This window comes from Pseudorca crassidens, chromosome 18 (genome assembly GCF_039906515.1).
Source record: "Pseudorca crassidens isolate mPseCra1 chromosome 18, mPseCra1.hap1, whole genome shotgun sequence".
In the NCBI taxonomy this organism is placed as follows: Eukaryota; Metazoa; Chordata; class Mammalia; order Artiodactyla; family Delphinidae; genus Pseudorca; species Pseudorca crassidens.
This window is the reverse complement of record NC_090313.1, coordinates 23864503-23936591: the sequence shown is the minus strand read 5'-3', so window position 1 is coordinate 23936591 and position 72089 is coordinate 23864503.

Sequence of the window (72089 nt, the reverse complement as noted above, 5' to 3'; positions counted from 1 at the left end):
CAAATAGGAAATATGGCACTTTGGACAATCAGAGACTAAGAACAGATTGTTTGAACTGCTAAATTTCACAAAGGAAAAAGATTTAATGAATGATTTATTAATAGAGTTTAGTTATTTTAAGAACTTAAGACACCAACTTAGAGGCCTTGTCTAAGAATCTATTTATACATGTTTTAATAATAATTAAATATTAAATATAGTATTATTACACTATAGCTAGTGCTTATCTGGTGCTCCCTGCATGTTATTACTTTTACAACTGTATAATATAATTTACTGATGAACAAAGCAAGTTGTACATAGTAAATAAAATTTTAAAATAAGTTATGTACTTATTAGATTATTTCAATCACTGGAGTACCAGGATACATTAAAATGACAGTGGGTACAGGAAGTACTAAGTAAAATACCAAACGTAATTTTGTTAATGCTGGAATGCTGACTTAAAAATAACCCTAGAAATAGGCCAGATGTGTTCAAATGAGGTCATGGTCTCAATTCAAGCTTCTGTAAAACACATATATTTTTAATCTTTCGTCTCCTCTTGTTTGCGTGTGTGCTGAGAATGTGCCCGTGATTAGCAGTGATTTGGTAAGATTATAGAGGCATATGGCAAGAAGTTGAGCTTCTTGGCATGTTTTGGCAGAATGACTTTAGTGATTCTTGAGTTATAAGTGAGCAAAAAAAGGATACTTTTTAACTTTGTAAAACATTTGGATTTTCATGACTATATAATCCAAAATAACAGCAGTTATAAACTTTATACTTGGCAACCTTAACATTCTTATTTCAAACTCGAAGCAGCTCATGTTGTGAAGTCTATGGAAATGTAAGCATGTGCAATTTATTTCCAACACAGGCAGAAGAGGAGTTTAGTTTAAGACCATATTTAACTAAATAATTAAAATCCTTGCAGATACTCTGATTTGTTTAGCAGTATAGCTAAAATGAGATATGAGCTAATGATTTCTAAATTAATATACTCATTAATTTACTCATGCTAATCTGATGATATCACTTCAGAAAATACTCATTTGAATGATGTTGCCTAGTGTTTTGCAATTTTTAATTCGGTTTTTGGTAGCCATAATAAGAAAATGATTGGTGATATGCTCGTTACTCTGATGTTGATAAAAGCATGCTATATTGTTTAAACCTTTAATATAAGGACCATAGTGGATAATATTTCAAAAAGCCACATTCTTAATGGTTTCTGAAAAGGAAAAAAAACAAAGAAAAAATGTGAAAAAGTTTTTTAATCATTAGGATCCATTCTAAAGCACAGAGATCATATATTTAATCTGTAGTTCCTTTAGAATATAAAAGGCATTACACTCTTAGACTGTTGCTGGGAAGATAAAATTGGTACAGTCACTATGGGGAACAGTATGGAGGTTCTTTGAAAAATTTAAAAATAGAACTCCCATATGATCCAGTAATCCCACATCTGGGCATTTATCTGAAGAAAATGAAAACACTAACTCAAACAGACATATGCACCCCCATATTCATCACAGCATTATTAACAGTAGCCAAGACATGGAAGCAACCTAAGTTCCATTGATGGATAAATGCATAAAGAAAATGTGGAATATATATACAGTTGACCCTTGAACAGTGTGGCAGTTAGAAGCACCAACCCTTCCCTCAGTGGAAAACCCAAGTATAATTTATAGCAGGCCCTTAATATTTGAAGTTCCTACCTATCCATGGGTGGTTCCATATCTGTGGATTCAACAAACCAAGGATCATGTAGTACTATAGTATTTACTACTGAGAAAAAAATCACGTATAAGTGGACTTGAACAGTTCAAACCCATGTTCAAGACTCTACTGTCTGTGTATATATATGTATATGCATATACATACACACTCATACAATTGCACACCATGATATATTGCTCATCCATAAAAAAGGAAGCCTTGCCATTTGTGACAATATGGAGGGACCTTGAGAGCGTTATGCTAAGTGCAATAAATCAGACAGAAAAAGATAAATACCATATGATCTCATTTGTACATGGAATCTAGCAAACAAACAAAACCAAAACCAAAACCAAAAAAAACCCCTCATAGATACAGAGAACAGATTGGTGGTTGCAGGGAGTGGGTGTGGGAAAAATGGGTGAACAGGATCAAAAGGTACAAACTTCTAGTTATAAAATAAATAAGTCCTGAAGATGTCATCTACAGCATGCTGACTATATTTAATAATGTTGTACTCTATTTAAAATTTGCTAAGAGAGTAGATCTTAAAAGTTCTCATCACAAGAAAAAACTTTGTAACTAAGTGCAGTGATGGATATTAACTAGACTTATTGTGGTGATCATGTTGCAATGTATACAACTACAAAAAAGGCATTACAGGTCAAACCTTATTATCACGGGCTCAAAAGTAACTCCTCAAAAACTATTGTTAGGAGATATTCAAGATGGCGGAGAAGACGTGGAGATCACCTTCCTCCCCACAGATACATCTACACGTGGAACAACTCCTACAGAACACCTACTGAACGCTGGCAGAAGACCTCAGACCTCCCAAAAGGCAAGAAACTCCCCACGTACCTGGGTAGGGCAAAAGAGAAAAGAAAAAACAGAGACAAAAGAATAGGGACAGGACCTGCACCAGTGCGAGGGAGCTGTGAAGGAGGAAATGTTCCCACACACTAGGAAGCCCCTTGGCGGGCGGAGACTGCAGGTGGCGGAGGGAGGGAGCTTCGGAGCCACTGAGGAGAGAACAGCAACAGGGGTGCGGAGGGCAAAGCGGGGAGATTCCCGCACAGAGGATCGGTGCCAACCAGCACTCACCAGCCCGAGAGGCTTGTCTGCTCACCAGCCGGGGAGGGCGGGGCTGGGAGTTGAGGCTCAGGCTTCGGTCGGAGCGCAGGGAGAGGACTGGGGTTGGCGGCATGAACACAGCCTGCAGGGGGTTGGTGTGCCACGGCTAGCCGGGAGGGAGTCCGGGAAAAGTCTGGAGCTGCCGAAGAGGCAAGAGACTTTTTCTTCCCTCTTTGTTTCTTGGTGTGCGAGGAGAGGGGATTAAGAGCGCTGCTTAAAGGAGCTCCAGAGACGGGCGCGAGCCGCGGCTAAAAGCGCGGACCCCAGAGACAGGCATGAGACGCTAAGGCTGCTGCTGCCGCCACCAAGAAGCCTGTGTGCGCACAGGTCACTATCCCCACTCCCCTTCCGGAGAGCCTGTGCAGCCCGCCACTGCCAGGGTCCCGGGACCCAGGGACAACTTCCCTGGGAGAACGCACGGCACGCCTCAGGCTGGTGCAACGTCACACCGGCCTCTGTCGCCGCAGGCTTGCCCCGCATCCGTACCCCTCCCTCTTCCCGGCCTGAGTGAATCAGAGACCCCGAAGCAGCTGATCCTTTAACCCCGTCCTGAGTGAAGAACCGACACCCTCAGGTGACGCAGAGGCGGGGCCAAATCTAAAGCTGAACCCCGGGAGCTGTGCGAACAAAGAAGAGAAAGGGAAATCTCTCCCAGGAGCCTCAGGGGCAGCGGATTAAATCTCCACAATCAACTTGATGTACCTGCATCTGTGGAATACCTGAATAGACAATGAATCATCCCAAAATTGAGGCGGTGCACTTTGGGAGCAACTGTAGACTTGGGAGCCATATGGCTGACAGGGTTGTGCTCTGGCCGGGTGTCAGGCTTGTGCCACTGAGATGGGAGAGCTGAAGTCAGGACATTGGTCCAGCAGAGAACTTCCGGCCCACATAATATCAAATGGCGAAAGCTCTCCAGAAATCTCCATCTCAACACTAAGACCCACCTCCACTCAACGACCAGCAAGCTACAGTACTGGACATCTTATGCCAAACAACTATCAAGACAGGAACACAACCCCACCCACTAGCAGAGAGGCTGCCTAAAATCATAATAAGGTCACAGACACCCCAAAACACAACACCAGAGGCAGAGCTGCCCACCAGAAAAACAAGATCCAGCCTCATCCACCAGAACCCAGGCACCAGTCCCCTCCACAACCCACTGAACCAACCTTAGCCACTGGGGGCAGACGCCGAAAAAACGGGAACTACAAACCTGCAGTCTGCGAATAGGAGACTCCAAACACAATAAGTTAAGCAAAATGAGAAGACAGACAAACACACAGCATATGAGGAGCAAGGTAAAAACCCACCAGACCAAACAAATGAAGAAAAATACACAGTCTACTGGAAAAAGGATTCAGAGTAATGATGGTAAAGATAATCCAAAATCTTGGAAGTACAATGGAGAAAATACAAGAAACGTTTAACAAAGACCTAGAAAAACTAAGGAGCAAACAAACAATGATGAACAACACAATAAATGAAATTAAAAATTATCTAGAAGGAATCGATAGCAGAATAACTGAGGGAGAAGAACGGATAAGTGATCTGAAGGATAAAATAGTGGAAATAAATACCACAGAGCAGAAAAAAGAAAAAAAAATGAAAAGAATTGAGGACAGTCTCAGAGACCTCTGGGACAACATTAAACACACAATCTAACTATATCGGTCCCAAAGGAAGAAGAGAAAAAGAAAGGGACTGAGAAAATATTTGAGGAGATTATAGTTGAAAACTTCCCTAATATGGAAAAGAAAATACTCAATCGAGTACAGGAAGCACAGAGAGTCCCATATCGGATAAATCCAAAGAGAAACACACCAAGACACATATTAATCAAGCTATCAAAACTTAAATACAAAGAAAAAATGTTAAAAGCAGCAAGGGATAAACCACAAATAATATACAAGGGAATCCCCATAAGGTTAACAGCTGATCTTTCAGCAGAAACTCTGCAAGCCAGAAGGGAGTGGCAGGACATATTTAAAGTGATGAAGGAGACAAACCTACAACCAAGATTATTCTACCCAGCAAGGATCACATTCAGATTTGATGGAGACATTAAAATATTTACAGACAAGCAAAAACTAAGAGAATTCAGCACAACCAAGCCAGCTTTATGACAAATGCTAAAGGAACTTCACTAGGCAAGAAACACAAGAGAAGGAATAGGCTTACAATAACAAACCCAAAACAATTAAGAAAATGGTAATAGAAACATACATATCGATAATAACCTTGAATGTAAATGGATTAAATGCTCCAACCAAAGACATAGACTGGCAGAATGGATACAAAAACAAGACCCGTATATATGCTGTCTACAAAAGACCAACTTCAGACCTAGGGACACATAAAGACTGAAAGTGAGGGGATGGGAAAAGATATTCCATGCAAATGGAAATCAAAAGAAACCTGGAGTAGCAATTCTCATATCAGACAAAATAGACTTTAAAATAAAGACTATTACAAGAGACTAAGAAGGACACTACATAATGATCAAGGGATCAATCCAGGAAGAAGATATAACAATTGTAAATATTTATGTACCCAACATAGGAGTACCTCAGTACATAAAGAAATTGCTAACAGCCATAAAAGGGCAAATCGACAGTAACACAGTCATAGTAGGGGACTTTAACACCCCACTTTCAACAATGGAAAGGTCATCCAAAATGAAAATAAATAAGGAAATGCAAGCTCTAAATGATACATAAAACAAGATGGACTTAACTGATATTTATAGGACATTCCAGCCAAAAACAACAGAATATACTTTCTTCTCAAGTGCTCATGGAACATTCTCCAGGAGAGATCATATCTTGGGTCCCAAATCTAGCCTTCATAAATTTAAGAATATTGAAATTGTATCAAGTATCTTTTCTGACCACAGCACTATGAGACTAGTTATCAATTACAGGAAAAAAATCTTTAAAAAATACAAACACATGGAGGCTAAACAGTACACTACTAAATAACACAGAGATCACTGAAGAAATCAAAGAGGAAATCAAAAAATACCTAGAAAAAAATGACAATGAAAACATGATGACCCAAAAGCTATGGGATACAGCAAAAGCAGTTCTAAGAAGGAAGTTTACCGCAATACAATCCTACCTCAAGAAACCAGAAACATCTCAAATAAAATAGCTAAACTTACACACAAAGCAATTTGAGAAAGAACAAAAATACCTCAAAGTTAGCAGAAAGAAAGAAATCATAAAGATCAGATCAGAAATAAATGGAAAAGAAAGGAAGGAAACAATAGCAAAGATCAATAAAACTAAAAGCTGGTTCCTTGTGAAGATAAACAGAATTGATAAACCATTAGCCAGACTCATCAAAAAAAGAAAAAAAAAAGGGGGGGAGAATACTCCAATAGAATTAGAAATGAAAAAGAAGAAGTAACAACTGACACTGCAGAAATACAAAGGATCATGAGAGATTATTACAAGCAACTCTATGCCAATAAAATTGACAACCTGGAAGAAATGGACAAATTATTAGAAAACCACAACCTTCTGAGACTGAACCAGGAAGAAACAGAAAATACAAACAGACCCATCACAAGCACTGAAATTGAAACTGTGATTAAAAATCTTCCAGCAAACAAAAGCCCATGACCAGATGGTTTCACAGGAGAATTTTATGAAACATTTAGTGAAGAGCTAACACCTGTCCTTCTCAAACTCCTCCAAAATATAGCAGAGGGAGGAACACTCCCAAAATCATTCTACGAGGCCATCATAACCCTGATACCAAAACCAGACAAAGATGTCACATAGTAAGAAAACTACAGGCCAATATCACTGATGAACATAGATGCAAAAATCCTCAACAAAATATTGGCAAACAGAATCCAACAACACATTAAAAGGATTATACACCATGATCAAGTGCGCTTTATCCAGGAATGCAAGGATTCTTCAATATATACAAATCAATCAATGTGATAAACCATATTAAAAAAATTGAAGGATAAAACCCATATGATCATCTCAATAGATGCAGAAAAAGCTTTTGACAAAATTCAACACCCATTTATGATAAAAACCCTCCAGAAAGTAGGCATAGAGGGAACTTACCTCAACATAATAAAGGCCATATATGACAAACCCACAGCCAACATCGTTCTCAATGGTGAAAAACTGAAACCATTTCCACTAACATTAGGAATAAGACAAGGTGGCCCATTCTCACCACTATTATTCAACATAGTTTTGGAAGTTTTAGCCACAACAATCAGAGAAGAAAAAGAAATAAAAGGAATCCAAATCAGAAAAGAGAAAGTAAAGCTGTCACTGTTTGCAGGTGACATGATACTATACATAGAGAATCCTAAAGATGCTACCAGAAAACTACTAGAGCTAATCAATGAATTTGGTAAAGTAGCAGGATACAAGATTAATGCACAGTAATCCCCTTCATTCCTATACACTAATGATGAAAAATCTGAAAGAGAAATTAAGGAAACACTCCCATTTACCACTGCAACAAAAAGGATAAAATACCTAGGAATAAACCTACCTAAGGAGACAAAAGACTTGTATGCAGAAAACTATAAGACACTGATGAAAGAAATTAAAGACGATACAAACAGATGGAGAGATATACCATGTCCTTGGATTGGAAAAATCAACATTGTGAAAATGACTATTCTACCCAAAGCAATCTACAGATTCAATGCAATCCCTATCAAACTACCAATGGCATTTTTCACTGAAGTAGAGCAAAAAATTTCACAATTTGTATGGAAACACAAAAGACCCCGAATAGCCAAAGCAATCTTGAGAAAGAAAAATGGAGCTGGAGGAATCAGGCTCCCAGACTTCAGAGTATACTACAAAGCTAGAGTAACCAAGAGAGTATGGTGCTGGCACAAAAAGAGAAATATAGACCAATGGAACAGGATAGAAAGCCCAGGCACAAACCCACGCACATACGGTCACCTTATTTTTGATAAAGGAAGCAAGAATATACAATGGAGAAAAGACAGCCTCTTCAATAAGTGGTGCTGGGAAAACTGGACAGCTGCATGTAGAAGAATGAAATTAGAACACTCCCTAACACCATACACAAAAATAAACTCAAAGTGTATTAAAGACCTAAATGTAAGGCCAGAAACTATCAAACTCTTAGAGGAAAACATAGGCAGAACAGTCTTATGACATAAATCACAGCAAGATCCTTTTTGACCCACCTCCTAGAAAAATGGGAATAAAAACAAAAAATAAACAAATGGGACCTACTGCAACTTAAATGCTTTTGCACAGCAAAGGAAAACATAAACAAGACAAAAAGACAACCCTCAGAATGGGAGAAAATATTTGCAAATGAAGCAATTGACAAAGGATTTTGCTTTGTCAACTCCAAAATTTACAAGCAGCTCATGCAGCTCAGTATCAAAAAACAAACAACCCAATCCAAAATGGGCAGAAGACCTAAATAGACATTTCTCCAAATAAGATATACAAATTGCCAACAAACACATAAAAGGATGCTCAACATCACTAATCATTAGAGAAATGCAAATCAAAACTACAATGAGGTATTACCTCACATAAGTCAGAATGGCCATCATCAAAAAATCTACAAACAATAAATGCTGGAGAGCTTGTGGAGAAAAGGGAATGCTCTTGCACTGCTGGTGGGAATGTAAATTGATACAGCCACTATGGAGAACAGTATGGAGGTTCCTCAAAAGACTAAAAATAGAATTACCATATGACCCAGCAATCCCACTACTGGGCATATACCCTGAGAAAACCATAATTCAAAAATAGTCATGTAGCACAATGATCACTGCAGTACTATTTACAATAGCCAGGACATGGAAGCAACCTAAGTGTTCATAAACAGATGAATGGGTAAAGATGTGGCACATATATACAGTGGAATATTACTCAGCCATAAAAAGAAATGAAATTGAGTTATTTGTAGTGGGTAGGTGGACCTAGAGTCTGTCATACAGAGTGAAGTAAGTCAGAAAAAGAAAAACAAATACCATATGTTAACACATATGTATGGAATCTAAAAAAAAAAAAAAAAACGTTCTGAAGAACCTAGGGGCAGGACAGAAATAAAGACCCAGATGTAGAGAATGGACTTGATGACACAGGGAGTGGGAAGGATAAGCTGGGACACAGTGAGAGAGTGGTATGGACATATATACACTACCAAATATAAAATAGATAGCTAGTGGGAAGCAGCGCATAGTGCAAGGAGATCAGCTCGGTGCTTTGTTACCACCTAGAGGGGTGTAATAGGGAGACAGATGGAGGACATATGGGGATATATGCATATGTATAGTGGATTCACTTTGTTATAAGGCAGAAACTAAGACACTACTGTAAAACAATTATACTCCAATAAAGATGTTAAAAAAAATACCAAACTATTGTTAACATTGGTTCTCAATTATAAAGGTGCTTTGAAAGCTTTACCACACAGAAAATTTGATCTTGTAACACAGAGCGACTCATGTATGGATGGCAGTAATCACTTGATTATCATTTCCACAAAAGGGAAACACGGGAGATTTCTCTCAGTTATAGTACGTGAGTACAGATGGAGAATCTTAAACACAATCACATGACACATAGATGTTTTTCTTCTTTTCCCTTAACCAATTTCTAGAAAATGTTGCATGTGTCTATTTTCTCCAGATGGGGGATGTACTTAACTCCTGTGACAGATATTGTAGTTCATTATTTTATGGGAAAAATTCAAGAAGTAATTTTTAAAAATGTTTCCTTTGGGATTGAAAAGGCAAAAAAGAAAATTTTTCTTGTGTTTGTGTTTGCACATATATAAGTATGTATAAATATATATATACATATGCATTATATATATTTATGTAAGCAGTGTTTCTACAATTATGTCAGTTATTTCAATCCTGTATCTGTTTAAAGAATCATCAATATTAAATATTTACATAAAAACTTTCAAATTCTTATTCTATTGGAGTATTATATATGGTTATTCCCTCTCATGCTTAAGAAATAATTATTATTTATCAGAGGTCTATCAGTTTCTAAGAATTGTGGCAGGTTTAAATCCAGTGAAATTTGCCCAAAGCATGACCACCTATGAGATCAGATCCTGGAAATAAAGGCTCTGGATTTTATTCCCACCACTATTACTCTAACCATGTCATATTACTTTATAATATCTTTCAATAAATGACTCCATTTTATTTATAACAGAACTTAAAGTCTATATAGCAGTCATATTAGTTGGAGCTCAAATGGTTTTCAAAATATTATTTCACAGTTTAGCATAGAAATGAAAACTTTTAAACATAGGTAGCTGTTTAGGTTCAGTTTGTGTTAGGAAAAAAAAAATCCCTTCTTTGAATTGACAGTTTTGAGGTTGGGGTTTCTGTGAGAGAGAACTGCCCTTTATGGCAATCCTGTGTTTAACCCATTGGGAGTACGCTAATTAGCCTCCTGTTCTGGCTGTTGATGGAGAGAATACAAAATGCGTGCTAGTATTCAAGATGGTGCAGTCCAAAGCTGATGAAGTCAATGCAAATGTCATGTATGAGATTTTTCAGGGAGAGAGGAGGGGATAGGGATAGTGAGAGTGTGTTCCTCTATGAAAGACGTGTTTGTGCAGGCTGCTCAAATGAACTGCTTGTTACTTTGCTCAGCTGGCACAAATCCACAACTTTTAGACCTCACATGTTCTTAGCATCCCTTTGTTTGGGATACTATACTGTATTTTTAGCGGTTGTGAAGATTCCTTATGTCCTTCAAGCATCTAGAAACACAGTGATGTTGTTATTTTTGTTACTAACCCACTCTAGCAGAGTTAAGTCAAATTCCATTACACTTAAGGGCATGTGGGTATATTGTTGACACTAGTGTGAAATCAAAAGATATCTTTTGCACTGATTATCTTTTTTTTGGTAGAAATTAAAATTTTGTGATAATATCATGGATGTTTATCATTAGCCTCTTTTCTCTATAATATCTTTTCAAAATATAATGTGCCAGTGCTTTACATTTCATGAATGGTAAAATTTGAGGAAGTAGTTTTTAAAATCAGAATTAACAAAAATAAAGTTTGTTTGTTTTACTCAAAAACAGATATCAAGCAAACTCTTATGCAACATTAATTTAGCTCCCGAGCAACAGAGGCAATGGTTAAATTAAAAGAGTGTGTGTGTGTGTACTTTTAGAAAAAATATGATGGTTGTGGTTTAAAGGAAGAAAACAACCTTATTCATTGTTTTACCGTTATGTAAGTAAGATGATTTTAAAGTGAATATGAGTTTAGCAGATTTTAACTTTAAGTGGTGATATTCCTGGATAGTGAAAACACAAGAAATATAAAAAAAAAAAAAAAAAAAAAAAATCAGATACCAATCAAGGCCAAGAATAATACATTTTAGAGATTAAACCAGACATAAAGCATTTTTATGAAGCTAATTTTAAGCTTGCTATGATAAAATTTTGAAAGTAATAGAAATTTTTTATCAGCTAAATATGGGTCAATTATGAACTATTAAGAAGTTACTGAGCCAGATATAAGTTTTGGAAATGTATTAATTATTTCTCTTTATCACTTTGAATTAAGCACTAAATTCAAATACTAAAATTACAGAAATGCTCATATTTTTTAAAGGCCATAGATATAATACCCTAAAGAAATTTTAATAGATCACTAATAGCTTATATCAAATAATCAGTAACTATTATAACAAAAAAAGCAATATATGAAATGAGATATTTACATTTGGAAAATAATGCAAAAATTATAAACTATTTAAATTATTGAATAACTTTGTACTGTAATATATATTGGTATAACTGTGTAATGAAATATCCATACGTTTTTAAGTTTAACCAAATACTAGGGAAAGGATTAGCTGACACATACACAAAACTACAAACTGTTTATTAAAATATTAAAGTTAAATCTGTATAACTCTTTCACTAAAGACATTCAAAATGGAAAAAACAAACTACATTGTGATTCTTAAACTTCAGTATGTACTAGAATCATCTGGACGGCTTGTTAAAACACAGACCATTGGGCTTCACCTCCACATTTCTGATTCAGTAGGTCTGGAGTAGGGTCTCAGAATTTCTTACAAGCTCTTGTAAGTGAGGCCAGTGCTGCTGGTGTGAACCACTGGACTAATAGAGAAATAAGGAGATACTGGCATACATAATGGGTAAAATTGCAAAGCCAAATTAAATTTCTATTACTTTTAGGAAAATGATTGCATTTTAGTTTTTTACTTGTTTGCTAAAACAGCGTGAACCAAATGAGATATCATTTAGTGACTATTTATTCTTTCCTCTAATCATGGGCAGATTCTATAGCTTTATGGTCCTTGTCAGATTTGAAAAAGTCATACAAGTGTAATCAAGTTTAATCTCTAATCTCATATCTAATTCAGTGCATGTCTTCTATACTTTTCTGGCTAAGTCACGCTTGACTCTTGGCCCTAGAAACCCACAGACTAGAGGTAAAGGTAGTATGGTCTGCTTTCTCACTGCTTATTTTCTCTCCTTTGGATTCCACTATCCTTCACTGGATTAGGACAGGAACATGTGTCTCTTTTGCTGCATTTTTCTTTCTCCCATATCTAGGTGAGTGTTGATGTCACAAAATTCTGAAGGCTAACTACTATCTCACTGCACACATGGGTAAACCTACTGACAGGAGATTCCCAAAGATGGTGATTGCTCTGGCTTGCTTTCTTTCATCTCTCTTCAGCTATCATCCCAGGCTTTTGTTGACTTGGCAGCCAGCCAGCCTTCCCAACTGAGTTCCTGCAACATGCCTCACATCTGACTTTTATGTGCTAAAATTACAGTGGAATTGTGTCCTCATTCACCCTCATTCACCCTCACCACATCAGGTGATGGTTCTGCTTGCTGCTCAACCTTGCACCTTTTTCTTGCGCAGGACTGTGTCTTCAATTCTCTTCCCACCCTTGCTGAAATAAGCACATGTAGCTGACAGTTTGAAGAAAGAGCAGATTTTCGGTAAAGGAATGGGGGCAACCCTTAAATTTCTGAGTAATTTTGTAGGAAACATCCTTACTTGGCTAGAAATGGAGGCTTCAGAAACTGGATTAGAATTGGAGAATCAGAGCCAGTTCTAACTCTCTTTTAAGTGCTGAGGTGGGTGTCGGGCCTCCAACTGCTTGTTGCATTGTGTTTATCAGTCCCCAATTGTGGATCCCACTAGCCAATATAAGGCAGCAATAAAAGCGCAGCTGAGTATCCTGTTACGTTAAGAGGACATGACAAAAATTCAACCTCAGAGCCACACTGAGAAGAAAATCACAAAAATCTAACCTAATTTCCCAGAAGCTTTTGGTACGAGAGATGGAAGACCTTACAATGGTTTAGAATTAGTGGTTTGATGAGAATGTTAAAATTCAGGTGGAATCAAAAAGAAACTGCAACGGTGGGAGTAGTTTGTTTACATAATGGCAACTGAGTAAATTTTCTCAGTAAAGCTATCTGTGGGAAAGAAAGAAGCAAATTATTTTAAATAGACATTATGGAGGCAGGCTGTTGGTGATTGGTGTCATCTTATTTATAGACAAAAATGCCTAGCTCTGGGTAGAATTAACATACCGCTACTTGGGTTATTGAGCTATTTCTGGTATTCTCAAGTCCCAGTTTTTCTAGTTACAAGCAACAAGTGAGTCATCATGTTATTTAACTACTCATTTAATTTTTTAACATGTGAAATGGAAATTAACCTTTCCGTAGAGCTACGGTGATGATTAGGAGGGATAATACATATGAAAGTGCTTGTTGCAAATGTCAATGTGAGTACTGTTAGTACAGTCCAGCAGGATCTAATGAAGTCAATTAAGAACATGGTTAAAATATTAGGCCCAAATTTTAAATTAATGAGGAAATTTCACAGAGACATAAAGATCAAGGCTACCAAGTAGGATTCAAAATGAGGATGCCTAAGAATCACCTGGGAGGGTTGTTAAGCTGCAGATATCTTCATGGCTAGGGTGAGGCCAAAAAAGTAGATTAAATGAAAATTTATTGTGGATTATTTTTTAAATCACACATTGAAAAATATGGGAGAGGGGTTGATGCTGGTTAGTAGAATATATTGAGAGAATAGAATAAAAAGATAAGATGGGACCAGAGATGAGTGTCACTGAAAATTTTAGCATTAGCTGTAGACCTGTTAAAACTAGAAATTAAAGCGTACCATACCATGTACTTATTATCCTGTACATTTGTTTTGAAATATTTTGACCTGTGCTCTCTTCTTCCACTGCCTGCTCTATTGTGCTCAATAGTTAATGGACAGGTATTTCAGCTGTTAGTATTATATAATCTGAATCTGCTATAGAAACTGCATCTTGTTTTTTGTTATAGACTCTATTGAGATTATGCTTTTAAGACAGTGAATCAAGACATGTTTTAGTAATGAGGAAAAAAAAAACCAGAGGAAAATATTTTTTGTTCCAATCCCCATCTTTTAAGAAAACAAATCCATTAATTGGAGCTAACCTATGGCATTCTGTTAAAGAGATTTAACAAAAGTCACTTCTGCCAACTATGTAAAAGGATGATTATCATTGTTGGTTATTCTGAGTTATCAGAGTTAGAACAGTATTCTAATTATTAACACAATCAAAAAATTCAGGCAGAGTATTTGCTCCTCATTTATTTTAGGAAGAGTATTTCCTCCTAATGTATTTCTGCCTTAAATCATAAATGGAACAAGTGAATTGAGTAAAGGTTTAATTCCTACATTTACCATATGTAGGAATTAAATTGTACTCTGAGAGAATATGAGAGATTCCAAGAAATTCCAAGTTTCCCTATTGATCATATGCTATCCAGTGTAAGGTCACAAAAACACCTGACAACAAATTATTGTTAGAACGGACAGTTATGTAGTAGATATCGATGTTTAGTCAGATATTGTGAAGGGTCTGAAATTTTACTCTACTTGCAAGCAGCCAGTTAGCCTGGTAGAGTTTTATATCCATATACTGACGGAAGAACACCAGACCTCTGGGTCAGAGACAGACAGTTTATTATTATTCACAGCACAAAAAGAGAAGCCATAGCAATACCATGCACTGGTTCACCATGTCTCATTTCCCTCAGGGAGACATCATGAGGACCTGTCACCACAGGAGAGGAACTCTGAATTTTAGAGGATTCTGACCTTTATCAGAGCTGTTTGTGACCTTCCCATCCTCACTTCTAGAGAGATTGAGATTACTCACTATCTTGGAATAAAGCAAATTTCCTCCTTGGGAGGGTAGGATGCCATCTTTAGGTTATTACCTCATAATTTAAGCAAATGTTTGAAGCGAGGGGAAGTAGAAGACTATCTTCATTATCCTAGATGATTCCAAATATCTCCAGAGGGATATACTCTTTCTAACTTCCAATTCCAGGTGCTATTCAAACATGCCCTTTGCTCAGAAGTGAAGAGACCACACAGAAACATAAGGAATCCATGGAGAATTATATTCTAAGATCGTGTAGCATAATTTTTATACGTTTTCTAATTTTAACTACTATGATGGTAGCTTTTTTCTTATAGTAAAGAAGAAAAGAACAAATAAAATTTAAGTAGCTGTCACAAGATAGAAGGGTCCTCATTTCATCTTTATTTTCTGTGTTTTTCAGCAGCATCAGCACCTGTTATGGGCTGAATTTATCCCCCCAAATTATATGGAGTCCCAAACCCCAGTACCTCAGAATGCAACCAAATTTGGAGATACCATTTTTAAAGAGGTAATTAAGCTAAAATGAGGCCTTTAGGATTGCTCTTAATCCAATCTGACTGGTGTCCTTGAACTAAGAGGAGATTAGGACACACAGACACAGGGATGCATGTACAGAGAGAGAAGACTGGGTGAGGACACATGAAGAAGGGGGCATTCTGCAAGACCAGGAGAGAGGTTTCAAGAGAAACTAACCCTACTGACACCCTGATCAGACTTCCAGACTACTACTATCAGTCCAGACTTGATCTGGACTTTCAGCTTCCAGAAGTGTGAGAAAATAATTTCTGTTGTGTGAGCCATCCAATCTGTGGTATTTCGTTACAGCACATCTAGAAAAATAATATACTACCCTAGCCTCAGATAGCTTGTTCTTCAGACACAAATAGGAATTCAGAGATGGTACTGCTGGACATGTCATATAGGGAAAAGTGGTTACATTGTGAAGAACTTCAACAGGTAAAACTCAAGCAGGTCACTACATTCAAGATTAGGTTTTCTGCTTTGTTGTTCCAGAACATTAATATTATTAGAGCCCAGAGGTATATTAGCCTGGGGACCATGCCCTTAATAAAGAATACAGTCATAATTATGAACTAGGAATAAGAAGTAGAGAGATGAAGACTACCAAAGGAAGTAGAGAGATGAGACTTTCTAACCACCAGTGCCTTAAACACTTTGACTATATTCCAGACATTTTTCTATGACCTTCATTATCTCATAGAGTGCCTACCTAGAGTGTGTGCAGTAAATCCATAAAATCAAAGAAACTTTTGCTAGCTGCTCCCAGAAAGGCTCAAGAAAGCAGTGGCTACATCATAGAATTAAATGACGTTCATTCCTCAGAACAATTAAATAATAATTTCTAGGTGGATCATAAACATTGTTACATTCTAAGGCCTCCCCAGCTGATTCTAATGTGAAGCAAGCATTAAGACCACTAGGCTACAGTACCCCTATCCACATATGTATATTTCTTAAACCAAGTAATTCCCAAATATCGGAAGCTGCTGTTCTTCCAGTACCTGGGGATTATTTCCAGTACACTGTGATATTCACATTACCAGTTTGTACCTCCAAGTCAAGGACTTGCCTGGAAATATGATCAGTTGTCTTTTATTCATCAGGGATGCAGGGAATTATTCTATTTTGAAAAGCCCTGTTTTCAAATATAGCAGGAAGATATATACCAACTGAGGTGCTTTTCTCCCTTCTGTCTGATGACCCACTTGAATCAGGCCTTGAGACATGAGAATGACATTGCCCGGAGAAGAGATTGCAAAACAGAAAAACTAATAAATAATGAACTTTTAAATTAAAAAATCTGATCTAGAGTTATACAGCAGAAAGATACAGGAAGTTGCATTTCTGCTCCCAGACCATTCACTTCTCTGAACTGTGAGGAGAGAGGACAGGATCGTGTGTGGGAATGTGGAGTCACAACAAAGTATATATGATATTAAGATCATAATTTCTACCTCTGCTTTTTGTTTTTGTTTTTGTTTAGGTCTAGTCTTTTGGAGTGGGGTGTTGTAGATGGTGCAACTTTCCTGATGTTTTGGGAAATGATTTTTTTGTTTGTTTGTTTGGTTGGTTTTTTGCGGTACGCGGGCCTCTCACTGCTGTGGCCTCTCTCTTTGTGGAACACAGGCTCCGGACGCGCAGGCTCAGCGGCCATGGCTCACGGGCCCAGCCGCTCCGCGGCATGTGGGATCTTCCCGGACCGGAGCACGAACCCGTATCCCCTGCATCGGCAGGTGGATGCTCAACCACTGCGCCACCAGGGAAGCCCTGGGAAATGATTTTAAAGAAGACCAATACTGCAACTTTGAGTTAAAGCCTTTTCCTGGGTCACCACAGTGGCACTGTATGTCCAGCCTGAGAGGACAAAAATACAATTCCTAAAATTCCTGCCGTTCCTCAGTCCTGTTGGTTTAGGACGGAAACATACAATCGCACTTGCCCACACCCAAAGGAGGCACTGAAATTAACCACAGAAGAGAGAACACAAACAGGAAACTTGATAGGGACTCTCACTGTCAGATAGAGGGGACATAGCAGCTGAAGTTATGGAGTAAACCATCCAAACAGGGATTTGATGGAGGGCAGAGACAGCAACTTAGTGGATATTTTGCTAGAGGATGCTAAAGCACCACAAAGGGAGAAGTGGACAGGATAGGATGAATCTTTAATTTCAACAATAAATATCTGAGAAAAATTACAACAGTTAGTAACTTAAGAGTTTAAATTAAGGTTTTTGTATCAGAACGAATAGGGAGAACTTATGGCTATGGAGGAGTTAAAGAGATTAAAAATTGTCTCCCCCTAAGGAAATAAAATCTGAACAAAGTTGTCAGAAATATCTATTTCAACATTTTGGAAACTGGTCAAACACAAACAAACAAACACAAAAAGAAACATTTTTTAAGACATGCCAATGAATTTCAGGTAACGACACTTGGAATCTGTGCCATTATTGCTAGGGCTACTCGCACACTCCCTTCCCACCTTCTCAATCAGCATGGTAGTCCTACCAGGGCGGTGCTGACTGTGAAAACTGGAAGCTTCCATGGCAGAGGAAGCTGACTTTGTTTCAGTGTGGAAAGTCCAACCACAATGATATTACTAAAAATGTAGCAAACATGATTGGAAACAAATACAGAAAGCCTGCAGCCCCGTTGGCTTAAGGCAGCAATTGGGACTGGAGTTAGTCCACTGGCCAATCAAAATTTTTAGCAAAGTGATCTAAGAAAAAAGAGCCATAGGAGAATTAGATGGGCTCTCCCATATTCCTGACTTACTGGGGAGCTATTTGTACTTGGAGAGGAGACCCAAAAGGGCCCAAGATCTCCAAGCAACTCTGGCTGAATGGGATACTCTGCACATGCACATGGGTGACTGAAGGGGCTCTGGTGGAAAGACGTGTAAACTGCCTAGATTTTGGAAGTACTCTCCAATCTGGTACAAATATCCACTGTTAGAGTGTGGAAGATTTACTGGCTTTAGGTTTGAGCAAACTCTCACCAATCACCGGCTGTCTAGTAAGCTATGCAGACAGAAGTATAACTATTAGGAACTGAGGCCAAAATGAAAAAAAAAAAATGAGGATAAAAACAACTGAGTGAGACATCAGTGATCACACACTGTAGAGGAGAGGAGTCTACAGATTAAGTCCTGGAAAGTTACAGCATAAAGCAAATGAAAGCAAAGCAACAAAAATTAGTGATGGTAACAATACTTCCCAATTAAGAAAACAGAACCCAGAAATGCTACAACACACTTTTGTATTGTATAAAAGGTACAAAAAGAAAAAAAAAAGACACATAAAGAAATAAAAGAGTGTGAACTTGCTCAGTAAAACTAATGGTTAATAGAAACTGTCTCCAATGGACCCAGATATTAGGTTTTGCAGACAATGATGTCAAAACAGCCATTACACCTACGTTCAAAGAATCAAAGGAAACAATGCTTAAAGAATTATATAAGGTATGAAAATGTTTCACCAAAAAGGTAACATTAATAAGAAATAGAAATTCTACAAATATACTAAATGTAAAGTCTAGTGTGAAAATTTAAAATAATCTAAAATAAAGTATTTTCTAGATAGGCTGAACAGCAGGTTTGAGATAGCAGAAAAAAACCAAATCAGTGAACATGAATACAGACCAATAGAAAGTACATAATCTGAAGAACAGAAAGGAAGAAAAACCAGAACCTCAGAGACCTTTAGGACAACATCAGGGCACACTGACATAGATGTATTAGGAGGCCCTGGGGCAGAGGAAAGAGAGAAGAGGCAGTAAAAGAAATGAAGGATAATGGCACACAACTCCCTCAAATTTGATTTTTAAAAAGTGATACCAAAGAAATTTAGAAACAAAGAGACCCACACCCAGATATAAAATAGACAAAATCTTGAAAGCCAAAACAAAGGAAAGATCTTGAAAGGAGCAACAGAAAAACAATTCACAATGTATAGGAAAAAAATAAGATTAATATCTTAGGTATCATAAAAACCACTGGAAGATAAAAGGTTACAGAATGTTATGTTCAAAATGCTGAAATATATCTGTATATACTGAATTTTATTTATATATGTGCTATTCTTTAAAAAAGGTGAAATGAAGGCATTCCCGGGTAAACAAAAACTGTGACAAATCATTGCGAGTATACCTGTCATTCAAGATGTGGTAAAGGAAATTGTCAAGCTGAAAGGAAATTACACCAGATGTTAACACAAAGAGGAAAAAATCAAGAGCACTGGAATTGATAATTATGTGGGTAAATGTAAATTAGTTTAAAAATGTGCCTCTCTTTTCTTAATTTCTTTAAAGAATGCATGCTTCTAGATGGCAATAATTTTCATACATATTAAATATATATGATAATATGTTTTTCATATTTAATATATATGAAATTTATAGCACAAAAGAGAGTGAAGGATGGAATTATATTAGAGCAAAGTTGCTGTTATTTAACTGGAATTAAACAAGCATTAATTGTTGGGATACAATTCCTCATGGGTCTCTATCTCATTTTCATACACCTTGTGAGCAATTTTGCCTTTGTACTAGACTGTCTTTTCAAGAATATTTGTATAGTGGACAGCCATGGGAGACAGAGGTATTATCTTCCCACTGGAGCAAAACGTAGGCAAGCTTGCTGTCCTTATATGAGATCCAAGTCTGCTAACCTCAGGGTTACCTTCCTGTAATGAAACTCATTTTGTGGGCAAGGGCCACTTGACCCTTTCCAGTTTGCCTTTGTAGGAATTAGGTCTCAGGGAACCAGGGCATAAACATACCAATCCTTTGGCTTCCAATATTGTGTGAATAATAAAGTCCTTTGCTTGTTCCCCATGAGTCACATGTCTTCTGTCAGTATCCATGAGACTGTTGCAGGCAATCTGTTATTTAAAGTAAGGTAAAATTGGGACTTCCCTGGTGGTACAGAGGTTAAGAATCCGCCTGCCAATGCAGGAGACAAGGGTTCAAACCCTGGTCCTGGAAGATCCCACATGCTGTGGAGCAACTAAGCCCGTGTACCACAACTACTGAGGCTGCACTCTAGAGCCCATGAGCCACAACCACTGAGCCCGAGTGCCACAACTACTGAAGCCCATGCGCCTAGAGCCCGTGCTCCACAACAAGAGAAGCCACCGCAATGAGAAGGCCACGCACTGCAACAAAGACCCAACACAGCCAAAAAAATAAATAATTAATTTTTAAAAATAAAGTAGGGTAACATCTCAAAACTTCAACAGTTCTTGAAATTAATTGAAAGTAGATTGTGATAAATTAAAATACATATTGTAATTCTTAGAGTAACCACTAAGGAAAAAATAAAAATACATTGTTAAAAAAAATCACCAGAGGAATTAAAATGGATGCTAAAAAACAGTTTACACAAAATTCAGGAGTAAGAAGCAACAGAGAAAGAAATACATGGGCAAAATATTTTTTAAAATGTGTAGACAGAAATTCAAACATGTTGATAATCATATTAAGTGAGTTTTGGCTAATCATCCAATTTTTTTAAATCATTAAAATACAAGATTCAATGTATGCTGTCTACAAGAAGTACATTTAGATCAAAGACACCAATAGGTTGAAAGTAAAAGGGTGGATAAAGATATACGTGCAATACAGTGACCGTAAAAGAATGAAAGCAGCTATACTGATGTTAAACATAATAGAATTTAAGACAAGATAGAAACATTTAGTAATGATAAAAGTGTCCATACATACGTAAGAAATAATAATTACAAACATATGTATCCTAGCATAAATGTCTCAAAATACGTGAGGCAAAAACTGACAGGGTTGAAAGGATAGACAATTTAGTAATTACAGTTTGATATTTCAATGCCAAATTCTCACTAATTACTAAAACAACGCTATAAAAAAAAACAGCATGGGTACAGAAGACTTGAACAATACTATTAACCAACTTGACCTATCATCTATAGAATACAACACACAACAAAAGGATAATGTATATCTTCTCAAGTGCACATGAAATATTCTTTAGGATATGACATGTAAAGTACTATGTTAAGAAACAAGGCTCAAACTCAAAAGAGTTGAAATAACTGAAAATATGTTCCCCAAACATAAAAGGATTAAATTAGAAATAAAAGAAACAAAGTTGGGAAATCTTCAAATATTTGGAAATGAAGCAGCACAGTTTTAAACAAACCTACAGTTGAAAGAATAATATCAAGGGAAATTAGAAAATATTTTGAACTGATTGAAAACCAAAACAAAACTTATAAAAATTTACTGGATTCTGCTAAATAGTTCATAGATATGTATAATTTTCTGTCCCTATTATTAAAAAAAGAAAAATTTTTACTCACAAATACGACATCAACATTTGAAAATAGCACAGAGAGAGAGGAAAAAAAAAACCAAACTGAATTCAAGCAGAAGCAATGAAATAATAAACATCTGAGGAGAATTCAGAATATCAATAAATCAATAAAACCAAAAGATAATTTTGAAAAAAAGCATAAAAATTGACAATTTTTTAGACTGACCAAGATAAAAGAGAACACAAAAACATCAAAATCAGAAAATTTAAGAAGCCATTACTAATGGCCCTACAGAAATTAAAAGTACCATAAGAGAATATTATGAACAATTTTATGCCAATAAATCAGAAAATGTACATGAATTGACAAATTAATACAAAGACAATTATCAAAACTGACTCAAGAAGAAACAGAAAATCTGAATTGACCCATTACTGATAAAGAGATTTAATTAAGAATTTAAAAAATATATCTTATGAAGTTTCAGGCTCTTATAAATTCATTAGTGAGTTTTATCAGATATTTAAGAAATAATGACAAACTTAAACTCTCTTAGAAACAGAGAAAGTGGAAACATTTTCCAACTCTTTCTGTGAAGACTATCTTGCCCAGATATCAAAACTACGCATAGATAGTACAAGAAAATAAAATTATAGAAACTACATGAACATAGATGCAGATTACTGACAGAACGTCAGCAAATTAATCCCACAACATATAAAAAAGATCACATACAAGGACAATTTGGCATTTTCCAGGAATTCAAGGTTTGTTCAACAAATGAAAATCAGTTAAAGTAATACACCAAATTAATAGATTAAAGGGATAAGAAAAAATAATGTCACAGTTACTGGAAAGGAATTTGGCAAGCCCCAATACATATTAATGATAAAAATTTACAACAAACTACAAGAAAAGAGGAATGTACTTGTTTAATGAAAGCATTTATGAGAAACCAATGGCCAATATTATACTTAATGGTGAAAGACTGAATATTTTTCCCCTAAGATCAGGAACAAGGCAAAAATATTTGCTCTAGTTACTCCTATTCAAATATTGTATTAGAGGGTCTAGCCAGAGAATTAAAACAATAAAAATAAATAAAAGGCGTTCAGACTGGCAAAGAAGTAAAACTGCCTTTACTTGCAGATAACATAATCAATCCTGTATGTTGAAAATTCTAAGGATCCTATAAAAAGACTACTAGAATTAAGAACCATAACAAAGTAGCAGGATACAAGGTCAATAAAATAAATCAATTTATATACTGGTAGCAAACAATCCAAAATAAAAGAAAATAACTATTTATACTAGCATGAAAAAGAATAAAATACTATGGAACAAATTTAAGAAAGAAACCAAATTTGTATACTAAAAACTATGAAACATTGCTGAGAGAAATGGGAGAAGTTTAAAATAAATGGGGAGATATTTCATTATGCTGCTTTGTAATACTGAATTGGGTCTTCTCCCCAAATTCATCTGTTTTGATGCAATCCCTATAAAAATTCCAGCATTTTTTCTTCTGTAAAATTGACAAACAAATCCTAAAATTTACATGGAAATGTAAATAATCTAGTATATTAATAAAATATATTTGAAATATAAGATCAGTTTTACTATAAATCTAATTAAGTAAGATAGGGTGGTATTGGCATAAGGATAGATGCAGAGATCAGTCAAAATGAATTGCAGGTTTAAAAATAAACCATTATAATTATGGCCAGTTGTACTTCAACAAAGATGTCAAGACGATATGCTAGACAGATGATAGTCTTTTCAACTAATTGTGCTGGGAAAACTGGGTAACCATTTGCAAAGAAATATATTTAGACACCTCACATCATAACAACAACAATAAAAAATCAAAATGAGTCAGCTGCTTAAATATAAGTACTAAATATATAAAAATTTTAGAAGAAAACAGGATAAAATCTGTTTGACCTTGGACTGGGCAAAGAGAGTTGTTAGATATCAAACCAAAATCATAATCCATAAGAAGTAATAAGCTGAACTGCATCAAAACTAAAAACCTTTGCTCTTCAACAGGCATTATCAATTAAAATTAACAAGAACAAAAAAGACCAGCTGAAGATTGGGAGAAAATATTTGCAAATCATTTATCCAATTAAAAAGGCAAGACATGAAAGAAGCCAGATTCTATTTATAAGGAAATTCCAGAAAGGCAAAGCAATCAAGACAGAAGGTAAATCAGGGGTTTTTGGGTATTAGGTGTGAGAACAGGGATTGACTACAAATGTGCACAAGGGAAGTTTTGGGGTGGTGAAAACTATCAAAACTGGACTGTGCTGATGTTTGCATAGCTCTGAATATTTACTAAATATCATTGAATAGGACACTTAACACTTGGTGAATTTTATAATTCATAATTTTTTATGATTATTTTTCATTCAAATAATTATTTTATTCAAATTATACCTTAATAAAGTGATTTTGAAAGAAAAGAATAGGCACTCATGCTATATCTTAAGTTTAGTCACAAGAAAATGTAAAGAAAATCATATTTTAGATTCACATGACTAAAACTTATATCAGTCACACCACTAAAACTATCTTCACACCATGCCTAATATCCTTTGGTACTACTCAAGATGCAGATCTCATTGTTATATAGATTATCTCTTGTTAATCTCTCCAACCCATACTTATTACTTCCCCTCCCCTAACATAAATTCCACAGCCCCACTTGCACCCAAATCTTTTCACATTCCCTGTGAAGCCACTATTCTTTAAACAGATTTCTCTATATCCAGAACCTCTTCACTGAGGGATCCTGAACCTCCTTGCTTTTCCTGAAGATGCATTATTCCCCTGAGAGTCCTGCCTCCTGTGTACCCCCTGTGAAGTAAAGGAAATTCTTACCCCACACCCCAGGTATTCCTTGCCCCCTGCAACTTCAACACTATTTCCTTAATGCTCTTTTATACAAACCTCGGTTCTCTGAGGCTTATCTATGCTGTGGTAATTCACCTTTATTTTTTTGAAAAAAAAAAAAAGATCTTTGCACACTATTCCTACTTTTGTCATTAATCCTATGAACTACAGCATCTACTAGGAGCTTCCACTTCACTGATTCTTTGAACTCATCAAAACTCTATTCCTGGGCTTCCCTGGTGGCGCAGTGGTTGAGAGTCCACCTGCCGATGCAGGGGACACGGGTTCGTGCCCCGGTCTGGGAAGATCCCACATGCCGCAGAGCGGCTGGGCCCGTGAGCCATGGCCGCTGAGCCTGCGCGTCCGGAGCCTGTGCTCCGCAACGGGAGAGGCCACAGCAGTGAGAGGCCCGCGTACCGAAAAAAACAAAAATAAAAACAAAAAAACCTCTATTCCTTTGATCTCGGTATTCTCCCTACCATTAGTCCCCTTCTTCCACAGTCAGTTTAGACCCCATCTCCATTATCTCAACCACTGGCTTGTTATTAAGCTATAGTCTATCCGTGTACTGTAATCATACTACTCACTCCTGCCCTAGCAAACCCCAAACCTGAATTAGAACAAATGAGTGGCTTCACATTTATTGCCAGAGAAAGATACCCACTGTACAGATCTGTGCTGGTATATAATCTTTGTTTTCTCCTTCCAAGTCATTGCCTATTCCCATTCTCCGAATTATTTCAAGCAACATCTGCCTTTGTCCTCATTCTCAACAGGAAATCTTTCCTTCAAATTCGTAGAGCAAACAAATGCTCAACTTTCTGCCACCAGGATTCGAAGTTATCTTCTTTCCTATTTCTTAAAAGGAGTTACCTTTTATAACAATCATAATCTTTTTTCTCCTCCTTCTTCAGGTATATTTCTCTGCTGATTAACCATTTTTTTTGGTCCTATCTTCAGCTCTACCCCTTTTCTTGGATCTTTTCATTGACTACTTGCATATACTCTCTTTTTCCTTCTCACTAACATACATCCCTCATGTCCTCCTGAGACAACCCCAAGTATTTTTTTTCCCTCCACAAACATCTTGAATTTAACTGAGTTGTTGCCATGTCCCATCTATGACAAAACCCTTTTAAATCTTGCTTCTCTTCAAAACCTCCTTTCCAACAGCTCTGAAACTGCTGTTTTGCTAAAACAAATATTAAATATTCCTGTATAAATAATTGAAAGACATTTAATTCTACTGATTATTTTATCTTCATGAAAACTCTATTCCCCTGATTCCTTTCTTTCTCTTTGGCCACTAATTCTTTCCCCCCCCGCCTCCACCACCTCTTCAATGGCACCATTCTTTCAGATTTTTTTCTTTGTCCTCTTCCCTTTCCTCCCTCTGCTCTCTCTTATTTAGTATGTCAAATATTTACCATTCGAAATAAGCCAACTTATACACATCTAATTCTCTTTCCGAGCAGCAAAAAACCCCACTTCTGACTTACAAGTAAAAAATAAGGAATTAGGATATATTTATCTTGGCATATTATTTTCTAACTGGTGTGTGTGTGTAAATATACACACACATATATATAAAATAATTTCTTATATTTTAATGTTGCAGAAAAGATGTCTTCATCCAATCCACTGCTAATTCCTCTCTGTCTGCAGTGTGTACGATCTCCTCCTATTTCCCAGGAACTCTAAGACCATGGATCATATCCACTTTCCATTTTATTTTACAATTATCTTCCTTCATTTATACCATCACGTTAGGCTGTATTTTTCTCATCTCATTTCAGAAAGCCTCCCCCCACCTTGAAACTCCCTTTATCAAACATTTAGCATATCTCCTTTATAGATATGTCTTTCAAGACATATTCAACTAGCCATGTCCATTCTTCAACTTTCGTTTACATCTTAGAATCACAGAAGTCTTGTTTTCACTCCCATCTCTTCACTAAACCTGCATCCACTACGATTGATTTCACTTGGGAATTCAATAGCATCTGGGAGGCTGGGTCTTGAGTGTTTCTTTTCCTTATATTTGGTAAACAGCACTTTCTGAATTTCTCCTTTTGTTCAGAACAGTCATTCTTAGTCTCCTATACACACTTCTCATCCTTTATTGACTCTTCAAGTATTAGTGATCTCATGTTTATGCTTTCAATATTCTTTTGTCACCTCCATATCCAGCCTCTGCAGTATATATCTTCCATGTTGATGGCTTTAAACGCATCATTTATGCTGATTCCTCTCAAACTCATGATGTTCAGACATTTGTTTTACATTTATGCTCTATACTTATAACTATCTATTAATATATTACTGAATATCCTATAGTAGAGGCATTTCAAATTCAGTAGGTCTCAAGTTACTGTCTGTCTCTAAAACATGCTCTTATTATTGCCCCAATCTTGTTTAAAGCACCATAATAAATCTTCAGAATCATTCTTAATTTTCAGTACTATATTATTAGATTTTTAATATATATACAGCATGCACTGTACAACAGTTGCTATGGCAATGTTATAGCACTATGATGAGATATATACATATATCACATATACATTATATACAACATATATAATATAAATTATGATACAGTATGCACAATACATATATTTATATATACATATAAGTATATATACATACATATATTATACATGCACAGTGTGGCTGTACTTTACTGTTTATTTAGTTTATAAAACTCAGTCTATCTCACTCCAATGCTTATATTCTTTTCTCTTTGATACTCTGCCTCTCTATGTTATTACAAAGTTTTGAGGAATGGTAACATATGTTGTAACAAAAACTTCTAATTTTAGGACATGATGTTGGAATCAGTAATTTCCATAGGATAACTTATCTTTAATAAGATTGAGACAATTTCTTTTTAGAGTTTTAAATAATCTAATAAATGATGATATATAATATTTATCTCCCTATCACCTCATTTTACAACTCAGTTCAGCTTACTAAAATTCAGGTAGTAATGCCATCGCATATGTGAAATGTGAGAATTGTAGCTCACTTAGTTTTTTGATGTAGGAAAGGCTTTTTATAATTATTTTTATTTAGGACTCAGTGGTATCACAAGATATTAATTTAGTAGAAGACCATATCAAGGTAACCAATGTTAAAGTATTTTGTGATTATAATAATAATGGGACAATTAGTAGATGATAGAAATCATCTTATGGCTTAAATTCCTATCGATTTTGGGGAGGGAGGAACTCAGACTTCAGACAGCATTTTCTACCTATAATCCATAGTAAGAATTTGTATTTTCTAAGGCTGCTGAGACTCTTCAGAAATATATAGAAATGATGTTCTTTAAATCGGTGGGTTACAATTTGGGCTTTAACTGTATGCTCTTTTAAAATTCTATTCACATATTATTATTGTTGAATATCGCCTTCTATGTATGCTGGAAATCAAAGGCTCCTACTTTGGGTCTTAAGCAATGCATTGCAAATGGTTCCCCAAAATGCTGTTTAGCTATATCTGTCTACTTTATGCTAACAAATGGCAGTAGCTTTGCAGAATTTAGTGTGGTTTTACATTGTACTCAGTTTCCTATTGCAAACAAAGGACTATATTATACAGTGCTAGAAAATCGTCCAACTTAGGTTAGATATAATACTTAATACCCAAAATTAGGAAACCCATCAGGAATATATGCCTATAATCATATGCGCAAACAAGGAACTGGGAATCTTTTCAGCTACGTAAAACTTGAGATTCTTCTCGTGGTATTTAAATCTACTTCTCACTTTAAAAAGTGAAAATGACTAACATGTCTGCCGCTATAGGATATTTTAGACTCAATAATGTCCTGTGCTCACATGACATTCACATACCACCCACCAAACCTTATACCCAAGACCTTCCCTCTTGCCAGCTTAGTTTTAGTCGTGCTAAACTGGCTTGAAAAGAAGAGTCCAAAACCAAAATATTCAAAGTATCCAAAATAAATAACCTTAGATAAATCGAGGTATGCAATAAATGAAATATATCTCCAAATTTCCAATGTGGTATCAATTAAATTTGGTATTAATTTTGGAGTATTTAATACAAATACTAATATTCCTAATATTGGTACACATAACTGTTGTGAATTGTCAAATTATTTAAACCACCATCATTTATGCAAGATTAATATGAGAGAACATGTGTATAGTTGAAAGTAAAATCTAAACTTCCCATTTCCACAAGGCAGACATTTGAGAAAGTTAAAGACTTGAATCGAATAGTATCTTTACAGGGAAACTGTAACCAATTTAGCTAATTTAGTAACAAACTGAATGTATTTCTTTGAAAAACAGGAACATTAGTCTATTAGTTATTGCTGTCTCCCTTTAAGGTGTATTGTATTACTATTCCTTAAGTAGATCAACTTCAAAAGCACTTTTCATATTTTAATTATTGGTTGTACACTGTCATGTCTCCAACTATCCTTATGATTTCCCTTTCCTTCCTGAATTAACCTATATTCCCTCCTTGTTTTGAGCAATAATCAAGCTGCTATTCTGCTTTGGCAGAACCTGGAGATCAGATGAGGCAATGCTTTAAACCTTCCTCCTTCCTTCACTGGTATAATACATATACTAAAGCCAACTCTACATTTCTTCCAGCCTTCAAGCTCAAAATTCCACCTACTTGTTTATACACACATTCTCGTAGACTATCCTTTAAACTTTTGTCCAGCTCTTGAAATTTTCTTCCAACCAACGTAGACTGGACTTTCTAACCAAAAATATGTACCTAGATTAACACAATCTTTGATTCATATCCAGGCAACTAACCTGGTCCAGATGTGCAGACCAAGTTAGCAATGTTTTAAAACCACCTGAAGTGTTATCAGATTTTGAAAGAAGGCTAGTAACACCAGAGTCGGGTAATCATTGCTTATTTTAGCTTGATCCGGTAGTAAACACAATCGAGGCATAAAATTGAATTGAAGACTGTAGCAAGACAAATCTGGAGACATGCTTTTCAATAACTATCAAATGTATCATTTGGCTGATGACCTCAAATAAAACAAACAGGTTCAGTAATTTAAAAGAAAAAGTTAAGCAAATTTTTTCCTCTATTTTAATGAGGTTGTTTTCTCTGTTTTCCTGCTACATAAATACTTTACTTACAAAGGGATACATTTTCACACAAAGCGCATGAAGCACTTGATGACAAGTAAGCACAGAACAACTTGCAAATTCATCGACTATAGACCTAGTCTTGCTTATAAGCCTTTGATTCACTATTAGTTTGACATAACATATACTGTCATTAATATTTATGAATTGTGCATGTATGTTAATCTATTTAATTTATCTCAATGTCACATGCCTTTCATTAAATATCAGGAATTCACTGCATGACAAAAGTTTTGTTTGTAATTAAGGGTAATTATAGGTAATGTGGTAATGATGTTTTTATATGATTTGAACAAAAATCCTTTTTATGACTCAGTGAATTGTCCTTCAATGCTTTTAGCTAGAATATTGTATGATGATGTCTGGGTCATCTCCGGCACAAAACTACTGAATGAGCATTATTCTTTTTTAAATTTACAATTATTCCAATCACTTATCTATTCTAAACTAAATCATGTTATATTTCTGAAGAGTGACTAATCTGACACAATACTGTGTGCTCTCAAAACATCTCATACTTGACAAACTAAAATTCTCAAGCCTTATGACTTATTTATCATTGTTGTTAATGATCATTCTTAAGTCATCTCTTTCCTCAATGGAGTATATACTCCTTGGAGGCAGAGGCAGAAATCTATTGGTGTTGGTCATCATTTCACCATTAGTATCTGGCATACTTAATCAACTAAAGTCAGTAAAAATAATAACCCCAATACTAAGCATGGGAAAACACAGCCTCCTGAAAAAAAGTTTTATATACACTAAAACAAATTCTCCATGAACTGATCCTTGAAGATAAACATACAAGATTTTGCCATGTTCTTTCTGTATTTATTAGGCATTAAAAATAATAATATTAAAATCAGCCATATTAAAAATAATTATAAATTATCTTCTCAGTAATTCTTTATTATTTTCATAACTTAGTAATTCTCAAGATTTCAACATGGAGAAAGTCTGCATCACACAGATGAAGACACAGTAAGTAGATAGCTTTTTTCTTTTCATTTTTTGTTATCTGTCTTTTTAGTATTGTAAGTGGCACTCCTGTAAATGTTTCAAAAGATCTGGTAGACAACAGCACTAGTGGTACAATTCTTTAAAGGCAAAATATCTTATTGAAGCGTAGTATCAGTTTAACCTGTTTTTCCTCCTCCCTTTAGTGAAATGAAGAAAATCACCTGTTAAAGTAATTATACAAGGGGGCTAGATAGAGATGGCTCTTATGCCTTGGTAGCTAATGTAAGCAAACCAAAACCTAAGCCGGAGTCAATTCATTTGAATCCAAGAAATGAAACTTAGAACAACCAATCACAAACAGCAAGTAGGCTTTCCCAAATAAGTCACTGCCTAAGTGACAGCTAATCAAATAATGTCTTTGCTTGGTTTCCATGCTGCCCCTAACCATCTTTGGTTTGGTGCTGCCCAAATCCAATCAATCAAATGAACTCTCGAAAAATTATAATGTACCTCAGTTACCTTTTAACCCATTTATTCAGTATTCTCCTATCTTCAATGTCTCTCATTAATTATAATTGAATAATTATATTTTCCTTAAATTTGAGAAATTACACATTTATAGTGTTATAAATGCATAAATTCAAAATCCATAAGGCCTTATACTCAAGCTTTTTACAAGTTAATCTCTGAAATCTAGACATCAGTCAGTGTGATTCATATATCTACTAAGGCCTAATAATTATTATTTAAAGTTACTGTACCAAATTAGGCCCCCAAAAATCTTCGATTAGACTAATTATTTTATTTATTATTTTAGCTTGCAGAAAGAGCTAAATTTTTATTCATCACACAAGTTCTCAATATTCCCAAACCACCCTAGAACAGGCTTCACATTTACCAAAAAAATCTTAGTTTGGTAGAATAGACAGATGTAGTATCAGCTTTGAAGGTTGAGAAGATCCACACAGTGTGATTACAATGATTTTAGTGGAAGAAAAATAATAAATAAATAAACTGAATCTTCATCCTTCAAATTACTAATGTGATCATAAAGAGTATTTTGATGAAGTTATCCTCCAGCACTAGTGCCTTTTGTAAAAATCATGCTTTTATTTTTGGTGAATTATGTTACTCAGATTTGCATATATATGTGTAAATATATAATTCACTTATATTACTCAACTATATTTATTGTATAACTCATAGATAATTCATCATTCATATATACAATTCACTTAACACTTGCAAAATATTTCCTATATGCCAGGTACTGTGCAAACTTCTGGAGACGTAAATTGAAGAAGATAGTCATAGGCTCTACTTTAATTCTGCTTAAAATCTTACAGAAAAGACTGGCCTTTGGCTCTAGTCCAGAAACCTCTGATATAATGTCTTGATGCAATGATGAGAATAAGTAAATGTAAAGCCAAATTTTGCAACTTTCATTTTACTCTACTGGCCCTTCAAACAGATTTGGAAGGAAATATGCAAAATTGATGAGAAAAATGCTCAATTTCAAAGACATTAGTATGGTGTTCTCTGCACTAAAAGAAAAAAAATGAAGAATTGACAAATTTGTTGTATTGTTTGGTTAAACTAAAACTAATTTTAAAATTTCATTTGAATTGTTTGAATAATTTCTTATTTTATATTTTTTTCACATATAAACAGCAATGTGCTCTCCAGTGTCTAATTCACTACCTGATAAAAAACTGAAAACATAAACTGTTACATTAAATTTTTCAGCTTTTTTAACATATTTGATTAAAAGTAACAGAATCAAGTGCTTGTTACTTTGCCTTTTAAATAGGTCTTGGGGGGGAAAAAAATGTCTCCTTAGAAGTCTCACTGGAAATAAACTGCTGAAATCTGTTACTGACTTCTGCCACACATGCAATTGCTTACATGACATGTCAATGAAAACAAATGAGGGAATAAAATATAAAATCTGACAGTCTTGTAAGAAATTAGGAGCTGAAAGTGGCATACGTATGTCACAGTAAATTTTCACAGTTTGCATAATAACAGTTTACAATGTAGTTTCCCCAGTTTGTTTCTCATAATCCAAACAAATTTAAAATATTATTTTCCTAAAAATATTAATCTCACTTTTTTTTTTTTTTGTGGTACGTGGGCCTCTCACTGTTGTGGCCTCTCCCGTTGCGGAGCATAGGCTCCGGACGCGCAGGCTCAGTGGCCATGGCTCACGGGCCCAGCTGCTCCGCGGCATGTGGGATCTTCCCGGACCGGGGCACGAACCCCTGTCCCCTGCATCAGCAGGCAGACTCTCAACCACTGAGCCACCAGGGAAGCCCTTGGGTTTTTTTTTTAAAGGGATTTTTGTAGACAATAAATAATCAAACCACTATAAAGCAGTCACAGTAGTCATACTGGAGTGGCAATATGACACATAAATGTTGTTACCTGTTTTACCTGTCAAATCAAAAGTTCACATTCTGTGATATAGCTTGCAGTTATGGGAGCAGGGAGGTTTTTTTTTTTGGGGGGGGGGGGCGAGTGTTGTTTGTTTAAATCTGAAAGCAACCAAACAGAAAAGGGTGCAGTAGCCCACGTAATGGGCAAGATATTAAGTAAAATAGCATCAAATCACTAGAAAATGCTTAAATAATATTGCCTCTTGAAAACAAATCCTAAAAATGAAGGAATATTGAATAAGAAAGAATGGAAGATATATGTTTCAAATGCAAAACTAAAAGGAGGGCATGGGGCTTCCCTGGTGGCGCAGTGGTTGAGAGTCCGCCTGCCGATGCAGGGGACACAGATTCGTGCCCCGGTCTGGGAAGATCCCACATGCCGCAGAGCGGCTGGGCCCGTGAGCCATGGCCGCTGAGCCTGCGCGTCCGGAGCCTGTGCTCTGCAACGGGAGAGGCCACAACAGTGAGAGGCCCGCGTACCAAAAAAAAAAAAAAAAAAGGAGGGCATATGGTCTCTGGAAGCCAAATGATTTATAAAGAATTGATTCTTAATATAATTCTTAATATAAACAATTAGAATAATTAAAGCAATGTTGTATTAGTGTAAGTACAGCCAAATATTTTAATGCACTGAGACAGAGAGCCCAGACAGACCCATTTATAATATATATCCTCATATTTACATGGGAAGTTGATGAAATATGAAATGTTTACTATCATAAAACAAAATCCCTGTTTATCTGAAAATCTACTTCCAATACTGCTAAAAATTAATATAAACTGTATTCAATTTAAAATGTCCTTGAGAGACTTGGAGATTTGGTTCAAATATGGAACTGATTTTCTTATTATAAATTCCTCAATTTTACACGTTGGAATGAATACACAAGGATAATTCTGATTCACTCTACTTATTTTGAGAATATAAGAAAACGTATGTGGTATAGAATTTTTAATATATATATATTTGTAGAATGCTTTCATATTTCTTAAGTCTAACAAGGTATGATAAATATGTTTGTTTTACATCAAATATGGGGTGAGGGGAGAGACATAGCCATGATAGAGAGCAGAATTAGTCACTTTTAACAATGTGAAATCCAGAATCACAAAGGCAAGCAGAAGTCTTTGTGGCAAATAAGAACATCTGGGTTCGCCTCTGGCTTTAGAAGTCTCCATGGGAACCTGTCTTGGATAGACTGGGTTTCAGGAAGCCCAGTGTGCTTGTGAATGTCATCAAACCAAATCATTCCTGTCCCTTTAGATGAAACTTTTCCTTGAACATTTGCCTATGGTACTAGAACCAAAGACAATTAAGCAGAATCCTTCTGGGTTTTCTAAGGAAAGGCTAGAAATGTCAAATAGCTTGCTTCTGAAGTACAAATTCTGATAAATTGATAGTGACTGCTTGAGACAGTATGTCAAGAAAAATTCTTCAGTTAATTCTCTACACAACTGGGAAAATGCAATTATCAATTGGGCAGCATCCATGCTGTTTACTTGCCAACTCTGAACTACATTCTTCCGAAGGCTAGAAGTCCTTAGGGGCCTTGACGGTTGGATGTGCAATATCACAAAAGCATTGCCATGGACAGCACAAAGGAAACCAATATTTCCCTCTTCTCTGAATTTCAATCATACAGTACTTCCACCATTTATAGTTTCAAGAAAGAAAGAATATACAGCTTCCACTATTATGCAAATAATATTTGGGATGGTTAACATAGGAAGACATCGGAGTTACTTTTATACCAAGTTTGCTTTGCATATGATCTAGGTAACCTCTTAGCAGAATCCAGCAGTAACAGGGCCGTGGATTGCTTTGCTCTATGCAATCTATGCCCTGTGCACAGATAAGACTGGTGTGAGGTATTCAGTATGATTGAGAGCCAGAGAGCCCCGGTGAGAAGACACAAGTGAAAATAATCTGCAGGTCTAAACCACAGGAAATTTCCCCTCAGGTTGATCTCAAATATTCAGACCGACATCAATGGAGCTCAACATTCTTTGGAACTCTTTTATCTCTAAAATAATCAGTTAGGTTTCTTTACTATTTGATCGCAAACTTCTAACATTGGGACTCTATATGTCTTTAACATGTTTTGTCTTTTATTTCATTTTGACTTTGTTCTTTTGATCCCTCTTCTACCTCATTTTCTGTATTTCTTTTTGTTCTCCCTTCTTTTCTATGCATGGATTAATACTTAAATCATCTGTTAACCAATATTCTCAATTTATTTGGCCTTTTGCTCTTCACTTCATTTATCCAGCAAAACCACCACTCTGCGCGGACATAATTGTTATTAAGGATGCTGGTGCAGGCTGGAGCAAGGGAAGTTCACCAGTAATGTAGACTGGTGAGTTAATGTCTCTGTGTTTCTAATCACATTCAGGATCCCAGTCCTGCCCTGCAATAGCTCCTCCAATTTCTTAACCATTAATTTGAGCATCTCTTTCCTTCTGTCTTTGCCACCTGTTTCTTCACTGGAACATGAAAAGGCCCTCAGATGAGAACTCAATTTTCTGCTACCCAACCCACAAACCTACCCTCCCTTAGGGACCTGACTAGGGTTTCCCGTGGACCTGGGTGCTGACTAATGCAGGAGATATCTTGTGGAGGGAGGGTGGTCTTGTGTCCTAGAACACAGCCCGTCTTGGCCATATTATCACAGCGTGGCTGTGTCCTAGTCAGGGGGTTGATGCAGGCAGCATTTAACCATTGTTTATAAACTGCTTCAGATCCCAAACTATCCTAACAACCTCAACACCTCACCTCTGCATCGTGAGTGCAAGGGAAAGGGAGAGTGCAGGAACCCAACCCATGGCTTCTCTGACCTGTGCTATAGCCTCCATTATCTCTCACCTCCAATACCCACAATTACTAAACTAGTTCCTCTAGTATATTAAACAGTCATCCACTGTGTTTGAATTGAACACGAATTGAAAACCAATTCATTAATCTGACCACAAACTAATGGAGGTAATCATAATTATAGGTCCTCCTCTAAATGTCTCAGGCACTAATGTAAGTGAGAAATAAGTGCATGTAACATTTAACAATCCTGAGATTAGAAATATGAAATTATTTTAATCACCATTATGAACATTTGCTCTGAAACAAACTGCTCATAAAGTACGTTACAGTTTTTCCGTAAATGTTAAATCTAAGCACTTCTGATGGAACTGAAATTTTTAGTTATAAAAAGTATATTTTATATAAAGTTCATATTTTTTCACATGTTTCAGAAACATCGTCATAGGGAAGATGAGTTGTACTTTTTACTTCATTACTCTGAATTATTTTTAATCTCTTAAGTACATAGATTTGAGCAGCTTGGTAGATAGTAGAGTAAAATTACAAAAATTTCTTTCGAAAATAAAGTATCTTACTCTACTTTTTTTACTCAGTATTGGATGGTCACTCAATATTCATTGTTCACTATTTCATTTCTACATGTATATTAAGATAATGAATATATATTAATATCAATCTTAGAGGAATAACATAATAATTCCACTTTCTTTTTAATGCAAGGTTTATCAGAAACAAGTTTTAACCATTATATTTTAAACTATTGATTTCTTATTTATATATAAATAACACAATTTAATTTGCATTTGCTAATACAAGGTACTTATGAGGGTCATTTCTTACAGCACAGAATAGATGGTAAATATGTACAAAACATCTGCCAGTAAGTAGAAGTTGTCCCTAAAAAAATTTAAATATATATTTAAAAATTTAAATATAGCTTTTACCTGTAATTTTTACTTCTAGAAAGAAAAAATATCCTCTTAATTGATGAATTCATTACTTATGCTTTAAGTATTCAAAATATTACTGCATTCTCATTTTGGCAAACTGTACTTCTAAAATCTGTTTCATATATAAAATACCAAAATGTATGTTAGCTACTGACCAACTGATTTTATGGCCTCATGCCTGACATTGACTACTCATTTGGATATCTAAACTAACTAAATTACCCTTTACCAAATTAATTCCTGGAGATTATACTTTGACTTGAAAATAAGTTTATGTGTTTACAGAAAAGAACAAAGTATACTGCATAAATTGTAATGTTGACTTGTAGTGCTACACATATTTTGACCTAATTCCTTCTTTTTTTCAAAACGTCTTTGAAATGCTATTTTCTTGACATTGACAATCCTGCCTTAGCTGCTATTCACATAGGTTCCTAATCATGTGGCATATAGACTCACATGAATCACAAAGCATCAAAGGAATGTTTTATTAGTATAGCCTCATGTATCAACTGACTTAATTCTTTGTATTAACTATTTAATTCATTTCAAATCTGACAATAATGCACTTGTCTCATGTTCCATTGACCTGAGGTCACAGAGAAGAATTAGAGAATTAAAGAGTTTGTCAATTTAAAAGTACGTATTAAAAGAGTAAAAAAAAAAGAAAAAAAAAAAACCTTTGCATTTCATGATTTCGAATTAGAGTAAAGTGACAACTTTCAATCATTGGGTATTACATATAATGTATCTCTCTTTCTGTTAGTATGGGATATTTGGTTATCAGTACTTACACTGAAAAATTTTTATCAAAATAACCACAGATTAAACATAGGTCCAGATACTTTTATAGGCTAGGTATTAATCACAAACAAGAATCCACTTAGAAATACAGAAAACAAACAAGCTCACAGACAAAGGTAGTCAGAACAGCCCAGGGAAATGTGGGTACTAGACAAAAATGGAATTTAAAACTTCTGCTCTACTTCTAATGCTTTTCCTATTTAATTTCTTTTCATGGACACTGCTGGCTTATAAGAAAGCCCTCAGTGAGGATTATATGTGTTTTATCAGAGTCTGGTGGTATTACAGCAATGGAATACATATAGAAATCTGAACTTAGGAAGAGTTTTTGTAAATTCTATTTCTAGGTGTCAAAAATAACTTTTATTGCAGTGATTATTGAATGCCTTTCATTTTTACATTTTATTTTACATGTGGTTCTATATCAGTCAGGTTTTTCCAGAAAAACAGAAACAGTAGACTCTATAATTATCAATCCACTATCACTTATATGTCCATATGTAAAGAAGTTTATTATAAAAAACTGGGTCACTTGATTCTGGGGGCCAGCAGGTCTAAAATGTATAGGTCAGTCCACCAGGCTGGCAACTCCAGCAGGAGTGGATGCAGCAGACTTGAGGCAGAATTTCTTTTTCCTCTTGGTAACACCTCAGGTTTTGCTAGTAAGGTCTTTCAAATGACTGAGTGAGGTCCACCCATATTATTGACAGTTACCCCTTGCTCTTAATGTTAACTGATTGCGTAGCTGTTAACCACATCTACCTTCATAGTAGCACCTAGATTAGTGTTTAATTAAAAGAACTGGGCACTGTAGCCTAGGCAACTTCACAGATAAAACTAAACATCACAGAGGTTATGTATGTATGAACCACAGCAGCATATATCATACTAATAGACAGATTTTTCTATGTTCTATTGCTTATGACTTTTAGTAGGAAGTATTTTTTAAGGGATTTAGATTTTTTTTTCTATGGCATCACTGCTACATAAGCAGAATCCTATTAAAAAATATGGGATGAGCTTCAAACACAATTGAAATGTAATATTTCTGAATATTTGTGTTAACTATTTAATTCTGAATTAAATTTAATCACTCAGCATACCTATTTTTTGTCTTATTAACTACTCTATATAAAATGTAATGATTTTGATAAATACAAAGCATATCATCACTTATGTTTAAATGACTTAATATCTAGTGATGCACTTATTTCCTATAAATTGTTCCAGATTATTTTTTTCATTGCATATTTAATGGATTTTTTAAAATTGGAGATTCAGAACCTTGCTATATTTAGATAATAACTTCATATTATTTGCAAGTATTTCAAGTCCATATTATAACAATTAAATCACATCAGACTGATATATGTTCATTTTCCCAGCCTGCTTTTGCCTTTAAAATACTTCCATACATGCTATTTGTTCTTAATACTGGAACTACAGCCAAAAACTCTATTTTGATTTATTTTTTCGAAAATGAACTTCTGCATTAGATAAAACGCTGTTGTTATTATTATTAAATATTATTTCAATTACAAATCCAATGAGCAAGAGTCTATTCAAGACCAAAGTATTATTTTGGATGATAAAATAGGAGATTCATTACCTTTTTTCAGGTTATGGGCATGCTATAGCTATAATAGGAGGGTTAATATAACTACATAATTATAATCATCTGGAAAGTTTAACATTCTCTGAAATTTGCAAGCTTATTTCATCATTTTAGCGACTAAGAATTAGCTGTAACTCCCAATATTTAAAACAACATTTTAAATCTTTTATTATTTTGTTAGGTCAACTGTGTCTTTACCTTCCATTAATTTCAGGTCAAGATGCCTTCATATTTTAAATTGCCGGTTCAAAATATTATGTAAGTTATTTGTTGGCTTTGTCACAGAAGAAATTTAGATTCTTGTATGTATCTCTTTTTCAATTTACCTTTTCATCAGTGCCTACAGGGAGAACTAAGAGATGACCTTGGAATCTAGGCAACTAGATAGGGAACATGAAAAGAAAATCAGTTTGAAATTGCAATGGCAACGTTATTTGCTCTTAGCAATACTCTGAATACAAAAAAGCAAGACAGTTGTGATAAGCAATGAGGCAGATGCAGAAAGATTTCTGCTGTTATATATTCAGAAATTGTAGCAGTTTATTGATTCTCACTTGGGAATTTAAATGAGTAAAGAGGACTTTGAAACGCTATTTTTTTCCTATTTGAAAAATGGCTTCTTTAATATATTAAAAAAAATAAATTCATATGTAATCTAACAAAGGAGTATTTCTTTTAAATCTTACATACTATACTTTGGGCACTCCATAAAGACTTATCTAATAGCTGATGGACTATCTGGATGATTGATGAGTAGTAGAAAAGCCTCCATTCTCGTCCACAATAATAACAAAATTAATCCTAAATTGAAACATATTTTACTTTGGTTATTTGCCCTTGGTATTTGGCCATCTTCCAATCTACCAATTTTAACTTGTGTATTATATCTTATAAAATGATATTACCACAATCTGTCATCAATATCTATTACATTTCTACCAACACACTCATTAAAAATCTGCATGGAAATGCTATCAGAGTTTTACAAATAGGACTTACCCACTGTTTGGGCAGACAAAATACCTAGGCGCACATAAACAATAAAGGGTGAATAGTCAGGTGGTTTGCATGAAATAAGACCAGCAATATTAATGATTATTTGTATTTTCTGTTTTCACTGCCATTGCCCCCAAAGGATTTGAGCTGTCCCACGTCAAAATGTGGACCTGCATAAGTGGATGGCTTTGTAATCCTAGCTGGGGTCAAACATCCATTACAAAGCTTCCTTGTAAGTCTTTTGTTCTTAGGACTGCGCAAATTTCCAGCTGGAGTGAGTTAATAAAACGTTAACAAATGTCAGGTCAATTAAGCAGCTCAACCGCTAACATCACCAACCTATTCTCAGATAGGTTTAGGTATGGGTCTTGGAGTGGAGGTTTTCTGAGAAGATTTGACCCTGCTTTCCGGGTTTTCTACATCACTCTCTTTCAACGGGTTATCACAACAAGTTGGACACTAGGCGGCTTCACTGTTTTCTACTGCCACACGGTTGTGGATATTATTGTCTTCCCTAACTTCCCATTTGGAAGAATATTGAAACATACTGTATCCATGCTTATATTAAAAATTGTTTTAATAACGTGTGGGAATACGATTTTCTTTCTTCATATTGATAAAATTAGAACTTATACACAATCTTAATAATGTCCTTGAGTACATTTAATACTTTTAACCATTTATCACTGATTCGTGAGTGGAAACAATTCTGTATACTGCTGTATTACTGTTCTATTACTTTAACAAATTGCCACAATTTATCAGCTTAAAACGACACACATTTATGAACTAACCTTTGTAGGTCAGCCAGGTCAAAAATCCAGGTGGGCTCAGGTGGTCTTCTGCTTAGGGTCTCAGAGGGCCAAAACTGGTGCCAGCCAAGCTGTGTCCCTTTCAGGAGGTTCTGGGAAAGAAGGAATATGTTTCCCAACTCCTGGTTGTGAAGGCATTCAGTTCCTGGGACTGAGGTCCTTGCTGGTTATCAGCTGGTGAACAGTCTTTAGTTCCTAGAGGTTGCCTGCATATATTCTCATACTTTCCAGGCATCTCCAACACCTCTGTGCCACTGTTCCTTCCACCAAACAGTAGGTAGACTCCTTCTCAGATTTTGAACCTCTGCAACGTCCCTTCCACTGCGTCTCACTGGCGTCCTCCCCTTCTTCCAGCTGGAAACATTTCCCTGCTTTTAAGCACTCAGTGTGATTAGATTGGGCCCACCTGGATAATTCAGGATACCCGCACCAGGTTAAGGTCCATGCCTTTACATCAGCCACGCTCTTTTTATGTTAGGTAATATTCATAGGTTTTGGGGATAAGGTCATTGCACAATTTGTGGAGGGCATTATTCTACCACAGCTGCAGATCCACAGAATTGATTTACCTTAGCATTTGTTTGTATATTTGTCATATTTCCCAAAATATGGATACGAATATGTTGTTTACCATTATTTAATATAGCTTTCCTAAAGTGAAGAAATATTTTGATGTTGTATCTGTCTGAACTATAGACGAAGTAACATGAGCAATGTTTTAATTGTAAGACAACTCAAACCAGCTAAAAAAATTAGTACCTGTGTTTTACACAAACAGTAGCATTTTAGATGTTAAGGTAAGAAAATTAATAAACTGAATATTAAAATATAAGACATGGTTTCTCATTCATTTTTCCATTCCACTTCCCAAGAAAAAAAATTCTAGGATCTGAAATTTTCTTGATGTCTTTTCCTTTTTAAGTTCTCATCAGTAGACCTTGCATTGATGCTGACTGAAATCAATGAGTGTGTGATGGAACATTCTTTCCATACTTAATTACTATTCTTAATGGGCGTGCATTTAAATAGTAAGTCCCTATTTCCCATTTATTCCCTCAGAGAACTTAACATTCTTAGACCAGAAACAGACACTGTACTTTGTACCTTTCAATATGTTCCTTCCCCTCTGCAACTTGAACAGTATTTGTAGTTCTATATTATACAGTATAAGTATTGCAGTGAAAAAATGGCTTCAGTGTACCTCACTCCAAGCATCTTCTTTAAAAATAACATATTTATCAGTCTTGAAAGTGCTTTATACACAACTCTTTGAGTTTATTTTATTAAAGTTTATTACTTCCTAAAACATATGAAGTAAAAAAATACCTTTCGTTCGTGTTTCAGATTTTTTTCTATTAATTTTACTCCACTCCATTCTTATCGTATTTTTAATCACTATAAATTAAGTAAATGTACATAAACATTCCATAGTTTTTAAAGCATGAGATTCTGATGATTACTGGGTTCGTGGATGAGGTAGAAACTCACCCGATACCATAGTACCTTGTACCTGGTAGTAAAAGTAAAAGCTCTCTGCCTCTAGGTTGGGATTTAATTTCTTTGCTGTCTGTCCCTTCAGTAGTCAGGACATTTCTGTAATGATGGATGTTCTAGGAGGAAGGCAATGTCAAATCTGCAGACTTGCTTGAACACGCTGTGGTAATTTACGGCCTGCTTTCTTGGTGCTAATGCAATGAGCTACATCATATTTGAGGTTCAAGAAGATAAAGAATTTGTTATTTCAACAGCTTGACATGTATTCCTGTTAGAAAAGTAAGCCATTTTCCAAAAGATAAAAGCCATGCACAAATTTTTCTGTTATATTTACACATAAATATAAGTGGAATTAAACTAATTATGTAATAAATTCTTTTCTAGCATGTTATTGTTTAAAACTGATAATAAAATACTTCAGAAAATACTTGATATTTTCTTTCTTTCTTATAACAATTGTATGTGGAATATGTTTAAAAGTATCCAATATACAGTAAAGTATTAATAATATCCAAAAGTTACATATATATATATACATATGTATATATAATATACATATATTCACAGACAAAATGAAGAGGTCATCTTTGGAATTATTTTTCTATAAAAGAATAGAAGTATAAGCCAGGAAATTTAGGGAATTCGATTTCAGAAAAATATATATCTCCTCTGATGGAATTATGCATATTCCTTTGTAAATTTTAGTTGAATATTATATCTTTATAATGTTTTCTACAGTTAAACATGTGGTGAGGAATAAATGCTTTCTTTTTATCTGCCAAGTATAAAGTCTTTATGTATGTTTCCAGCCAAATATCATTTTCCTAGTGCCTAGTTAAAATTTTAATTACCAGTAAGAAGCATGGACATAACACATTTTTCACAGTTGCTTGAATATTTAAATACATCTTCTTATTTTCTGCCCAGGCTAAATAATCTCAATTGATACATCACTGTCTTAAGTTTTTAGTAGAAGATGGGTTTCTTTTAAAACAACTCTAGTTATACCACTAAAAAGAAGTTTGAGATAAATAGAAATTTTATTTCATTAATTTTTCAAAAGAGTACAAACATAATTCAAATACTACTGCTACCTAAAAGTTTACTCATTTCAGAGTTCAAGAGGCCACAAGTACAGAAAACAGTAGGTATTTGTTTAATGTATAGCGAAGACTTGTTATATATAATAGTATACATTTGTATAGTGGGCCATGTGAAAAGATTAATGAAAAAAATTCATTTTAACATTAGATTTTGAGTTTACTTATTAATGCATATTTTCTGATAGCTTTTGATATCTAAATATATTCCATCACTTTTCCACCCTCTAGAATCTTCTCCATGAGATACATGTGAACCATTTCAACTAAAATCTAATTTAGTTACCCTCTCCTTTCAAAAGCCACCTAAAACTGTAAATACTACAATTTCCTGTGTTACTAAGATAAATTACTATGTGGATGAATACAATTACATTCAGCTAACATTCTGAGTTTGTGATATACCTAATCTCCTCTGCACTTCAGGTTTTAAAAATTAATGGGTAGTTCTCAATGATAGGGTTAAACAATTCACTTTACAGATTAACTAAATCTGGTTTAATCTCATTGACTGCACTCCCTCCCTGCTGTTCACTGTTTTGTTTTGTTTTGCCTTTTTGCCCCTATTCTTCACTGCTTCCCAGGCTAAATAGATTAAAGAAAATGTCTTTTGGATTACATCATAGAGTTAACTCTCCTCTGGTAACATAATATCCATATATCAGGAAAAAAGGAAACATGGAAGTGAAAATATTAAAAGATGTTGGCTGTTCATCACTCTAGTTGAAAATACTTCTTTCCAATAAGAAATTGAAAGCTTAGTCTCTAAGCAAATTATTTTCAAAAATGGGACTGGTGCCTAGACCATATAATTTTTCAATGAACTTATCAAAATATTTTACAATAAACCTTTCTACATGAAGCAAATACACACACACACACATATACACATGTATATATAAATCTCCTAGACAAATTTATGAAGCAGGCAAAAGTCAGTCACTGTTAGTGTCTCAGATTCCTTTATTCTGCATTCAGATTCACCAAATATTTTCTGAACCTCTACTATTATGCTGTCATTGTTCTAGGATGCCACCTCACTTAATATTCACAGGAAGCCTATCATATCCGTGGTATTACAGAAATAACAGTGAGGAAATTATTAACCTCTCTAACAGTCTTAGGGATTATTGTGTTTTGCTTAAGACATACAGACAATAACAGGCATATTTAGTAACCAAATCTTTTGAACCCAAATCAATCAAAACCCTAGTTTTATCTATACCAATTGTACTTCTAAAATGCTAAATATACAATAATATTGGGTCATCTAATATTTATTAGAGACATACAAAATTTCTAGATGCAATGTATTTGTATACAGTATTTTAAAGCACATTTAATTACAACATTAAAACCTATTTCCCGCTGAATTATTTTAGGTTATGGGAATCCTATAGGTATTGTTCAAGAACATCACATACATGAAATACAATGAACATTCTATCATGTGTACTGAATATTGGTGCCAGAGTATTATATTTCTGATAGAAAGCCTTACTTAAGTGTCACAATATTAAGGAGATAAATGATAAGCTTAAAACTTATCAAGCTATTAGTCTCCTAGTGAAAAACATGGATGATTATCAGAATAGTTTAGGTCATAAATTCCACTTTATCTAAAATATAGACATAATAGAGACATTAGTGGAATTGTATTTGCTTAGATTACTGTGATCTTCCTCTCTTTATCTCATTCAAGTGAAACATTCACATTTTAGTGTAAAATATCTGCATTATTACTTTAAAAATTGAACAATGCTTAGCTACCATTAAAATCGAGGGCTTATTTTGGCTATATTTACTGAAATTGTAGTAAAATACTGTGATTCCGAACATAATTTCTCTCCAAGTTTGACAGGAACTTTAAAACTGAGATGAACAGAAGGGACTTTAATGGGGAAAGTGCTCCAGTTTTCCCAGTAACAAAGATATTTCAGTAAACGAATCCATGAAAGCTTGGTGTCGTTACACTTTCCCTTTAAACATTGTGCAGACTCTGAAGCCAGATTCTACTTGTATTCAAGGCCCAGCTCCATCACATGCTTTTGTAGGACCTTGGGGAAGTTGCTTAGCATTTCTGTGCCTTAGCTTTCTCGTCAGTAAAACACTGATGATAATAGTAGTGCCTATCCCATAAGATGCTTACAGGGATTAAATGACTCAATAATGCCAGTGTCTAGCAGGTAGTAAAGGTTCCCTAAGTGTTACTGCTAAATCTTACTACCCATCATTTCTTAGACATGGATATAACCCCTTTTAAGTTAATTTCTTTTTACTTTCAGCAAACAGGACTAGTAATACCCATTCAGTCATCTTCACTGAAATTTCATAATGGTTCTTACCATTATTTCCAAAGGATCCTGCTAAGAACAATGAGATTCTTAAGCTAAGGTACTAGGACTGCACAGGAAGAAGAAATCTACTGTTACATATACATAGGATCCTTTAGACAACCAAAATTAACTTAATGATATCATTAACTTTAAAAAATAAAGATACCTTTTCAACTTTGCATATACTATTACTATAACTAATGATAAAAATAATCAAATGTTACATTTACTACACTGAAGAATTCAGTGTTAAAGTAACTTGTATCAACATATGTATTTATACATTTTTAACTTCTTTTCTTATTTTATGTTATGTTTTTTATTGTTTGGATCCTGAATTAAAGTCTATATCTTAATTACATCAAAGAAAGTAAAATCAACAAAAAGTTAATGCTCTATCAAAATGGATATTACTCATACAGTTGCTAAATTGAAATACCTGTGTAATAATAATATTTTGCAATTATATTGCCTTTTTGTTGTCTCAGATATTTTACAGTTTCTCAAGTGTGTACACAGGGCTCATGTTATCCCTTATTGCAGTGGAGTTTTCCCTTAGGTAAACCAACATTTCTGCAATAGAAAAGTGACCTCATATACAGTTAATGCAGCAAATTAAAATTATCCTTTTTTTTTCTTTTGAAAATGCCTGGGGAACTTAAATTCACAGGATACAACTATGACAGTGATAGTAGACTAAGAAACCAGCACTTAACAGTCAAGCTACCGAACCCAATAAGAGAAAAACAGAAGCAGATACAATGTAACTTGCTTTATTACAAAGGTATACACCATCTCAAAGCTGCCTGATTTAAGAAGCTGATAAACTTAAGGGGCTGTCCTTTTCAAAATCTATTAAATGAGACCACCAACCATTGATATTTTGCTGTTCCCGGTTACATCTGTACAGCCTACTTAGTTCGGAGGAGCATCCTCTGGTAATTACTGCTGGCCTGCCCTGACAATTTCTGTGAATTTTTCAAATCCTGCAGGGACTTCAGTCACTAGCGATTCTCTTCTCTCCTTAGTGCGTGCTGTCAAGAGCCGCTGTCAGATTACACAGGTGGCTGTAATTAAGTTGTCAATGACTATCTGTAACTGCCATTTTGCTAGCCTCTCAACATATACGTGAGATCCTAATCAGGTTTCAAATTCGTTGTTTTTATATGAAATTAGGAGTGTACTTCTATGTCTCCTGAAGTTGAATCATGTTCTTTAGTTTTATATTTACTTCAGTTCATGATAATAACAATCATTGTGCTTCTATCATGCTTCTGGCATTATACTAGTGTCAGCAATGAGATAAAAAATCCCTGACTAAGAATTTACCTTTTATCTGTGGAAAAATTTTTTTTCCTTGATCTCTCTTCAACTTATATTTCTAGCCTTGTCAGGCAACCAATTCTACTCATATAGACACTTTTATTTTAATGTACTCATCATCATCATCATTATTATTAAAACCTTCCAAACAAGAGTATGGTTAAACCAGCACTCTCATACAATGCTGTTGCAATATAGATATAATAAGTATTCTATGGGCAACTTTTGGAAATCTTTATTAAAATGATAAATGCCATTCTCTCGAATCCAGCAATTTTACTTATAGAACTTTTTCTATACAAATATACTTCCTCATGTGAGAAATATATGATTATTTACTGTAGTATTTTCTTATGGCAGAAAATCTGGAAATAATATGAATTTCCCTAACTGACACATCAAATAAATTACAGCGTGTGTGTGCCTGTGTCTATATTTATACACACATATGTACAAAGTATAATATCTCATTAAAGGCATGAGGATCCTTTTTTATGTGTTATTGGGGAACAATCTCCATAACATACGGCCAAGTGAAAAAAGCAAGATGTGGAACAATGTCTGTAGTGTGCAGCCATCTATGTTTAGAAAGGGGTCAGGTGGAAGAATACATATACATATTTGCTTAAACATCTAGTTAAATATGCAAGGGATATACAGGAGCCTGTTACATTCTTGCCCCCTAGGAAATGAACTGGGTGTCTAATGGATGACCAGGGAAAAAGGAGTTCTTACTTTTTATTTTCTAAGCCTTTTGAAAGTTGAATTACAGAACTGTTTGGCTTAATAACCAAAAACAAACAGAACAATGACAATTTGAAAAATGTTAATCTAACTTCTATCTGAGCCTCTCCTGAGTTTCAAATTTGATTAAACCTGTTTACCCCAAAAGATTCTGGGGCAAATGGAATGCTAACTTCATTAACTCAAAGTGTAATCTTTATCATTAGCTCAAACTGATAGGCGTTACATCTTCAGTATTTAAGATTCAAAGATTTTAAAACTGAAGACATTAATTATATTTCAGTGTAGCTGCTCCTTGGGAATTTCGTATTTTACCATCATTTGGAGATTAAAAATGATAAATTTTTACAATTAAATAAAATTTAAATAACACCTGACTCTAAAAACATGAAAGAAAATCAGACCAGTTTTATTTTGTTGGAGACACCAAAGAGAATACTTAAAAGAAAAGGCGAATTGGGAGATTGGGATTGACATATACACACTAATATATATAAAATGGATAACTAATAAGAAACTGCTGTATAAAAAAATAAATTAAATAAAATTCAAAAAATAAAAAAAAGGTGAGCCTTATTTAGGATATGTGTGGGACATTGCTTTAGTTATTTTCTCCAAACAATTATTTTAAGAAATATTTTAGATTTTTTTTTATGGATCATTCATTTATTTATTCACCAAATATTAGTAAACACATACTACTATGAATCAGAGGTATGGAAATAAATAAAACAAGCAAATAAATCCACGTCCTCATGCAGCTTATAATCTGGTAGTAAAATAATGGCACTAAAATGCCATCAAGAAATGGCATGGCTAAATGGAATCAAGAAATCAATGAACCATGTATATTCTATTTTAGGAGGTGACTATATCTGTGAAAAATACAGTCGGATAAGGAGACTGATAAGAATTGGTCTGTGAGTCAATTTTTGATAAGGTGGTCAGGGTGGACCTCATTGGAAGGAACATTAAAAGTAGCAAAGGGGGCTTCCCTGGTGGCGCAGTGGTTGAGAGTCTGCCTGCCGATGCAGGGGACACGGGTTCGTGCCCCGGTCCGGGAGGATCCCACATGCCGCGGAGCGGCTGGGCTCGTGAGCCATGGCCGCTGAGCCTGCGCGTCCAGAGCCTGTGCTCCGCAACGGGAGAGGCCACAGCAGCGAGAGGCCCGCATACCACAAAAAGAAAAGAAAACAAAACAAAACAAAAACAGTAGCAAGGGAGAAAGTATGGTATCCTTAGTGGAAGAGAAAACTAGATATATTTTGAAAGTATAGTCACTGATATTGTCTGAGAGATTAAATGTGGAATGTAAGAAAAAGAGTGCAGTAAAGAATGACTCCAAGGTTTTTAAGCTGTGTAACTGTAAAGGAAGGAATATCTAGTAATTGATATGAGAAACGTGAAAGTAGTGTAGGTAAGGGGGAGAAAGTTAAGAGTTCAATTTTATGCATGGGGATATCTAGAAAATAACCAAGTGGAAACCTGTTGAAAGCTGGTCAATGATTTGCTGTAGAAGTCTATACTGGATGTGTAATTTGGGAATCATTAACATACACATGATATTTAACATCACAGGACCAGGTGAGTTAAACAAGGAAGTGAATATAAATAAAGGAGAGAGGGTAGATTAAAGCCCAGGCAATCCAAAGTTAAAACGTCAGGACAGAGATGAACAAAGGGGTAAAAATTTGAAAATTAAGAAGCAATGAGGTGGGGAGAAACCAGCATAATATTATGACTAAGCAGTTAACTGCAGAAAATGGTTCAAAGAGGAAGAGTGATTAACAGGGGAAATGCTTGTGAAATGCTAATAAGAATTGGACAGAGAATTGACCATAAGACTACACAATGTGGACCTGGAACAGTTCATTTGTAAAAATGGAAGTAAAAAACTGATTCGAGTGGGTTAAAGAGAGATGGGAAATGGCTAATGGTAAATTCTTTCAAGGAGTTGCTCTAACAGGGAAGAAACAATACCATAGCAAATGGGGTAAGTGGAAACAGGAGGTTTTTTTTTAAGGTGGAAGAAATTATAGGCTATATTAAAGCTAATAGAATGATCTGGAGAAAAAACTTCAATAGTGCTGTATAGAGATAATTATTGCTGTAGATAGGTCCTTGAGTAGGCTAGAGGCAATGGGATCTAAACTAGAAGCACTTGTGTATGTGTTGATGCCAGGTAGGGATTAGCCTCAGTAATGAAGGCCAGCTGTCTACAGCAGGAGGAAAGAAAGCAAAGTACATATTTTTAAAGATACTGTGAAAGGTTGATATGGGGCATTTATTTACATTCTCAATGAAATTCTTAAAGTCATCCACTGAGACTGAGAATGAGAGAGGAGATAATAATTAATGACTTAGGAGGATGAGAGGGTATGTGAAATAAAGAAATAAATAAAACTGCTGGTGAGTGTTAAGGGACAATATGAGGTTCAATTATAGGAATTTAGTCAGCAGTCTTGTGATATATCTTCTCCAGCTATAGTCAGCAGGTGCAGCCTGGGTGGAGAATAGGATTTAATTGAAATCATGGCTTTGCCAAAAAAATCAGCTAAAGAGCATTGAGGCGTTTAAAAAAAGATTGATGACAAACACTGACCAGGGAATTTAACATAAGAAAGGAAAAGAGTATACAAATTGGGATGAGGGAGTATAAAATGGTGGTAAAATCAGTGGGAATTCACCTTAGTTTGTTCAAAGGATTACTGGGATATTTAAATACTGCAAACCTTTTTCTCTCAATATAGCAAAGACTAAGGAGAGACTAATTCAATGAAATACGGACTGGAAAAAATGCAAGCTTGATTTAAAATACACTATCTTGAGTTTTCCAATCTTAATTCACCATCTCTGGGGTTTCACTAGTATCTCACTACCTCCTTAGATATTATTCAAATCTTATCATTTTCTCTTCCTTGTCACCTACAAGTAAAACATTCACAAATTATATCTTCAAGAAAATAATTTTGTTGCTCATATTCTTCCTGTCCTTTACCCTTTAAAGATCAGTGGAAAGTCAGTGGTTCCGGCTTCTTCACCTCAACCCTTCACTTGCATTTCAAAAATGCCATTAAAAAGACAGTGTTAAAAGTTGTTGAGGGACTTTCTCATCCTTCCCAATAGAACAGGAACATCGCCATGGATTCCCCCAGTTCAAAATCATAAAGCCTGTCACTTATTTAAATGGTTCAGTTGCATATTCTCATAAAATCAACATTGTATATTTACCCAAATAGAAAGTGATGTCCCCAAAGATTATTAAACAAGTAAATGGCTGATTTGGGATTTAAAATCAGGTCAGAAAGTTGTTTCCACGAGACTCTAGTGAAACTAAATAACAACAGTATTTAATGATAGTTTGTGTTTTATTTTTTTAAATCACATTTATTTAAAATTGTTTTCAGTTGTGACTTAAAATTGAAATGGGTAAATTGTGAATTATTTCTATATATGTATTTAGGATATATATATATATATATATATTTTCAATTTTGGTAAACTTTAAGTGTTTTCCAAGAGTTTTCAAAATGAACCCGATGACCTGACAATGATTAATTGCAGGACTGGAAAATTCTAGTTACTAGCCAGCTCACTGTCACCTAGGTATTTCAGTAAGGCCTGGGAAAAAGTAGGTCAGTTTTTCTTTTCTGTGTCTCAGGCTTTCTTCATTTCTCTTTTTTCTCCCTCTGCGTGTTTGTGTGTGTGTTCATGAATGTGTGTGCATGCTCACACATTTGTGTGTATTTGAGTGTTTAAAGCAGAAAACAACAAAGAAAAGGGGAGAATATTTGGAAAATACAGCCTGCGTGAAGGCCAAGCAGAATTGAAGCAACATGTCTAAAGGATGTCAATTGTACCCACATTTCAGTGATAGTTATGTCCTTTTTGGCCCTTACGATTAATTCTATACTTTTGTCATACATACTTAACACTTTAGAGAAGCAAAATGTCATTTTTCCTCTGAGAATAAAAGGTAATCCAAAGTATGTTGTTTACTAATGAGTTAAATTATAAATTTAATATCTTGCAAAGAATTACAATAGAATTATGGCAATTTAAAAATTTTAAAGACACATGCAAATAAAAGGAAATATTTGAAATATACTAAAATGGTTGCTTGTGATGGAAGAGGTAAGAGAGTAAGGAATGGGATGTTAAGAAATGATTATAGGGCTTCCTTGGTGGTGCAGTGGTTGAGAGTCCATCTGCCAATGCAGGGGACACGGGTTCGTGCCCCGGTCCGGGAAGATCCCACATGCCGCAGAGCGGCTGGGTCCGTGAGCCATGGCCACTGAGCCTGCGTGTCCAGAGCCTGTGCTCCACAAAGGGAGAGGCCACAGCAGTGAGAGGCCCGCGTACCGCAAAAAAAAAAAGAAATGATTTTATATATATATATATATATATATATATATATACTATAAATGAAGGTAAAGATGATGGCTTAGATAGGATTAAGAAAAATAATGAACCCTGAAAAGAAGCATACAATTAAACTGATCCTCTGCAGTTAAGATAAAAATAAAATTTTAAAATACATTTCATTTGTAGTTTAATAGTATCCATGATATTAAGTCAAAACATATGGAACTGCTGTATTCACAGGTAAAAAGTCAGATATCGGCAATTACGTATTATTTCAACTTATCCTAATAATGGTAACTCAAGTTTACCTAGGATGTCATACATAGAACATCTCATGTCATTCTCACAAAGCACCATGCTATAATTGGGAATTACCCATGCTAGAGATGATTGAATTGATGCTCAGAAGAGTCAAGTATTAACAGCTGAAAGTTAGAAAGCTATTAAACATCAAACCAGATTTTCTGAGTCCTAATCTAATTTGCTTATGAAGGTGGTCGTGAGCCTATGTTCTAGCCCTCATTCTGCCAGTAATTTTGAGAATTCTTAAATTTTAATATCTTTATCTATAAAATGAGAAGGTTGAATTATATGACTTGGTTTATAACTCATAAAAATCTGTCAAAGCTCTTCAAGTCTATTTTTATCCTTATAATAAAGGTCTCATTATTATTTTTGCATTTACTCTGGGAGTATGAATATACTTTCTCACAGGTTACATTGCTAATTAGCAGACTGGGTCACTGAGACATTGGCTAAACCACTCTCATTTGGTTCAATATAACTGTAAAGATCTGTTTAGGCTAAAGAGTAAGGAGGTCAATGAACAGTAAATTCTGACATTGTTACTATTTTCTTCATTAAGTGATCTTGTTCAATAACCTATAACAGTAGCATTCACACATTTTTTCATGGTAAAGTCTTTGAGATTTCAAATGAAATATTATACAGAATCTAATATCAAACAGACTTTTGTAAGGGTGTGTTCTTGTTAAGGTAGCAGAGATGAACGTGAGCTCCTGTATAACTGTATATAAACATCCCTGAAATCCCGGGGCTCCAGGAAATCCAATTTGACGACCGCTGTCCAATATTTGTACATTCTGTTGCTTTGCATGTATAAGAAGACTAACTAAATCACCCATTTTGTTTCCCTTAAACTTCAGGATTCAATATATCATTTCCAAACTGGCTCTGTGTTTCATCATCTATAAACAATGCTTTAATAAAAAGCATAAGATTCTTCCACATGAATATTCTATGATGTTCTGAATTGAATATGATTAGGCAAATGCCAAACAAATATTTAGTGCATATGACAGTACTTTAATGTATTTAATTCTCTGAAAATGCATTGTGAAAAATCTGTTTGAGATGAAATAGCTGTTGATTATCACTGACATTTCACATATAGACATCAGAGTTTGAAATTCCTACATGATATTTGTTACTATCCCACTTGGTAGGCCCTTCTCCTAGTGAATGCTGACACCAGCATGAAACATAAGGAAGAAATCCTCTACTTACTATCCATTACTGCAGAAGTGCCCTGAGGGATGCAAAAAACTTTCAGCACTGAATATAAAAAAAGAGTGTTTTCACAAGGCACCAACTGTCATATTCTCAAAGAATATAGTGATTCAAGGTTAATTATGTTTTCAATAAACTGTTTTATTTTGTTAGGAAATGTGCCTTCTTATTCTGAGAGAGTTTTTCCTAGCATCTTTCAACATGTTGGATCATGTAAGTCATTTTGCCTCTTCTGATTCATCTAAAGAACCAATGCAAAAATAAAATTAAATTATAAAGATAAAAACTACAAAAAGAATATTTTTTTCACCCAATGGAAAACGCTCTGGGCCTCCTAAAGACCAGCCTCTTTCTCTCATTTTGAAACTTACTTTATTTAGTGGGTGAACAGTCGTATGCACCTGGCACTATTTTATCACATCCAAATCCACAAACGTTTCTGTGTTCCAATGAAACTTTATTTAAAAAGACATACAGCAGGTCAAATTTTGTTCATGAAATGTAGCCTACTAATTCCTACTTGGAGATAATTTTTAAAAATCTATTTTATATTATTAGTTTATGCATTCATTCAGAGGCACAAAGGGGAAAAGGAAAGTAATGTGTAGTCTAAATAATGTTGTATAAATTGCATGTTATAGTAAGTAACACTTCATCAGGGATCTGTGAACAGTAAGAGACTGAAGGAAATAAATGTATAGAAATAAAATTTACCTATTTCAATCACACAGAGATAGAAATGAGTTAAAAATGCATAACTCATCAGTCTTCTCCTCACAATTCTCCCCATATGGCATTGCATGAAGGAGATGGCTCATCTCTCAACCAATGAAAACCTATGGGGAAAACAAAGACACCAGCCCCTGGTAGTGCCAAGCTGCCTGCCACAATAGCATGCTATATTTACTCTCTGTTCTCTATTGGCACTTGTTCTAGAATCTGGGAATCTCTTCATTTCCCTGGGCTGCAATTACCTCACCTATGAAAGGAACAGACCATTTTAGATGATATCTACAATCCCTTCAACTTTTAAAGTTCTACAGTATTAAATAGCAACCCATTTCTCACCTAATATCATCAGAGATCACAGTGGAAATTCTGTGTCCCTTTTTGTCTTTGTAATAGCAAATCTCATATTGTATTTTGCCTCATGTGTAACGTTGCCAACTCACCAATCCTAGGCTGGCTATTCATCTCCATTCTTATAATGTTTCTATTTTTTAAGTGTCTCTTATTTTTCTGTTGCCAATGAAAGAACAAAAAGAGTTAACCTTCGCTTATCAATGAAGAAAAATAAGTTTTTAAATAATGCAACCTGAAAACTTTTCCTCTCAAAAAATACTCTATGAATGAAAATTTCATATTTTTTTTAGTTTTCCTCTTTGTTGAACTACTTTTTGAATCTGTGGAAGAACATCAACAAAGGAGGCAGTCCTTGAAGCAAAACAATTGACAAATAGCTCCTCTTAGCAGCTGACAAAGACGCTGTTGTGCCATTGCACAGCAGTTGGAAAGTTTACTGAAGAAGAGGGGTAAAGGGCCAAATAATTGACTTCTGAAGAAACAACTCCCTTGAAAGTTCTAATAGATGAACACTATTAACCTATAAATGACTAAAACCAACTTCCTAATAAGCAGAAAAATTTTCAGGATTTCAAGTACAGGTAAGACACTTGCCCAACTTCACAAGGGTAAATCTTTGAAAAAAGGGGGAGATAAAAATAATAAAGAAGGTAGATTAAAGAATTAAGTGTACACTCATAAAAGCATGTTTCTTTCACATGTCTTCAATTGTAGAATTTCTAGTTGTGAAAAATAAACATCAGAGATGTCTACAAACTAAAATTTTCATATATTATTTTCTTTATGAGCTAATTAAAATAAATTTTTTTTCATCTAGGTCTTTATAACTAAAATTTAAGTTTATTCATATATTTCAAGTAGAAGGAAAGGGCCTATGTATAGAATGAATTCAAACAAGAACATAACTAGAATGAACACTCAGTCTTCTGTCCTTTCAAATCCTGGGATGATAGATGTGAGCTGAGGGCTATGTGAGTAAACTGAAGATTGTTTTTATGTGATTGATGGTGTGGAAAGAGCACCAGAATTGTCTGCAGAAAACCTTGGTTCAAATTCTGGCTCTGTCGGTTGCCAAACACTCAACTTTGTCAAAGTTATTGAACCTTGTATTAGCTCTAAAGTTGGACTAAGCATCTGCCCTTTGAACTTGACAATTGCTGTGAAGTTCAAAATAGATCTTGTATACATAAGAGTTTGCAAAATGGTAAAATGCTATAAAATTGGAAGTCAAGCTCATCTGGAAGCACACAGCAAGAAACACAAGAACTGAGAATCTGCAGAATTGCATGGCTTGCTTATCCTGGTTCTGCCTCTAATTAACTGAGTGACTTTTGGTGAGTCATTCCCTCTGGATCTTCAATTTCTTTGCTGGAAAACAAGAAAGTTGTTGCTTTAGATGGTGTCTATGTCCACTTTGGCTCAAACTTCTATTATTTATACCAGAAAACCTTTCCTCAGGGTCTGGTTTCTCTTGTTAACATGTCTTCTCCCTGAGTGAACACATTGACTCCTGAACTGGCATAACTTTATATTATAATTTGTTTTCAAACTATAATCTTTGACTACTACTATGCTGTACATTATTGAGCCCTAGTCTATATCTCCAGTTCCAAATTCCTTCCAAAGGTCAGAAGCCTTCCCTTGCATATGCTAGTAATACATCGAACACTTGATGTAAAAATAAATAAATCAATCCCTATCTCCCCCTACTCCAGAAATCAAACGAACAAAAAATATTCTTCCTTTGCAATTCCCCACTCAAATGGTGGTACTTAAAACCATCTTAATAACCTGGTTTTAAAAAAGATAGATAATTTATCTTGACGCTTCCTTGTCTACCATTCCCTAAACCAATTATTCACAAGTCCTACAAAACTTTGTCCTTTAAATGTCTGTTTTACACAGCATACATTTTCTAAAAGATAATATCAAAGCAAGCCACTTGGAAAAAACACACAATATAGAAATAAATAACTTAAGAAGAGAAATACACCTATAATCCCATCTCTCAAGGCTAAACATTAAGATTACAGCATATCCTCATTTTCATTTGCTTCATATTTATAAATATATAACTGTTATTATCCTAAGAAACTCAAATAATATTTATAATGCCTGGAAAATTTCATTTACATTTAAAATGCAAATCTTTATGAGACATATTTATATATATATATGTTTCCTAACTCATTCTCTTAAATATCCACATAGTAATTCATCCTATGAATGGGCATTTAGGTTGTTTGCCATTTTTATAACATTCAAAATTATTAGAGTGACTATATACTTTTACATATTGAGAAAGCAAATATGTATTCAGATATATGAATATAGGTATTCATAATATAGGTATTCATTATACACATTAGTTCTTTGTTTTTTAGAAGGTAAAACTTTTTTAAATATCAGTCTTTTCCTTTCATTCACTATTGTCCTAATTCAGAGACTTACAGTGTCTTTTCTCTAGCGCCTTGACAATTTCTTAACTGTACCTAATGCCTAAAAGCTATTGGTCTTTAAATCTGTTTCCCATGTCACCAAACATTTTATTTTAAATGGAAGTGAAAGCACGATGGTGCTCTGCTTAAATGCCTTGTCTTCCAGACCCACAAAGGATAAAGCCAAGCTTCGCCAATGCCTATAAACCCTTCGTGATCTTGTCATGATTTTGTCCTCTCCAGTACTACCAGTCTCATTTCTCTTGCTATCCCGTGACTCCAAATCCAATTATAACATTACTCATTTACATTAATTTGGGGCAGAGGGGATACATTACATATGCCTACAATTCCTTATCTACATTTTTTGACTGCCTTACTTTCATTTATCCTCTAAGGCTTAGTTCAGATATTCCATTCACCAGAAGGCTTTTAGTAACCCTAAGACTGGGTTACATATTCACCTTCTGCATCTCACTTCCAAAGTCCTATCACCACTTGACCCTCTCATTTTTACGTTCTCAAAGGGCAGGGAATATATGCCATGCCTAATCCCAAGCATTCTGTAAAATACCAGTAATAGCTGATTGAACTTAATGGTGTTTAAGATTAGTAAAGACTTAACTCAAGATTAATAAAACCTTAGGTTAATCTAGAGCTTCTCAGTTGTCTGAAGAAAATTCTAAACACTGACTTGGCCTAGGTTCAGAATTAATATCAATGATTGGCACCTGGTGGCTTTCATGTTCCTTTTCCTGAGGATGAGATGCCCATATGGGAATGAGGGAGATAAGAATGAAATGACCTCAGGACGTTAAACTTGTAGGATCTTTATAAAGTAAGCCAGTGCAAAGGCTCATCTGATAGTAGGAAATCTGTTAAATGTATTTAATAGAGAAATACATCATTAGTCAATAGAGGAAATTTTAAAAACTCAAAAGTAAAGCCTTAGCAGCAAAATTTGGCATTTGCCCTTCAACTGTCTGGGAAGAAGAATCCTTAGCCGTGGGCTTCCACATTCATGCATAATTAAATTTCTCAACCATTTTTGTTATTCTGATCCCCTATTCACAAAATGAAGGAATTTTCAAAGTAATTAATAACCAGCATAGCTTGGGCACCAACCAGTGAGTGCTACATTTAATTTGAATAATACCAGCTACAGACAACAGCCATGGTCACACTGGCGAATGCTGGCTGGACGTCAGCTTTGTTACTGTATTAGTTTCCTAAGGGCTGCTGTGACAAAGCACCATACACAGGTGGCTTAAAAAAAAAAAAATTTTCTCACAGTCTAGAGACTAGAAATTTGAAATCAAGGTGTTAGCGGGCTTGGTCCCTCTGAGACTGGGTAGAATCTTTCTTTGCCTCTCCCTAGCTTCTGGTCGTTCCTTGTCTTGAAGCTGCATTACTACAATCTCTGAATCTGTCACTACATGATGTTCTCCTTGTACATGTCTCTTACCTGTTTATATAAAGACAACTGTCATATTGGATTAAGGGCCCACCCTACTTCTGTATGACTTCGTCTTAAATTAATTACATCTGCAAAGACCCTATTTCCAAATAAGGTCACATTCACAGATATAAGGAGCAAAGACCACAATATATCTTTTGGGGAACACAATTCAACCCACAACAGTTACCAAGCAATGCCTTCTTTCAGTGTCATCTCTGGTATAACTTACTCTTGGGATGTATTATCACATGGAATTCCAGAACTATTACTGAGGACATATCTGTGAGTTACTTTTAAAAATGGAAGTTTTTCTGAGAAAATCTCCAATACAGATAGGCCATTCTAACATTTGTAGCCAACAGTAAATGTCTTAGACTACAAGGTTCAAAGACAGACCTTAGATCTTAGAATGCTCACCTCTTCACCCAGGTAATAAATATCCTATTGAGAGGCCTTTCAGAAGATAGGAAAAGCTTGTTAAATCTTTATGCTGTATTCATAGTAGAAATGCAAGTATTTATTACATATTTGTTGAATATAACAAATAGGAGAAAAAAGTTTGCAATTAAAAAAACTTCTTGCCATAAGAAGTACTAGTTTGATAATAAGTCAGAAATACGTGTTCCATTAAGTACAGCTTTGAAGTTTCATGCATGCACAGCCAAAAATATGCCTTTAACTTTCTCACTAATTATGCCCCTGAGTTGCCACAGAAACAGGATGAAGATCTACCCTTCTTATCCACAACATATAAGTTCTGTATTTTTATTCCATATACTGTATCAAAGATGCTCAGTTAACAGGGACCAGGACAGGAATAAGAAAGGAGAGGATCAGAGCTGCCTTTTCAAACTACACTTTGATTCAGATTCTGAAAACACCAATCATTCTACCTCGGCTCCCATGAAAATCACAGTTTGGGGAGCTAAAATCACTATTTCTGATGATAGTTGGTGGTATTCTCAGTCATGTTTGAGTAGAAAAAGAAAAAGGATGACCAATCTCAAGAATGATGACTGTGTATTAGAGTGAAAGAAGGAAATTCATCTGGGGCCATCTGTCAGGTTAGTATATTTGGTTTCTTCTCTGCAGTTGACAGTGATTTTTCAGAGATGCATAGAGAAATATTAAGGTTAAAAATAAACATATGCAAATTTATGATTAACGAAACAAAACAAACAAATAAGAAACCAAAGACCTACTAAGCATTCTATGGAACTCCACACATGATGGAGTAAAAAACTCTGGGTTTAATATGATTTGGCTCCAGGCAGGCCTTTTTAATTTTGTTTCAGCTTTGCTTTTGCAGAATCCTTCTTAATTCAGTCATTAAAGAGAGGTAACACATTGTGGTAAACTTTTGAATATTTATGTGCTTCTACATGTGGAAGAAGCTTCCAACACTAATAAACACTTAAAAGATCTACAAGAAGTCTTTTTGTTCAGGAGAAACAGAAAATCTAGGCCCTTGCTATATTATTGAAGGAAAGAACTGCTTTCTAAGCTGAGCTACCTGCAGCTTTAGAAAGCGAAGGTACACATTAGGTAAAACAGTAGAAATATTTTTTTCTGAAAATATTAGGGAAACAGATTCTGGCATCTAACATTGCTTTGTAACAAGGAATAAAATCATTGCAGGCATTATTTATAAAACAAACTTCGTAGAGAAAATAATCTTTCCAGGACTTAACAGAATTAAGTAGTACAAAATAATTATTAAAATCTATGTTAAGAATTCCAACAATAACAGTGAAAAAACCATTGCAATAAGTAAAACATCTTGATTCCCAAATAGTTGTAATGTTAAAAGTGTTTTACATTCCAAATGTAAGAAGCCATACCTTGTATTAATTAACCTAAATATTTCTCGTCAGGCTCGGTATCATAGCATTGAGGGCTGCCAGAACCTTAATTGTGTGTGAGGCCTGAATTTCTGCCAGTTCTGGATGCAGTCTCATTAACATATTCATAAGTCACAGCCTTGTGCAGGTGCCAGCATGCTGCAAAATGTTTTGTGACTATTTGTTGCTGCAATAGAGGCAAAGAGTAAATTACCCTTAAAAAGTCCCATTATGTACCATAAAACACAACATGTAATGCTGTAAACTAACTGCAAAGGCTTTTTAGCAATTAGTCCACACCAAATGAAGTGACACTTTGTTTTGTGAGCAATGTAAATACTAGCGATCCAGAGCAGAGAAAGTAAAATAGAGATTTTCTTACATTAGATGAATTAGAAATAGGTGTTAGTTTTATTAAGTGATCAATTAACATTTTCTGGATAATATTCCATGTTCACAGGAAAAATTAGAATTCAGAAATTACATTCTCCACAAAAATTGAATTCTTAAATTCTTTATGTCTTAAAGAACTTTTTTCTACGAAATAAATGCTAAAATATAATTATTAAAAAATAGGAATACTATCTAACATTCAATTCTTGTTCAAGTGCAAATGAACACACATAGGCTTTGTTAATGGAGACGATTGATTAGGAAATAGTTTTTTTCCCTTTATCCATTCACTTCAGAAAGTATCTGGTCATATTAAAAGAAAATTATGGTGCCATAAGTGGCCTGTGTTTTTAGAACCATGTGTTTCTGGATTCTAAAAGAAAAGTCTTCCCCATATGTGCACACACACATACACACACATACACATACACACACATACATTTTCTGTTCTTTGCAACTACGGTGTCAGTGTCTTAGCGACTTTGACTTAAATAAGGTTTTTGATTTTTTTAAAGGAATAATCCTATATGAAATATCAATCAGCTCTAACTCTGACATTTTAGTCCTCAGATATGGCATTACTCTAATATTTCTATAATGAAGATATATAATTAACATTTGCATGTTGAACATTTCTGTATGTCTGTGTGTAGCTGGATTGAGATAAATATCTATAATTTTAAATCTATATATAGATATATATCTGTACAGCATGTCCCCTACTTACAATGGTTTGACTTAACAATTTTTTGACTTAATGATGGTGTGAAAGTGATAAGCATTCAGTAGAAACCATGTTTCAAGGTTTGAATTTTGGTCTGTTCTCAGACTGGCCATAGGTAGTTCCATACATACTCTCTTGTGATTCTGGGAAGTGGCAGCGAGCCGCAGCTCCCAGTCAGCCACGTGATCACAAAGGTGAACAACCCATACGCTTAAAACCATTCTGTACCCAGAAAACCATTCTGTTCTTCACTTTCAGAACAGTAGTCAATAAATTACATGAGACAGTCAATGTTTTATTATAAAATAGGCTCTGTGTTAGATGATTTTGCCCAACTGTAGGCTAATGTAAGTGTTCTGAGCACATTTTAACCTAGGCTAGGCTAAGCTATGATGTTCAGTAGGGTGGGTATATTAAATGCATATTCGACTTAAGATATTTTCAATTTATGATGGGTTTGTCAGGATGTAACCCAGTTGTAAGTCGAGGAAGATCTGTAATCTTAAATTTATATACATACCTATAACGTATAATCTATATAGAGAGATATATCTCAAACACATTAACATACTACTGTACATATATACACACATATATATGCACACACACATATATATATATACACAAACGTAGGTGACATAATTTAGATTTTTATATTTTAAGGAAGCAGTTTCCCAGCTGAGGGTAATTATTAAAAAGTATTATACTTATATAAAATAATGGAATGGAATAAAATATGTAATACAATTATAATTGAAATCATTTATTTTTTCAATGTCTTAAACTTCAATTAAGTTTACTACACATTTTAATTTCTAGTTGGAGCTTATATAATATGGAAAGATTTTAGAAATTAAAAGTAAAAATATCAAAATTGAGATCAACATTTTTTCTATAATATATAGGTATATTGTTGCCTATATTTTTGTGATCTCTTCAGAAAAAATACATTAAGTGCCTTCCTATGTGCGAGACATGATTAAATGCTCTGGGAATAAAAGATGAACAAAATGCAGTCTCTTAAGGAGCTCTTAGTTTGGTGAGGGAGACAAAAAATTAGCAAATTTTAAAATAATAAAACACATGCTATGATAGAGTTATGCCTAGGGAGCTACTCTTTTTAATTCTCACCTTTCCCAGTTATAAAAATGATTTTTTACATCTGAAATGTTATGTTAGGAGATCAAAACTTCAGGCAGACAAAAATGAGTGGTGTAATTTGATCTTTCCATCTTCCTCAAGTTTGAGTCATAGGACTGCAGCAGAGTACAAGCAGACAAGGGAACATCTTAAAATAAATGTCAGTAACAGCTGCGGATTTTCTCCTGGCAATAAGCCAACTAGGTGTGAAAGGAGAACTTGGGAACCTCTAGGTACATGATCTTTGGAATCAGAAATTGTTATGCTCAAATAACGGAAACACTACCATTTTCGTAGCATTACTCCGAAAATTTTCAAATTGACACCATAGTTTCCTCATTCATCTAAGTACATTTTGCTGCCCATCGTTTGCTGCATTCTTGGAATGAAGGCAAAAAGGGAACATGTTAGCTATATTCTCTGATTCTAGTAATAGTCTCTTTGCCTACCCTTCTGATCTCAGAGATAGTCATAATATAATTGGTACTGCATACTCATGTCAGCTTCAGATTTGTTTTCCAAGGAGAAAAGTAAGTAATATTCTCACCTTGTAACTGACTCATCTTTTAATTGGACAGATTGGGAGGTGATTATGGCCTCTCTCTCTCTCTCACACACACACACACACACACACATAGGCACACACAAGCACGTGCACACACCTACACAGCTTTGACACAAAAGAATGAAAAACAAAAGGTCACCAATTGTATGATCAACATGGTTTCTTCGGGCAGCCAATAGGTACTACATATAACTTAAAAACTCAATCCAGTATACACGTTTTCCTTATGTTCATGATCAAGTTACTTACTTTCTAGATTTCATATGTGCCTGGTGTCAGAACTTTAGAAATGAGACTCAAACAAAAGCTATAAAATAGGGATCTAAACATTTCATCTATTTAAATAGGCATCTTTCTTTGAAAAAAATTCTGATGAACAGTATAACAGTTTTGTGGTCAGAATTTAAATGAAAAGGTAAATGCTCCGTTTTAATACTAAGCTTATCTCCTCGTATGGATATAATTTTATTCCTTGCCTCAGTGAGGATTCTAACAAACAAGATAAGTCTACCAAATGGGTTATCATGTGCTTTAGAATACAGTTTGGAGCTGAAATGCAAAAGTTTATCTTTGGTTTAAAATCTGCCTAAAGCACACAGGTAAATTTTTCCTCAATTAGTTATCTCTTGTCTTGACTTTTTAAACAGACTCAAAATTATACAAACATTTAAAAATTATTTGTCTATATCCTCTTCTTACTTATGTAAATTCAATTTCAAATTAGTAATTTAATGTTACCCATTCTCTCTGTGTTTTGGAGAAAATAACCCTTTAATTTTTTCCCTTAGAAAACAGAACATTAATTCAAGATCCTCCCTATTAGGTATATTATCATCGTCTACAGTATTTCTTTACTAGTAATATAAATGCAAAACATGATTCTGCCACATCTCATTGATTCTCTCTTTCTTATATCTCCTGACCTCTATGTGCTGCCACAAATCAAAAATTCCTACAGCAAAACTTTTCTGCAAGAGTAAAATAAAATGAACCAAAGTAATAGGAGTTTCTGTTTTACCTACAGAGAATACACACACACATACATACACACACACAGAGGTATATTTATCCGATTAGCCGTCTGTACTAAATAAGATTATCAAACATAGGCCTGGGCTTCCCTGGTGGCGCAATGGTTGAGAGTCCGCCTGCCGATGCAGGGGACACGAGTTCGTGCCCCGGTCCAGGAGGATCCCACATGCCGCAGAGCGGCTGGGCCCGTGTGCCACGGCCACTGAGCTTGCGCGTCCGGAACCTGTGCTCCGCAACGGGAGAGGCCACAACAGTGAGAGGCCCGTGTACCGCAAAAAAAAAACAAAAAAACAAATAGCACTAAAAATTAGAAATAAATGACTGTAGACAACATTTAAATCTTTTCCTGAAATGGGTGCTAACCTTTCCTGTGGTGATATCATCTTGCAGGGTCTGGATTGACAGGCTTTGGGGACCCTGGAGCTTTCTTCTTAGGATTTGGAGTGAAGATAGCAACTGATTGACGATATTATTTGCCCAGCTGAGATTTGCACCTAAAATATCTTTCAGTTAAAGTAGTCCTTATGATGAAGGTAAATCCTATAATAGACAGTCATTTTAGTGTTTTTTTTTAAAGACTTTTTCATTAAAATGTCTATACAAATGTCCATGTAATACATGTTGAAAAACATCGGAAATTAGATTCTAATTTAAAGCAAAAGGAAAGTGGGTGTTTATGAGGGGCAAACGGCTCCTTTCCACTGCTATCTCTTGGAATCTATTAATTCATACTCATCAAACATATATAGGACATCTGTTTTGTTTCCATCCTAGTACTATATCCAGGAATTAAAAGATAATAGAACATAGTATTAAGAGGGTGGTAGATATGTAATAATACAATTATAATTAAATTATAAAAAGTAATAATAAAATATTGAAAAACATTATAAGTGAGGGCAAAAAATATTTACTATTATCTACATTCTATGTACCAAGAACTACACAGATCACTCTGTAATCTGTACATCTTTTATTTAATCAGTAATACAACTCAATACCATTGATATTATTGCTTTTATGCTTGAGGACAAGTAATTGAGACTCAGAGAACTTTAAAAATTGAAATATGATTCTTGACTATCAATGGCTGAATCCAAATTGAGTCACTCCAAAGCTCATGTTTTTTTCATTATTCATGAAAGTAAAGTAGGCCTAGACTGTTTACAAAAGATTTGTCACAAAAGATGATGTGTGAGATCATGTGTGATCCAGGCCTTGAGGATAACTAGGATTTCGCCAGATGGTTAAGACGTTGAAGGACATTCCAGGACATGGGAACAGCTTATGCAAATGAAGTAAGTGATATATTTGTGGATCAGTGAATTCTGTGTAGTTTGAGCTATGGTCTGAAGTGAACTTGTAAAGGACTTGGCAGGGTACGCCAGATGTGGTTGAGGTTGTTTTGTTTTGTTATAAGAATGAGAGTGAAAGGAATTTTTTTTTTTTGGCGGTACGCGGGCCTCTCACTGTTGCGGCCTCTCCCGTTGTGGAGCACAGGCTCTGGACGCGCAGGCTCAGCGGCCACGTTTCACGGGCCCCGCCGCTCCGCGGCATGCGGGATCCTCCCGGACCGGGGCACGAACCTGTGCCCCCTGCATCGGCAGGCGGACTCTCAACCACTGCGCCACCAGGGAAGCCCAGTGAAAGAAATTTTTTAAAGAACTTCAGAAGGAATAAAGACCAAGCTTACGGAAAGTCAAGAAGCAATATCATCCATTAAGTAACTATTAAAATAGACTGGAATTAGGTCAGAAAAGGAAAAGATAGAGTGATATAGATTCATTAAAACATGTTTCTTTCACCAGAGGTAGTTTGAGAATTACTTATCTGGAGGATTTAGTTCCTGATTGCATGTGGGTATTGAAGGAAGAGATTTCAGATGCTGAGGTTCCTACCCGTGGTGCTGCATGAATCTTATCATTATAACAATATGAATTTAAGAAGGATGTGAAGGGAAGATAGACTTATTAAATCCATCTGAGCCATGCTTTGTGACCACCATGTAGCATGTATAAAGTAAAAAGAGAAGTAGAAAAAGAGTAGACCCTGAAGAACATAAATGTTTAAGCTATAGGCAAAGGAGGAGAAATTATCAAGAGAGACTAAGAAAAGCAGGAAGAAAGAAGGAGAGATTTCCTTAAAGTAAAGGATAGTTTCTCTTCCTTTGCTCACAGCTTAAACCTTTATGTTCTCCAGTGTTTACTCTTCTTCCACTTAATGGGTATAAAGTTTCAGTTATGTTTGATGAATAAGTTCTGTAGCTCTGCTGTACAATATTGTACCTACAATTAACAACATGATACTCAAGATTTAAGAGGGTAGGTCTTATGTTAAGTATTCTTATAACAAAACAAACAAGCAAAGGAACACAGGAAATTTGTGAGGTACTCCATATGTCTATTGCCTTGGTTGTGGTGATGGTTTCATGGGTGTTTGCCTATATCCAAACACATCAAACTGGACACGTTAAATATGTACAGTTCTTTGTATATCAGTTTTTCTTCACTAAAGCTGCTAAAAAGTATTTTCCAATAGAGATGGTCAACAATATCACATACTATAGGCCGTCAAAAGAATGAGAATCAAAAGGGATCACTGGGTTTAGCAAAATGTAGTCAAGATTCCCATATGAATATGGAAAAGAGAGAAATTTAGTGAACATGTTTAAGAAATGGAGTGAAGGTAGAACCTTCATATTATGTGATGAAAGGTGAATCAGATTTGTGGAAATAAAGGCAGATAACTGACTCATATCAAAAGATTTGCATGGTAAAAGCAAAGAGCAAATAGAATAGTAGGTTTAGAAAGAAGGGCAATGCATTAGAAAGATTTTTACTATTTGTTTATTTTATTTCATGCTGGGAAAGATTTAAACAAGTTTGACATCTTCAAAGAAGAAACCAAAGGTAAATGAGAAAGAGGGAAAGCGGAGGGGAGGAAGAATTGCGGGAGGGAAAAAAAAGAGAGGGAGGGTTGGAGATCAATCAAATGTGAGAAAAATTAAGCTAAGAATTAAACTCTCAGCTAAGGCATTGTGGGATGGGAGTCAGAATCAGATGAAAAGATTGTTCAGGAAAAAAGGTAAAGGAAGGAAATTTCTTGCTCTAAGCCCAGAGGGAAGAACATAAATATTGAATTGATTCTGAGGGCAGAGAGAAAAGTGAGTTGAAGGAACTCTGATGATCTATATTTTCCTCAACTCTTTGAAAGATGGTCATCTGCAAAGCTGGAGATAGAGTAGGAGTTTGAGGAGAATGTAACTGAAACAGTCATGATGAAGAATGAGAGAGGGAGAGGTTCAGGGACAAATACGGTCCAGCCTTATGAACAGTCCAGGTGAAGAGAGACAGTACTAGTTCCTTGGGTGTTCACCCTTAGACACAGGCCAGATAGTTTTTATTTGCTAGCTCAGGAACAGTGATCTTGATCACGAAATACTGAGTTAAACATTCACCAGAAGAAAAAGGTCATGTCTTCCTGTTACTTCTCACTTGATTAATAATCAAAATAAATCCACAAGATACCAGTAGCCCATCTCCGTATGGTTTTCGTTACATGCTTTGATGCACTCATGAAGAATTTAGTATATGCCAATGTCATTTTACATAGAAAATATCTCTTACTTTTAACTCATCTTGTACAACTGGTCACCACATCCTGCAGGCTCCTGCCTCTTTCCCACCTCCTCTGTTTGCACACACACCTTCCTGATCAACCACATTGGGCTTTTTGGTTTTTCACTTTCATTTCTTATAATCCTGCCTAAAATCCTCTTCACACAATTTGCCACACTGCCTCCTTCTCTTCACCTTTCAGATCTCTGCTCAAATGTCACTTTCACCAAGAGAGTTCTCTGAGCATTCCAGCTGAAATAGCACCATCCTTGAATACACTCACACCTCACCTGTATTACATTTCACCCTCCTATTTCATTTTAGCATCTTTTTGTAACACTCTGAAATCACATTATATTAAACCACACTTATTATTATGTTTAAATTTTTTTTTTTTTTTTGCTTAAAGTTAATTTCCTGAAGACAGGGAGTTTGAACATTCTCTTTACTATAATATTAGTGAGTCCCTAGAATAATGCTTCACAAATAATATAGTTCAAAAAAACATCTTTCAATTGCCCGAGAATGTGCCTCTGACCTGACTGTGGGGTCAGCTCAATCCCAAAAGTAATAATGAAAGAAGAAAGAGGAAGAGGAAGAAGAGATAGAGGAATAACACTTAGTGACAGATTGCTGTTTCAGGCATGGTTTTTTGTAAGATTTCTACACATATACTGGGAATAATCATCTACAGCACCAATCTCCAAAAGCTTTAGGAAGGAGAAAAGCAGGTTAAAAATGGGTATACTTTGTATATTACAGGGAAAAAGTTTAATTAAAACAAGTAAGTTATAAAATGTTTAAAGAAAAGCCATCTGCAAATGTGCATTTTGAATTTTTTTATCCTCCAAGGAAGTCAAAATGAATTAATTACACCTGCCATTTAAATTTCACTAAATTCCACCATCAACTCTTTGGAGGAAGTGGTAGAGAAGTTCCAAATTATCTTCATCAAATAAAGTGTTATCTATTTATTAGGACACATCATTTCTTAAGTATTAGTAATTTATTACCTTCAAACTAAGCTATTTATGATAAGAATAGACAAAGTTTGACTTAGTAGGGTAAAACAATAAGTATCATATGATATCACTCAGATGTGGAATCTAATTTTTAAAAAATGATACAAATGAACTTATTCACAAACCAGAAACAGACTTACAGATATCAAAAACAAACTTATGGTTACCAAAGGGGAAACATGGGGTGGGGAGGGATAAATCAGGAGCTTGGAATGAACATACACACACTACTATATATAAGCTAGGTAATCATCAAGGACCTACTGCATAGCACAGGGAACTCTACTCAATATTCTGTGATAACCTATATGAAAAAGAATCTAAAAAAGAATGAATATATGTATATGTATAACTGAATCACTTTGCTGTACACCTGAAACTAACACAACATTGTAAATCAACTATACTCCAATAAAATTTTTAAAAATCTTCCTAATTTGTCATGATAGTAAGATTTAGTGGAATTTAGTTTCTTGTCCCTTTTATTGCCCCCATAAAGCAACTTTTCTACATTAAAAATTAAATGCAACTTTTTTCCTTTAGCAAACTTGAGTCTTCTTGTATGGTATAGCAGAAGTATAGCATATAAATTCTGATAAGCTCTTGAAGTTTGGAAAAAGGTATCCAACTGTGCATTTTGCCTAATGTCATGACTGGGACACTTCAGCCAAACTAAGATCTCATTGACCTTGGCAGTATTACAGAAGAAAATAGCCTTTGAAAGCAGCCTGCAATGCATTTTCCATAAACAGGTATTTAGTTCAATATCCATTTTGCATATACTGCATATTGCATATCATTCTCTGTGTTCAAAGAAGAAGAGTAGAATCTATTTTTTCTAATATTTTAAACTCCATTTAGCTGGGACCTACTGATAACACAATGTAAAATATCCTGTATTTTCTGATATCCTTGTACCTTTCATTTTGTTCTGTTTCAGTTCCTATCAATCTCACTGTTTTTCCTAAAACAAAATGCTTCTTATTATAAATGTCATACAATGAATATATACATGGACAATAAATATAAAAAATTAAAATAAGTCATAGTACTGATATTCTTGACCCAGGACAATAGATGCTGCATTTAACCTCCAAGTTTCCTTATCCAAATCATGGGAACAATCATTGCTATTACCTAGTTGAAATCTATGAGGAAGGAGGCAGGTAGATTAAACAGATGGGTTCACAATTTAACTAATGGATCAATTTGAATTTTAAAAACTTAACGTATTTTATACTATAGAAATATGGAGTAAATAGTTCTAAGTAAAAACTATTTTAAATGTTTAAAAGTAAAACCACTGATAAGCACATATAACAATATAGAAAGTTTTAAATTACAAAATGTATATGCATATATTCCCTTCAAAGAAGATATTCTGAACATCACTGATAATGTTGGCATTTGACCTAAAATTGTGGATTCAAAATAATCTCAAAGAGCTCTTAGTGCATTTTCAATATAACCTAAAATGTATATAAAGCTTTACAAAGACTTCTGCATACCTCATTTCATTCGATCCTTGCAAGGACACTGTTAGTTGGGACATATTTTTAGACAGTGTTCTAGAAGTCACTTGTTCAAATAGTCAAAGGAGTTAGAATTAGGTTCTAAGACAGCTGACTTTTTAATTCATTATTTTATTTGTATGGTCATTCATGTATTGAAAAATTACAAATGAATCCCTATTATGTACCAGATATATACATTGTGTTGAACATGACATATTCTACATCCAATTCTTGCTCTTACACAAATTAATATACTTCATATTTTAGAATGAACATTATGATGATATGCTATAAAGAAAAAGAGAAAGCTGAATATTTATTGAAAAAAAATCCAGCATAGTCTAGGTCAGCAAAGGCCACTCTGATGAAATAACTGTGTTTATTCTATGCCTGATATATTGGATTCTAACAGCTTTCCCAATCTCAGGTATTGTATTTTATTGTGTGCCAAGGTTTTCAAGCCATCAGTCTTATTTTGGCTTCAGAAAATGATGAGGTTCTTGTTACCTTACTGTAAAAACAAATCTCTTTGTAAAAATATCTCAGAACACAACATCTCATTTGTGGATAGGCTCCCCTTTGACTAAATAAATTTCCCTTCCAATAAGAGGACTATTTGAAACATGAAAATTTGAACGTAGTGTTAAATTACAAGTAATTTTAGGAGATTGTAGCGAGATAAACATATTTCCGGCAGAGGACAGCTCAAGCTGCTTCACTATTACTAAAATTAAGATGTGTATGAGAGTAAAATAGAAGTTTGGAATGGGACAGTAGGAATGGACCCAAATTGTATGTGTAATATTTAAAAAATAGGTACAAGTTCAAAATGTACTGGAGAGTCGTCTGATTTTCCATATACATTGTTGGGGAGGAAGAAAATTTTCTCTACCCTTCTAGGTTCTTCTGGCTGGCATAAGAATTAAATTGGCATGAGACCTATTAACAGGAGAAAAGCAAAAAAGTTTAATTACATGTATGCATGGAAGACACCCAAGAGAATTGAGTAACTCATGAAAATGGCCCAAGTCTTTACCT